The sequence below is a fragment of the Mirounga leonina genome, unplaced genomic scaffold (assembly GCF_011800145.1).
Source record: "Mirounga leonina isolate KUSES-001 unplaced genomic scaffold, KU_Mleo_1.0 Mir_150, whole genome shotgun sequence".
NCBI lineage: Eukaryota > Metazoa > Chordata > Mammalia > Carnivora > Phocidae > Mirounga > Mirounga leonina.
In genome coordinates, this window is record NW_023270374.1 from 13,367,065 (window position 1) to 13,439,153 (window position 72,089).

Genomic DNA, 72,089 nt, shown 5'->3' on the forward strand with positions numbered 1-72,089 from the left:
ATTTATTTATTTATTTATTTATTTATGTGGGTGGCTTTATTTTCTACCTAACACTTTAGTAATCTGACAGAGAAAGATGACTATCAGACAGAAATACATTCATGCTGTACTCACTTTAATGAATTCAATAGAAGTATACACTGTGTTTACCAGATAACATGTATCAGAATTTTCATGGCACCACTACTTTTAATAGGCCTACACTGGAAACAACCTATTTGCTAATCAATAAATACTAAAATGACAAATCAATTGTGACATATTCATACTATACCTTATGACACAGCCATGACCACGAGTGATCTACAACTGTATACGTCATGGATGAATCTCAGGAACATGAGGCTGAGTGACAGAAGCCAGATACAAAAGTGTCCTCCGAATGATTCTCCTTATTCTTTAGCAGGCTGGACTAATAGCTCTTGGAAGGGTGGTCACTGGAAATTTCTGGGCTGCTGCTGCAGTTCTATTTCTTGATGTGAGTGCTGGTTTTATAGATGTACTCACTTCATAAAAATTAATTTATGATGATTATTACAAATTAATTATGAGTTGTACTCTTTTCAGTATATATGTAATATGTCTATAGAGATTTTCAGAAAAATTTCCAAAAAAATTTTAGGTCTCTCTCATAACACATGGAAGTGGGGAGAACTGATCAGAAAAATCTATCAGAAAATCAAGTTCAATATAGTCACTGTATCTAGAAAGATCCACGATTTTAAATTTTTCCTTTTGGAGATAATTGAATCCAGTGGCTAATGCCAGGGAGCCCTAGTAATTGAATCAACATTTGCTTGAACAAAGTTCTGTTATTGTCCTCTTTTAATTGTTTGCATGCCCTATGTCAGTGAAATGGACAATGCAACATTTTAGCTACAAGCCTCCCAGATTATGAGTAAACTATGGCTCACCAGGGATTGTCTAGTTTAAATAGAAAGCAGAATCTGAATGAAGGACTTTGTTCTTCCCCAAAGAAGACCATTGTCTCATGTAGGCATTGATTTATGCATCAATCAGTCATAAGGCACCTACTATACTCCGGGCCCAGTATTTAAATGCTGGGGACAGGAAAAAAAAAAGTGACATGCGATCCCTGTCCTCATGGAACTAATGATCTAGCTGGGGGGTTAACTCATTTAACAAATACTTAAATGATGGGCTATACCACAAGAGCGAGTTACACAAAGGACCTTGAAACAACAGAAAAAATGAGTAACTGATCCTTTCTAGGGATCAAAGGAGACTTTATGGAGACAATTGCGCTTGGTTGTAAAGAATAAGGTGGAGCTTTCGGAGAGGAAAGGGGAGTCCAGCCCAAGGGAACAGACTTTGCAAAGTCATTGCTGTGAGAGTGCATGCTTTGTGATGTGCTGGGGGAGAGGAAGGGGAGTTGAGGACAGCAGAAGAGTTTGGGGTTGGATTATAAAAGCATGTAAGATTCTTTTGATGCTCTACCCAGGTCCCCTTCCTCTAGCTGCTGTGAGTGTTGGCTCATTTCTTTCCCTTTCTCCAGAGCATTTCCCTTAGACAAGAGCCACCTCACCCAGAAATGCCAAGAGGTTATAGAACCTCCCCTACCGGGGAAACCTAGAGCCCAAAGTTTCCTGGTCTGGGAGTATGAGAGCGTGCTCTTTGCTTCATGAGGGGGCAACACTGCGGTGCTGTTCCTGCTCCAGAGCTTGCAGAGGATCAGCTGAGACCACATCCTTGCTTAGCTCCTTCCACCTGTCCTATTCTGCTTCCCTCATCTCCCTTCATTTGAAGGCACAGCTCACTAAGTTGCAGGCGCAAGAATCCCAGTCTCAGACTCCGCTTTTAGGGAGCCTGCCTTCAGACTGCAATTTTGATTCTATAAATAATAGGGAGCCGTTGAAAATTTTAAGTCAGTGGAGTGACTCAATCTGAATTGCATTTTGTAACATTAACACGGTCGTAATGTTGAATGTGAATTGGAGGATAATTCCCTGCTTTATTTTTAATGTAAAAAATACTACTTGTAAACACTGTTTAAACACTAACTTCTTGATAGCCAATTTAAGGAGGGGTGTGTATGTATATGTGTGATTATAATTCTGTGAGGAGAATGTGATTATGTGATTGCATCTGGGGAAAGTGGAAAGGGGATTTTCTCTTCGTGTTTCTTATTTTATTGTAATTGCATTCCAGAATTTTCCACTTTATTTAATTGTTTGCTGATAGTGGTTTTATTATTTTTTTTTGTAGCAGTAATTACTTCTCATTTCCATGTACTTTGTTTGAAAATCATTCTTATCCTATAGTTCATTATTTCACAAAATTATTAGAATTAGAGCTTTAATAATTGATCATGGGAGAGAAAGGTGACCAATTCTCATTAGTGACCTGCGAGGGATCACTTGAATAATATTATAAGGTTTCTTTCTTTTTTTCTCTTTTTTTCTTCTCCATCCCTCTTATTCTTCCTCCCTCCCTCCCTTTACTGGATAACTCAACATATTAAGTGTATAACAGTTAGGCTACTATCACTTAGAATAATTGCCTTTTAAATTCTGTTTTATAAAAATCCACTCTTGCTAATTAGTTGACCTTTATGAATAAAATATGCACGTTTTTATTCAACAAGTGCTGGGGTGATGTAGGTGTTTGCTGTAGAGTGTTTCTCGAGTCACTGGAAATATAATTACCTTTACAAAACTGTAAGTCTAGTCTTGATTCTTGCCATGTGAGGAGGAGAATTTATGTATCTGTATAATTTCTTCTCAGTAATGAAGGAAGGGGATAAACCTTTATTTAAGATATTAAATACATAAGAAAGCCATTGAATACTTCACATGAAGAATTACTTACTGAAAATAAAGATGCATGATCTCTTTTTATCTTTACCTGAGAAAATCTTATTTAACCTCAAGGCTAAGAAAGAATATTACTTCTTCTATGAGAGAGAGGCTGAAGGAGATAACATTTATTCCTGGTTTTCTAATCCAGAAGTCAACTTCCTTTGAATTCCCATAATATTTAATTCCAGCCCTCTTAAACTGCCATTGAATGTCCTTTTAGATTATAACTACATAAATTTCAATTAGCTATTACTGCATAACAGACTCCTGATACTCAATGGCTTAAAATCTTAAAAATGTGTTATCTTTCCTAAGACGATGGGTCAGCTGGTCTCATCTGGGCTTACAGATGTGTTTGTGGTGAGCTGTAGGTTGGGAAGTAGCTCTGCTCTTCTTCGCTGGGATCTCCCATGTCTGGGGCTCAGCAGGCTTTAGGTGGCCCAGGACAGCCTTGGACGGGACAACCAGGCTGTCTTCCCTGTGGTCTCTTATGATTCGTTCAACAAGGTTAGCCCAGGCCTGTTCACGTGGTAGCTGGACAGGTTCTGAGAGAGAGTCAAAGTGTACAAAATCCCCTTGTGGCCTAGGCTTCGAACTGGCACATCATCACTTCTGCTGTATCTTATTACTTAAGTAAATCACAAGGTAGACTATGTGTAGGAGTAAGAAATTGGCCCTACTTCTTGAAGGGAGGCATTGCAAAACCCCATTACAAAGAACATGGTTCAGAGGAGGATGAAGAACTGAAGACCTTTTGCAACGGAAGCACACACACACATGTGTTTGCATACATATTTTCTCTCTATCAGTCTAAAATCTTGAAAATAAGCCAATATTTTGTCATCTTGTATTCTAGTATTAATGGTGTTGCTTGGAATATACCTCTTTTGGTTTTCAGTGTATAGCATCTCTCCTTTTCTACTGAGAATACTTATCTTTTGGCTTATCCTTTGGCACTTTCCTCCACTCCCATCCAATGTGGTCCTAGGGAGTTTATGAGGTTTTGATTCGGGTGCCCTAACTGAAACAACTGATCAGGGGATCAGAATAAAACTAAGGCTGGGACTATAAGAGTTTTTCTGTCAGAAATTTGATCTGGCAGATCCATTTAAGAAGAGAATTTGGGGTACACTGGGTGGCTCAGTTGGTTAAGCATCTGCCTTTGGCTCAGGTCGTGATCTCAGGGTCCTGGGATTGAGCTCTGCATCGGGCTCTCTGCTCAGTGGGGAGTCTGCTTCTCCCTCTCTCTCTGTGCTCTCTCTCTCTCTGTCTCAAATACATAAATAAAGTCTTTTTTTTTTTTTTTTTAAAGAAGAGAATTTGGTTGAAGCTGAGGTTTCTTGAAGCCTGATTCTTTAAATCTGTTCTCCATTTTAAAGCATCCCGGTAAATATCCTTTATCTTTCTTGCTAAGGCAAAACATCTAGCAGTCATAGGGACCTTATATGCTCTCAACTCTCAAAAGTTTGTTGAGTGACTGAATGAAGGCAGGGATCCTATAATCACTGACTATGTTTATCACATACGAGTATTTACTCTCCTAGGGCACGGACAACTTTCTTTTGGTCTGCCCCACAGCCCTTTCTCCAGGAACTGCTCCTTCCCTCATCCACGTGGTTGATGAGGAGCCAACAAGTTACTGCAAAGGCACCTTACCTGGTGGCCGAAGTATATTTGATTGGGGTGGCCACTGAGTCTCCAAAATTTGGAGACAGTCAGGCAATCTAAAAATATGTTAAATTGTCATGCTGTGAAACATATTCCCAGCCACATACAGAGATCTTTCCTTTGAATGTATGAATTTAGGCAAGTCACTTGACCTCTACAACTTGAGCTTCCACAGCTACCACAATTATCTACCCCCCCCCCAGGGCTGATTAAAATATTAAATGTGATAGTGTGAAGAACCTTGTCTAATTCCTCGTAGCGTCCAGTTTAGTTTCCTCTTATTGTTCTGTGTGGATCTCCTTTCATAAAATACCTGATGTGGGGGTCCCTGAATCATTTTTACCACAGATCCCATACAAAACTACTCTTATGTGCCAAGTATTTTCTTAAGATTCTTATTCAGTATGAATAAATACTGAATTCTTATGTACCACCATACTAAGTGATTTGAATATATTGACTGATTTAGTTCTAGCAATATCCTGGATAGATACTCTTACCAATTTACACATGAGGAAACCAACTGAAGACTGAGGTAAGATGCGTTCATGTCAGTCTCTTACATCTCCTTCATCTACTGACCTTGCTCAGAGCTTTCTCAATCTTGTGCACTTTGGCTCACAGCAAAAATGATATTTCTCTGGCCCACAGAGGAAAATGGATGAGGCTGCTCCCAGCTGGAAGTGACTGGACTTTGGTGCCCTGCTTGGCTCACACCCCACCTAGCACCCTCTTGTGGCAAAGAGTATAAATATTTCAATTGTCCATTTGCAGATGTGCAAAGGTAGTATACAGTGTAGGGTGATTTTAGAGTGGTTTTTGATAATAAAATTTGCAGGAGGAAAACAGTTTTCTGATAAAGATTCCCAGGTAACCAGAATACATGGCCTTCCACAGTTGCCGTAGAAAATGGACAGAGGCAAGGTGCAAAGCCAATCTCTAGCATTATGACATTTTACAAAGCAAGGCTGATTCTACTTGTTAAATTTATTTTTTCCTGGTGTCAGTATGTTCCATAGTGTCCTTTCCTTATGTAGTGATCAAATGCCTAGGTTTCTAGGTCTCTAGATTAGCAATAAACATAAAATTGTTTTAGAATCTGTCTCATTTCCTTACCTACTTTCTCTTTTCTTTGCCACGGTCAAGATTCTCATAAGAAAACAAAATGTTTTTGATAGGCAGCCGATGTTTGATTCTGGAAATGAAGTGTTCTGCCCAGCATTGGTGAGGAGAGCACTTTGCCTGACTTTGTTTTGCAGTGCCTGTGAAAGAGAAACATGCTCATAGCTTCGTTATTGAAGAGAAGGGCTGTTTAAAAATATGTGAATAATTGGGGCGCCTGGGTGGCTCAGTCGTTAAGCATCTGCCTTCGGCTCAGGTCATGATCCCAGGGTCCTGGGATCAAGCCCCGCATCAGGCTCCCTGCTCGGTGGGAAGCCTGCTTCTCCCTCTCCCACTCCCCCTGCTTGTGTTCCCTCTCTCGTTGTGTCTCTCTCTGTCAAATGAATGAATAAAAATCTTAAAAAAAAAATATGTGAATAATTAGCTCTATAAGGAAATTCGAATGGAAGGGAACAGCAATAGATCTGTATGTAATGAGAAGCACATCCAGCAAATCATTCCTTGAATAAGAGAGGAAGGAATATACCTACCAGTAAATATTTAGAATTGACATGAATCATTAATAATGAGAGGAGACTGGAAACTTTCACAGAAGACCTGCTATGTGACAGTCACTATGTTCTCCTAATTTTACAATAAACATGAGTGGTATTTATTATGACCCCCATGTAAGAGATGCTGCTGCTGGTTCCCCAGTCTCAAGGTGGGATCGACTTTGGTATAATTCTGGCACCAGAACTGAAGCTTAACTTTCTTAGCTCTTTCCCCTGCCCTATCTTTCTTTCCCCACTTTCTTTCTCCTGAGAACACATTCAATAAATTGCTTACACAAAATCATCCCCCTCTCAGGTTCTGCTCCTTGGGATGCTGACTCAAGACACTCCATTTTATTGATGGGATATGGACTCTCATACAGGTCAGAAACTGGGTGAGGACAACATAGCTCATATATGGAAGAACTGGGATTCAAATCTCAGTTTTTCTAACTCGACAATCAGCTATTTCTTAATGTAATTTTTATGCAGAGTTAGTAGCTGAGAAAATTAAAATACTCTTTGTCTCTTTGTGCATTTCAGTACCAACACCATACTTATAACCATATGCTGGTAACCATGGATCAAGTCTTAGATCTGAATTACTGGTTCCAGGTTGTTGATATTTCTACTTGGATGTCCAAGACATCTTGAACTGGGCATACAAAACTGAGCATCTTATTACCCACCAAAGCTGCCTTTTGTGCAGCCTGTTACAACTCAGCTGATGGCAACTGCATCCTTCTAGCTGCCCAGCCCCAAATCCTTGGAGGCACTGCTGATTGCTATTGTTCTCTTACCTCCAGTCAATCAGAGAATCAGTCCTGTTTTAATCTACATTCAAAATACATTCAGAATCTGATCATTTTTCTCAACCTGAACCATTACCACCGTGATCTGAGCTGCCATTATCTTTCATCTAAATTTGTGCAAAAGCCTGTTAACTGACCTCCCCATCCTCTTGCCTCCAAATAGCTAATTCTCAGCACAACAGCCAAGAGAATGCTTTCAATGTGTAAATTAGTCAGACGCTCTGCTGGCTCTCATTTCCTTTAGAGTAAAAAGCAAGGCTTAAATTGGTCTATAATACCCCATCTGATGTGCCCCGCCCCACCTCCAATACCTCTGATTCCTCTCCTACTACTCTTTCCCCTCATTCAGTCACTCCTGGCACACTGGCCTCCCCGCTGTTCTTCTGATGCACAGACATACCTCTACATGAGGGCCTTTGCGCTGGCTGTTCCTCTGCCTGGGACACTATTCCTCAATATATTTTCATGGTTCCCTCTCTCACCTTATTTGAATTTTTACTCAAATATCACCTTTTTAAAATTGCACCCAAACCCTAACTAACCATCAGTTTCCTTTATCCTACTTTACTTTTTTAAAAAAGATTTTATTTATTTGAGAGAGAGAGAGAGAGCGAGCAAAGAGAGCACAAGCAGGGGGAGGGGAAGAGGAGAGGGAGAAGCAGGCTCCCCGCTGAGCGGAGAGCCCAACATGGGGCTTGATCCCAAGATCCTGGGATCATGACCTGAGCTGAAGGCAGACGCTTAACCGACTGAGCCACCCAGGTGCCCCTCCACCTTAATTTTTTAATAGCATTTATGTTCTTACAATATACAATGGTATTGATTATTAATTAGTTTATTCATTTATTCATTTATGGGGTTTTTTTTTCCTCCCTCTCTCCCCACTAGAATGTAACCACAAGAGGGGAGGGATCTTTGTCTGGTTTTAATCACTGATATATTCCATAGGACTAGTAGCACTCAGTAAATCCGTGTTGAATGAATGAATGACACTTAGCTATTTCAGTTTGAGTATCTGTCTTTTGATCAGAATGGGAGCTGTACAGGATGACATGTTGGAGTTGAATGACTGGTGGAGTAACTTAAGCCAAAGTTGTCCGAGTATTTGATTTCATGATGTAATTTCACTGAAGTAAGGACAGCACACGTGCAAACACACACATACACAGCCATGCTTTTCATTCCTGTTATCAAGTTGTTCTCTGTCCCTTTTATGTGGGATTTTCTCTTTAAGGTAGGTGGTTCATCACTGAGGCATTGAATCAATCAAGGACTTTGGTAAATTCTCTTTTGTTTGATTAGCAACTGACCAAAAACACAGTAAAAAAAAAAAAAAACAACAGCAGTTCTTTATGAAATTGCAAATGAAACAATTCAGATAGTCTGTTTTAAAATCAGTTAACCATCAACTCTTTCTTTCCCCCAAAGTTAGCGTTTTTCACTCTGTCAAATGACATATTATATTTCCTATATCAAATGGGGATTCTTCATAGTTAATGGGGTGTTACCAAATCCATATGACGGCAGGACTGAAATGTTTAGTTTACTTATACTTATCTTCTTCCTTAGTCTAGTCCTAAGCTGCTAAAGGAGGAATTATATTATAACAAGCCTATTCGACCTAATAGGAATACATGTAAGCATATACATGCATAAGAGAGGACTTGTCAAAATACTACAGGGTTCCCTCTGAGGGGCAACGCTCTGGGGCATTGATATCAGTTTCCCATACATACTTCTTGTGAGGATTTCTACAGGTCCTGGAACATTTTGTGTTTGGTTGGAAGAAGTTTTAATCCCCTTCACTAGTCCTTCCTCAGTTTTAAAAATGAGGATGTTTCATCCAAACTTTAATATTCTTTCATCTTAAAGAAGGAAATAACACAAATATTCTTAAAATAATTTAAAGAATATTTTATTTTATTCTTCTGGACACTCATCCTCTTTCAGTTGTATTTTCTTCAATGACTCATACAGCTGTGAAGTTTGGTCTTTTATACATTTCCAAAAGGCCATGTTTTTACAAGGGACACAGTTATTCCTTGCATGGTACAAGCTCTGATTGTTGTTGGAGGGTTAGACAGTCTTGATATCCTCAACACTTGGTGATAAATTCTGAGTTGCCCATTGGTGATTAACAGTGATGACTACCCCCATGAAGATGAAGTCCCTGACTAGTCCAGTACAATATTGAATCTGAAACTTTAATGTGTTCTTGGCTCCTCAATCAGCATTTGCCCCAAAATACTTTTGTGGAAAATAAGTGATTACTGACAGTTAGTGGTCATGCCCCATAAATATTAGAAGTTCTGGACTGCAGGCATGTTTCAGATTAGAGTCTGGAACTCCTCAATTATTGGTAACATCTTTCAAACTGCCAACGGCAGCAGGCCTTTCATACTAATCAAAGTTTAAGACAAATAAAGTAGTTTACTTTTTGACAACGCTTCTTTTTGTGGATGCAGCATTTTGCAAATTCCAAGAGCTTTCAGTTTTTATCGCAGAGGAACACAGTGAGGGTGATCTTGAAAATACCGCTGGGGCGCCTGGGTGGCTCAGTTGGTTAAGTGACTGCCTTCGGCTCAGGTCATGATCCTGGAGTCCCTGGATCGAGTCCCACATCGGGCTCCCTGCTCAGTGGGGAGTCTGCTTCTCCCTCTGACCCTCCCCCCTCTCATGTGCTCTCTCTCTCAAATAAATAATAAATAAAATCTTTAAAAAAAAAAAAAAGAAAATATCGCTGAATTTGTCCTTAAGCAGAAGGAGGATCTCTCTGCATCCCACAACCCCCCCCTCCACATCCCCATGACATTCTAATAACCAAAGGCTTCAACAAGATTTAATGTGAACTAGACAGGGTTAATGATAGCAGGGGGGAGAGAGAGTTAACTACAATTGTTAATAACGAAACTTTTAAGAAGATGTACGTACACATATTCTGAAGTGGCAGTGATTGTATGGGCAAATCAAAACCTGTAGGGATTTTTGTGTTTTGTTGAAAGAAAAGCAAACTGTGAAGATCCATTATGTTGAGCTAGATTTAGAAACAATCAACTTGAAAAGAGAAGTTTATTTCTTGTATATGACCTGGAATTCTTCCCATCTGAAAACAGGTGCAGGCAGAGATGGCTACATCTTACGTGAGAGGCATAAACATAAAATGTTTCTTGAGGGCATTTTTCTTCCCTCTCAGATACTTGTTTTTATTTGAGATTGTTACATTGTCATTTAAATGCTAACTTCAGTTCCATTCTTTGCTGCAAGGAAGCGCTTATTCATTAATTGGAAAGAAAAGGAAAGAACCCACAGCTGCCCAAGTCGTTAAACTAAACACTTTCTGTTTTCAACATCATCTGCCAAAAATAATGTCTGACCTTATGAGAGGAAAAAAGATAAATACATTTGGAGATTTGAGAAAAATCACTTCATTTTAACATTACATTATTTTTTTATGAGAGAAAAAGAAAAAGCCAAAGAAATGTTGGCATTATGTGTGTGAATCACAAACACATGTATTAAAATATAAAATGTTTCCTTATCTCAGTTCCTGAGTTCTGCCTTAGCCAAAGATAGTTTCTCCTGGAAGATGTGTGAAGACCCTTGAGTTTCTAGAAAACTCTTCAGTGAATGTGTCAGTACCCTTAATAGGACTCTGATGGTTCTCTAAAAGTTACAACTACTTCCTTACATTACTATTTTTTACTTTAGCAAGAACAGAGTTTATGCATTAAAAAAGACGTGATTTCAAATTCTTTCTTAAACAATAGCTTTCTTCTTTTTGCTTTGTAACAACTACAAAGGAAAAACAATTTTGAAATTCTATTAAAACAAATTTTTTTAGTTTTAAACAGCTACTTCATATTGATTTAATTAGCTAATACATACTGATTGCATACAGGGTTCTACCTGAAAATAAAAATAAAAACTATAAAAGTCCTCCATTTGTATCTGATTGGTCAGCAGTTTGTTCAACAATAGAATATTTTGGCTCCTTAGAAGTAAAATTGCCAATTGTGTCTTCTTCCCTGGCTATTTCAGTGGCAAGCAGTTATTCCTTACAATTCAACTTCATTTTCCTCTTCTTTGGTTCTCAGAGCATGGAACTGATCTGGTCACAACCTCTGTAGGATAACACTAATAAAATGTTTCCTAAGCAGAAGTAGATAAAGTTTTTACTTACGTTCTTCCATGGCATTTTAAAAACTTCTTCTGTTTTCCTAGAATAATGTATTCCAATATTGTCACATTTCCAAATTCTTCTCATCCTCTAATTTTAGCTCAAAAGCCATTTTCTCTCGGCAGCTTCTCTTGGCCACCTGTTCCTTCCCCCACGCCAGCGTGACTTCTCTCTCGTTCATTGTTACAACATGAACTTTAAAAATGCTTGTTGCATAGCTCTAACTTTCTCTTATAATTTTTGGCTCTGTTTCATTATGTGTATGTTCGTAATATATCACACACTTTGGGAGAGGCAGAGCACCTGTTTCATGTGTTTCCCTATTCTCCTTTCTATTCAGCAAAGTTCATCATATAAAGGAAGTGCCCCATATATGGGTGAAGAACAAACATATTTATAGTACTCACGATGTATTTTTATTTTACGTATACTAATACACTGGGGATAAGATCAGGTTAGATGTCAATGTTTTCAATTAAAACTGTAACATTTCATGTAGTCTTAATATTCTGTATTTCTCAGGTTAAAAAAAAAAGGACACGAAAGTTAGGGAAACAAAAGGAAAGTAAGTTCAGGATACACAAAGAAAAAAAGGAAACTCCTAAATGCTGTAAACCTCAATCATGTTTTGTTTGTTTGAAATTTCCTACTCCATAGTAACAGGAAAAGGACTAGAACCCAGAGTCCTTTAGAGATAGAATCACTTCCTGGTAAATATAAGAACGTACCCTCAACTTCTTTAGAATAGTTTTTAATGAGTAATGAATGTCCTTGAAAGAATACACTGCAGTTTGTTTTAAGCACAACTGAAATATAAATAAAAACAAATGTGTTGTATTCCTTCTGTCCTTCTGCCTTTTTTTTTTTTTTTTGTCCTTTTATTAGGAGAAAGGGAGATGTGGAATGTCGGGAATTGTTTATAAAATTAGCACACATTGCTCCCATGAACATGGAAAACATCTGACCCACGGCTGCCCCAGTTTGTTCAACATCGTGGATACACTATGGATGGCTGTTCTTCCACAGCCTCTGCTGGAGACAAAACTCTGGGTAAGCAAAGTTGGACGGTTTTCAAAACTGTCATCCTTAGTAGATTTACAGACACAAAGAGCTGTCACTAAATTTAGTCAGTGACCCTGAACTTGGAATAATCTGGAGCTGGTACTCTCAGCCAGGGCTGTACTAAAGTCTAAGGAGCAATTAGGGGCAAATAACAAGATTGGATTCTGACATGCGGGGTGAAAAGTGAGTAGAAAAGAATTGAAATGCTGATTGGGTAAAGTTAGAGAATTTATATCCAACTAAAGAATGATTTCTTCTTTGCTAAATAGTCGTAGAGCTACTGGGCAGGGTCAGCTGCCAGCAACGTTATTATAATCAGTGCTTCTCAATCTTGGGTGTGCATAAAAATTACCCGAGGATCAAGTGTACAACAGTGATTCAACTCTATACATGATTCTGTGCTCACAAGTGTGCTACCATCTGTCACCACACAATACCGCTGTGTTTCCCTTCGCTGTACCCTTTTATTCCTGTGAGTTATTCATTCCATAACCGGAAGCCATTGTAACACCTCATGTTAACTATACTCAAATAAAATAAAATGAAAATGTGAAGAAATGATGAAAGGGAATAAGATATATACATGTAAAGGGGGAAAAAAAGACATATCTTGTGTTGATGTACTTCTCAGCATTTGTTTGGGAAAGTCTTTACATTTTTATTTCTCAAACAGAACTTTGCAAGGTTAAGAAAAATTTACCTGAGGATCTCATTAAAATGCAGGTTCTGGCCTGGGGCCTGAGATTCCACATTTCTAACTGGCTCCCAGGTAATAATGATGTTACTGGTCCTCAAAACACACTCTGATCAAATACAAAATTACCCCATTTAAAGTGCACAATTCAGTGGTTTTTAGTATATTCACATGGTTGTGTAACCATCACCACTACCTAAGTCCAGAACATTTCATCACCCCAAAAGGAAACTCTGTACATTTTAGCTATCACCCTCTCTCATTCCCACTTCCTCAGCCTGGCAACCTACTTTCTAGGTTTTCTTTCTAAAGCAAAAGTCTTATTTACTTTCTTTATGGATTTGCCTATTCTGTATATTTCATACAAATGTAATCATACAAAACGTAATATTTTATATCTGGCTTCTTTCCTTTAGCATACTATTTTCAGGGTTCATCCTGTTTTGTAGCATGAATCAGTGCTTCATTCTTTTTTATGGCTAAATAATATTCTATTGTAAGGATCTACCAGATTTCATGTATCTATTCATCTGCTGAGGGACATTTGGATTGTTTCTACTTTTTGGCAATTATGAATAATGCTGCCACTAACATTCTTATACAAGTTCTTACATGAATGTACGTTTTCAGTTCTCTTGAGTATATACCTAGGAATGCAATATGGTTGGATCATATGGTAACTCTCTGTTTCAATTTTTGAGGAATTGTCAAACTGTTTTCCAAAGTGACTGAACCATTTTACCTTCCATTGAGCAGTTCATGAAGGTACCAATTTCTCTACATCCTTGCTAACACTTGAACCAATATTAATACATTATGATTAACTAAAGTCTGTACTGCATTCACATTTCCTTAGTTTTCACCCAATGTCTTTTTTTGTGTTCTAAAATCTTATCCAGGATACTACATTACATTGGTCATATTTCCTCAGGCTACTTTCTGCTCTAATAGTTTCTTGAACTTCCTTGTTTTTGAGGAGTACTGGTCAGCTATATCGTAAGATGCCCTTCTATTGGGATTTGTCTAATAATTTTCTGATGATAAGGATGAAGTTATGGGTTGGGGATGTAAATCACAGAGATAGATCATCACATCATATCAAGGGTACATACAATGACCATATTTATCACTATTGATGTTGACCTTGATCATTTGGTTAAGGCAGAGTTTTTCAGGTTCTCTATAATAAAGTTATTCCCTTTTTTAAAAAATATATCAGTAAGGACCCATGGATATTTATTTTATACTTTGGGTTATAATCTAGCACTATTTTATTGTGTTTTGCCCAAATTATTTCAAGTTTAACCATTGAAGATTCCTTCAGGTTGACATACTCTCCTTAATGTGAGGTTTGTTGTTGTTTTGAGCACATCTTTACTTTCTAGCACTACAGAATATCTAGGCTAATCTTGTATATTCCCCTCCTTAGTTGTAGAATTAGACACTTCTCCAAGGAGCCCTGGCTCCTTTTATTGTATAATGGTATTTGAAAACAAGATCTGGGCATTATGTTGTTTATTTGGGATCTTTCTTATTTCTTAATGTAGGCCTTTATTGCTATGACCTTCCTTCTTAGAACTGTTTTTACTGCATCCTGTAATTTTTGTAAGTTGTATTGCCATTTTCATTTGCCTCTAGACATTTTCTCATTTCTCTTTTGATTTCTTCTTTGGCCCACTGTTTGTTCAGTAGCATGTTTAAATCCCCTACTATTATTGTATTCCTGTCTATTTCTCCCCTAAGGTCTGTTAATATTACATATTTATATATTTAGGTGCTCTTATGTTGGGTGCATAAATATTTATGAAATTATTTCCTATTGCTTGACCCCTTTAGTACTATGGATTTTATTCCAAGCGTGATGGGAAGCTGATAGCAGATTGTATTTTCCAAAGCTGGGAACAAGTATATCACCTATCCATGTGCTCTTCCAGCATGTGAACTTGCCCCTCCCCCATCAGGAGGGGGAATCAAATTTCCCATCCCTTGATTCTGGGTTGCCTTTGACTGCTTCAGTGAATAGAGTATGGAGGAAGTGATGCTGTATGATTTCAGGAGTGCTTATACAAACATCCCCAAGTCTCTTGTACTATATAAGGGAGCCAAGCTACATGGAGAGACTATGAGCAGGTGCTTTGGTCAGTAGTCTAATCTTCATGTCACACCAGCTCAAATGAGTGAATGAGTGTTCCATAATTCCAACCACCAGACATCAAATCACTCCAGCCTTTGGGTTTTTCCATTTGAAACTCAAGACAACACAAAACAATCCATTCCCTTTGTACCCTGTCTGATTTTCTGACTCACAGAATCTTTGAGCATAATAAAATGGTTGTTTCAAGCCGCTAGGTTTGAGGGTAGTTTGCTATGTAACAATAGTAACTAGAACAGAGCCATTGGAGGCATTTGACTTAGAGAGTGATATGATTGTACTTATATTTTAAGGCTTTTGACTTAGAAAGTGCTATGATGGTACTATTTTAAGAGGACCACACTGACTGTTCTATGGAGATCAAGCTATAACAAAGCAAAATGGAAATGGGGAGACAAATTAGGAGCCTGTTATAGTTGCCCAGAAGAGAAATGATGGTAGCTTGGGTAGGGTATTATTGGTACAAGAGAGAAGATATGGTAGGGTTCTGAATACAGCCTGAAGATGAGGCCTACAGGACTTTGCAGATGGAGCAGGCAAGAGGCACAAGAAAAACAAGTCACGGATGGCTCTAAGGATTCTGGACTGAGCAACTGGGTGATAATAGAGGCATTTCAATAAGGTTAGTAGTGTTGAGAGATACTTATATGTGCCTGCAGCTTAGGGTAAAAGTAGAACTGGAAAAATAAAATTGAGACATCACAACATAAATGATACTTAAAACTGTATCTTTTGAATAGCATAATTTAAGGACTAATTACAGTTAGAAAAAAAAAAAGATGTATTTAGACTGAGCCCTCACATGCTCTCAAAAGGAAATGGAAGAGCAGACATCAAAGGAGATAACAAAGTAGGAGGAAAACCAGGAGATTGCAGTGTCCCAGAAGCCATGTGAAGAAAATGATTTACAGAGCCCTGAATCATGGAGTGATTCAACTGCTGCTCATAGATCCAGTAAGTTAGGAAAGAGAATTGACCATCGTATTTGACAACCTAGAAGTCATGGATGATGTTGACAAGAGTGATTTAGTGGATTGGCAGGGATCAGGGCCTGAATAAGAGCAAGGAAGTAGAGATGAAAAGTGTAGGTAACTTGAAGGCAAAAAGAAAATGGTAGTGTAGCTGAAGAGAGATAGGGAGTTAAAAAAGCTTTCATTGACACTGAAAGATGGTACAGCATGTTGGAGAATGTTTGTACACTGCTAAAAATGGTTTAATAGAAAGGGTTTAATAGAAAATTGGTGGGGCTCCTGGGTGGCTCAGTCGTTAAGCGTCTGCCTTCGGCTCAGGTCATGATCTCAGGGTCCTGGGATCGAGTCCCACGTCGGGCTCCCTGCTCAGCGGGAAGCCTGCTTCTCCCTCTCCCACTCCCCCTGCTTGTGTTCCCTCTCTGGCTGTGTCTCTCTCTGTCAAATAAATAAATAAAATCTTTAAAAAAAAGAAGGAAAGAAAATTGGTGATGCAGGACAGGGATAAATGCCTGGAAGAGCAAGATCCTTAGGTGGGAAGTAGTGATTAGGTTAGGTGTCCATGTGGAGCATAGACAAGGAAAACCTCTTCCAGTAGAGGAGACAGAACCCATAGGTTCTGAGCAGAAAGATTGTAAATTGGATATTGTGGAAGATGGAGGTTCTCTTTGACTGATTGTTTGTTTGTTTTTCTCAGTGAAGTTAGAAATAACCTGGCGCTGGGCATGAGAAAACTGGGGAGGTGTGAATAGTTATCTCAAGAAAAAAATAACAACTTTACTAGGGAATTGTAGAGTTTGGGCATCAATTAAGTAGTACTCAAGGTCAGTGTTCATGAATATAAGGTGAGATCATTATAAAGTGAGCAGGGATTTTTCTCTGTTCATTTTTAAATTTTTTTGAGAGTGAGTTCAGTGAATTTAGGCGGTTTTTTTTTTTTTAAGTGATTTCAGTAGAGGAAGAGAGAGATTAGAGTTGAGGTGGGATGGGTTATGTATTACTGTTCCCAATTCTCACTTTATCCAGTAAATAGGATTGTACATCTACACTCCTTAACATGTGACTTGCAGTGCTTGCCACTAACCACCGTCTCATTGACCTTGGGTCTGACGATGTGACTTGTTTTAGCCAATGCAGAATGGGAGCAGATGTCAGGCTAGCAGAGACTTGAAACATGGCTTGCGTGATTTGACTGGTTCTGTTGAGTTCTTGCCAACGCTGTGAGGAAAGCCCGCTCTAGGCAACTGCCGTTCTAGAATGAGGACATGTGGTCCACAAGTTTATGACTTGATGCAGAGCCGCCTCAGCTGCCCTGCAGATGCATGATTCAGAAATCTGCATCTATAGACTCCTCTTATCAGCCACTGGGACTTTGCATCATTTGTAGGATTATTTCAGCAGAATTCTTATTAATACATGAGAATGTGATCATGCATACGATAATATGAAGGTGTTATCATAATGATGAATGGAATCTAAGCCAGAGGAGGAAGAAAGTGAAGCATAAAGGAGGAGATAAACAGTGACAAGGTGGGAGAGTAAGCAGACTGGAAGTCACATTATAGAGGGAATCAGGCTTTTAAAAAGAGGAGTAGGAAGATAGGGGGTAGTGGTGAGAGAATAAGGTGCTTACACTTGAGATTTGGAGGAGGTGAAGTTATTGGTAATGTCAAAGAAATGGCAAGGTCCAGAGATGACCATGGTAATGTGTGGCTGAAGTAGGGCGAGGGCAGGGGGCAGCTTATGGTGGATGAAGAGAACAAAGTTCTGGGAGGTCAGGGGGATTGGATAAATCAGCTATGTGGCCATTGAAATGACCAAGAATGATGACTGGAATCCTTTGGAGCTCTGGAAGTAAAGAGGTTGTTAAAAAAACTTTAATAAATGAGAAAATTTCCAATAGACCTGTCAATGGCAGCAACAAGGAAAGATAGCCAGCTGGTGTAGCCTAATGGCAAGAGATTCTAAGAAGATGGAGTTGTTTAGGGAGAAGGAAAGACCAATTATTTGGAAACAGTGATAAGGAGTAAGTTTCTTCTAAATTTAGTAGTAAATGGAGTGAGAATCAAACAATTACAGCTAGTACTTGGGATGGCTGCAGGGAGTCATATCCTTAGGGGAAGACTAAAGTTCCAATTAGAGTCAAGTGGGAAAGGGTTCATTTCAGAAAGAAGATGAAGATATTGGGGGTTCTGCTGACAGTGCACCATATGAGTTCAAGATGATGGAGAGGATGAGTGTGAGGGGTCAAGAAGGGGTTATATTGGGTTAGATCAGAGGATAAACAGGGTTAGTTAAATATGAGAGCTGTGGACATGTAGGATAACTGGTATACCTTTGGTGACTAGAGGAAAAGAGGAAACATGGCATGATGGGATTATTTCCAACGTCTTTAGGGGCTGGTCTCTCAGGCAGCTTTTAGTGGGGAGTGAAGAGTGACTTGCCAGGTATTAAGGAGGATCTGCGGGGTCTCCTTAAATCCTCTTGTATATGTTGTTGAGGCAGGGGGCAGGTGGACTTACCAGGATCTCTTGGCTTTCTGGCAACACATCTGAAATTATTCAAAATATGTCTGCACTGATCCTCACTTAAGCTCTGTGTTCACTTCTCTGTTCTGCCTCCTATTTCCACCTTGACTCTCACTTCTGCTATCTTTGAGAATTTACTTTTTTTTTTTTTAATACCCTGGTCAAAGAAATGTCCTCAGGACAGGATCGGAAGATCAGATATTATTAGTTGTTGCTGTTATTCTGTTATTATGACAAATTATCAAATACTTATTAACATTTAGTGACCATTTACTGTAGGTCATGCATGGTGCTTACTGCTCCACTTAAACCATCTCATTTCCCTCACTACTCGATGAGGTGGGAAACAAGGATTGCTCTCATTTTACAACAGAGGAAATTGAAGCTTTGAAGACTGAAACCACTTATCCAGGGTCACTCATTGGGCATGAGGCTGAATGATGATTCACATCTGGGATGTGGGCTCTGAATCCTGAGTGATTCATTTGTCCAGTGTGTGACTGATTGCTCAGTGGAAGTCTGTGGGTGAGGCTGAACAGGTTTGGGCCTTAGTAGCAGTGACAGGCTAGTCTTTCCTCTCTCTTGTCCTAGCATGCCACTGATCTTTTTCACACTAGATTTGTTTTTAAGTGGCTCAACTTGTGGTGGCTTCCCCTGCATAGGTATCTTTCTTCTTTGAACCAAATGGTCTACTTCCTCTTGGTCACAGCATCGGCAAAATGCTTTGCACACAACAGATGCTTAAAACAATATGTTGGTTGCATGAGTTAAGAATTAACCATGTGTCTGTTGAAGTCCTCAAATTAGGCATATATTAAAATGAACTGGGGAGTTTTAAAAAAACAGTCCCAATGCTCAAGTCATACCCTGGACTGATTAACATCACTGAACCTTGGGCCAGATGTCCGTATTTTCAAAGCTCACCAGAGGATTTCACTGGGCCACCCAGGTTATGAATTACAACTCTGTGGGAGGAAAGTCCTAATATTTGTTGGTTCTGCTTAAGATATACTTATATTTCTGTGATATGGGATTCGGGATGCAAGAAGGAAGCGTTGGTATCAGAAGACCTGGAATCAATGACGGCCTTTCTCTCTCCATACTGCATCCTAGAGCAAAGCTGTCATGTAAAAGTCTGTTTATTCAATTTGGTATATCTTCTCTCTTCTCACTTGTGTTCGCTACTTTCCTCCAGTTTCTGCATCTAGCTTTCACTTGATTTGCATCCAGTTCTGCCTCTGCTGAAATGAGCTTATTTGACTGCTTAGTAGACACAGCAATCACTCCCAAGAATTGCATTTGAAAGCAGAATGAAATCTTCATAATTTGCACTATCCCAAGATGCATTCATCCTAATGGAGGTGACTGAGTCATTTAGGCTGAATTTGAGAAGCATTCTTGGCTTTGTGTTCTGAGTCCTTCTAAGCCACCTGGCAGTTAGTGACTCTCTTCTGGCAGTGTTAGCTGATGTAAGCTGACATGGAGCCTTGAACAAAAAAGGAACCAAAGTCAACCTTTGCCATTAGTATTCTCAGGTGTTTGTCCAAGGGAAACGAGAAAAAAGAATCTGTATTTATAATTCGTGAAAAGGAATCTTAAGCACAGGTGGTAGAAAAACACTCAACCAAATATTGGGGGATTTATTTCTTTGCTACCTTGAGCTTTATTTAACTCTTTATAAGCCTTTGATAGGTGGATTGCAAAAACTTGCCATAATGATGCACCCTTCCCTGTAGCCACATTACTTGCAAGACTGTGGGGTTCCCCCCATCAGAAATGGAGTCCATTTCCCCACCCCTTGAGTCTAGGTTGGCCATGTGATCTGCTAAAACCAATACAATTCAGAAGATGTGACCCTGTGTCAGTTCTGAACTTCCTTTCAGGAGGCCTTATACACTTCTGCTCTCCTTTCTTAGAATCTTGAGCTGCCTGCTTGATGAGAAGCCACATAGCAGAGACCACAGTTGTCCCAACTCAGGCCATTCTATTTTTTTTTTTTTAATTTTTATTTATTCATGAGAGACAGAGAGAGAGAGGCAGAGGGAGAAGCAGGCTCCCAAGGAGCAGGGAGCCTGATGCGGGACTCAATCCCAGGACCCTGGGATCATGACCTGAGCTGAAGGCAGACGCTTAACGATCTGAGCCACCCAGGCGCCCCCAACTCAGGCCATTCTAGAGCAGCCAGCCTGTGGACCCCAAATACACAAGAGGGCCCAGCTCTACCCAGCAGAGCATCTACGTGACCCTGTTTAAATGTGTGGCTCCAGGCAAGATGCCCAGAATCAATATCTTATTATTTTAAGCCATTGTGTTTTGGGGGTTGTTTGTTACACAGCAATAGTTAATTGAGAATAGCCTCACCAATATCATCTTTAAAAGAAGAACTGGTGGGTTGATTTCCTAGGCACTATAATTTTAACTGAGGCTGTGCACAATAATCACCTGTGGATGTCAGTCGGCAGCTCTGTCCCTATTCCAGATCCACTGAAGCAGGGTTGGCTGGGCCCTAATGTCTGTATTCTCATAAAGTTTACAAATGGCTCCAATGTACAGCTACAGTGAACAAACTCCTTCAAAGTTCTTTTCTGACACTAAATGTGTCCAATTCTCCCACAGGAGGCCCCCTTTTAGGGTTGCAACTCATCATAAGAAGTAAATGCCCAGATAAAGTCAGACTCACATTAGGTCATCCTAAGAACAAAAGGACCCAGACTCTATAGTGAAACTCTGAAAAGGCAAACAGCAATAATCCCTTGGCCTTGAGCTTGTTTACCAGCCTCTTCTTTTCTCTTGAATATCTCTGTCTTGGCCAGAAATTATTTTCTTATAAGAAACAGGCACTCTGAATCAGTAAGGGAATTTATTATAGAGATTGAAGGAATTCTCTCCGGATACATGACAGGAAACACAACCCAGCTTTACCAGGCATGGACTTGGAAATGAATGGCATAAGGAACCAAGAATGCCTCGGTTGCTCTTGCACACTCTCTCCTTCTCCTTGCCTGTCCCGCCACAAGAATTCCCTGATTCTCCTGTGAATATCCTTCATTCTCCTTTCTTCCTTTTCATACACTGTATGAGTAGCTCCCTAAAAAGAAGAATCCTGGAATTTACCTGACCTTCCAATTGCATATAGCTTCATGTCTTTGTGTCGTAATTACAAACTGCTAGGAAGAGGACTCTGGTCCAGTTTCAATCAGAGGTCCAAACCAGGTCAAACCACTTACAACAAGAGGGGGGAGGGAGGTACCATGTTTCATGGGGCTGCCCTTTCCGGGGCTGAGTATGGATTCACAAAAAAGGAAAAGTGTGGAATTGGGGGGAAATGATTCCTGAATATAGTAAGTGACTTTTCTGAAACAGTCTATCATGTTTACATTTGCTCATCAGGTCAACACATGTAGAAACACATTGACCAAGTTTCTGAAATACTTGTTTATACCAAATCACTGTTAAATACTATTGCATGCATATGTTTTTACAGTTTTCATTATAATTTAAGTTTTTGTAAAAGAGGGAAATACTATTTATGTCGAATGTGTAGGTAGTGCTTCCCAGTTGTCAGAATACAAATTTAACACTTTGCTTTACTCATTTTTGGCGCAGACTTGAATTTATGCTTTCCCCCTGTAGAGGATGTAGGGAATCATTTTTAAAATGACCAAAAAATAAACAGAAACCTTCAAGAATAAATTTACTAGCAATCTGGTTAATCTGTTTCATGGTTTTATTCCTGGGGCAAGGCATATGTGCTCCATTAAAGAGAGGATTTGGCTGATAAATTTGGAAGGCAGAGAAATGATTGCTATTTTGTGACATTTATTTGAAATGCCGTTTTTAAAAAATGAATCCAGGTACACAGCACCACAGAGTCATTTCATTTAAGTTCAAGACATAAGAAATCTTGTATTCAAAATTAAGTAAAATGGAATTCATTTTTCTTTTCTAGTTTGGTAAATGTTTTAGGAAACCACATTGAAATATGTGGGCAGAACAGTCAGAAGGCTAAAGCCAAGTGGTCCTAGTGACCTGAAGTGGTGGTAGGAGTAAGAGAGAGAAAATCGGACAGATGTGAAAAATATTTCTAAGGTGGGATTGACAGGTCTTGTTGATGGGTTCGATGAGGAGGCATGGTAGATTGATCACAAACATGACCCTGATCCTTTGTTCTCCTTGCATCCACCCGCTTTGCCATGTAACCGTGAAGTGTCCTCTGCCTGTCTCTGGACTTGACCATGTACCTGTTGGCTTTGGCCAATAGGATAGTAGTGCCATGCAGAGGTTCCAAGTTTATGGCTCAAGAGGCCTTGCTCTTCCTTATGTCTCTGTCATCTCCATGAGGAGAGGCCTGAAGTAGCCTCCTGGAATGTGACAGATACACATAGCAGACCAGAAATGCCCAGTCAGCCCAGTTGAGTATGGTCTAGGTCAATGGACAGCCAGTGGGCACAGCCAAGTGAGCAAGCCGAGTGCCCAGCCAAAAGACGCAGAGAAGATCCCCTGACCCCTGACACGTGAGTAATAAATGCTGATGTATTATGCCGCTGAGGTTTTGTGATTTTTTGTTGTTGTTGTTACATAGCATTATTGTGGTAATAGATAACTGAAATAAGAGCAAGGGAGAAAAATATGTGGAACACAGTCATCCATATACATTACTATGATAGCAGAGTTTCATATATTATAATAATACAACATTTGAGAGAATAGGAAATAGGATAAGTACATTTTTATGGGAGGAAGTTATTACTCTGAAATCTTCCTAACACATGGTAAATAATCAGTCAACATTTTTCAAAGGTTGGATTGATAGAAGTGTTGGTCCTTAGTGGTGAATGATACTAAAAAAGAAAATTTCAAAGGCACAGTTTAGATTTTTCACTTATTTTTCATAGTCTATCACATGCTTACTGTCAAAACTTTTTTTATGTGTTCAATCAACCATAATTCTAAAAAGGAAGGTAGAAAATCATATAGCATGGCAGTGCATGAGGGAAAAAAAGTAAATTAAGCTGGCCAACTCCTCTGATTAGAGTGTTTCCTGTTTCCTTGAATTTTTTTGTTAGTTTCGACCCTATTTTTGCCCTGGCTCACCAGAGTGTCATGGAGAGAAAGACACAATTTATGGCAGGCACAAAGCAGTTCCCAGCAGCGACACTGTTAGTTCAAAGTTGCATCTCCTCAAAGAGGATGAAAGAAGAATTTGAACAAAAAGTCCATTCCTGGGGTTTGACTTTGTAAGGGAAGCAGTTATGGACGAGGCTGCTTAAATGCAGTCCTGATCTCTGTTTATTGATGGGCATTGAGTTCTCACACTTAATTGTGGCTAGTAAGGTGAGGGCTTATGGGAAGCTTTCCTTTCATATGAGAGAGGAATTCAGAAAATCAGAGCAATAAATGGTCTCCTTTTCTTTTCTATTTAAACTGTGATTTCTTGGTATTACTTTTGGATGCTCTCAAGTGGTTTTGAAATATTAGTGTGTATAAGAATCATTAGGGAAGTTGTTAAACCATAGATCCCTGGAGATTCTGATTCAGGCCTGGGGTGGGGACTAAGAACCTGCATTACCAGCAGGCAGCCACGTGATGCTGAAGCTACTGGTCTGTGTACCACCTTTGAATAGCAAGACCTTAGAGATTGGAGTACCTCTATTCACAGTTCCAAAGAGAAAATCACAAGAGCATTCTTGTAGGCAAATTATTTCCATCCTTTTATTATTTTTTGGTCATGTCCTATAAGTGGTCTTAAATAATGGGTCCTACTTTCTAATGACTGACCAAAACACGAGTGCACATCAACCATGGTAGGTTGGAAATAAGGCACAGCTCTTCCCAATAATTTATTTGCAAATAATACAAATTGGTAAAAACCTGCTATTGCTTTTCCCTCCTTTCTGGAATCCTTTGCCTCCCAGGATTCCACGAAGTCAATCAAGCTGAGAAACCAAAAAATCATGAGTCTTAAATGAAAGGATATGAAGAGTTTTGTTATATCCCTTCTATGCCTGCAGTGTGCTGTTTGGAGGCAGGCAGCTTAATGCTACAACATAAAAGAAAACCCATGGGTGGAAAGAGTCAAAAGCCTCCTCCTCAATGAAGTCACATTTTCCATTTGTTGGTTATCAGCATGTGTAGAAGGCAGAGCAGCGTGCTGCCCGCTCTGCTGCAGACTTTGCTTGTTGAGCGTTATTGGGACTATTCAATATTTTCCAGTTTCTCACATGTCACTGACATGGTCTGAGCATGTGACAAGGAGTGTGGGCGGATGGGAAAAGTGTTTTCTGGTTCCTGATGTTTTTTATTAATTCTTCCTAATGTTCTTCATATTATAAAATGAGGATGCGTACTTTCTATTAAATACAGAAAAGTATAAGGAAAGAGTGGTTAGGTCCATTCCCAAGAGAAAAATCACTGCTAATGCTTAAACTCATTTCTTTCCTGTAGCTTAGGTCTGTACAGATAAATATTTCTACAAATTTGAGATCACATTTTACAGGTTTGAATCATTGTTTTCTTTTTAATGATATCATGGGCATTTTCACATATTATTAAAACACTCCCTACGAAAGCAAGATTTGTAATGCTGTAGGATTTTTCATCTTTATGATATATGATATCTTATTGTACTAATTTCCTATTGCTGGTTTAAATGTTAAAATCAACATTTCTCTCTCTCTCCACGTGTGTGTGTGTGTGTGTGTATGTAAATGTATATGTCATACATTCCTGAGCTTGTGGCAGCCTTTTTTCTAAGGTCAGAAGCAAGCAAGAGAAGAGTCCAAATTTGGAGAATCTTAAAGTGCTAGAAACGATGTTTCAATAAGGGTATTTGCACTTCCCTAATTACCTGGAGCCTGAGTTTAAATTGGCCACTCACAAGGCAGACAAAGGACAAAGCCTGGAACCCCAACAAGTGAGAAAGCAGAGCCAAGCGCCAGGGAACAGGGGCTGTACCCAGAGAGGAAACACTGAGGATACTGCTGCAGTCTTTGCTCTTGAGTACCAAGTAGTGAAATATATATATAGTGCCACCCTAAAGTGCAAGAGCCTGTGGAGAACTTCTACTTCTAGGTGCCTATAATATTCTGTTTCTTGATATGGATGCTGATTTCACAGATATGCTTAGTTTGTGAAAATTTATTGAGCCCTTTACTTATGATATGAACACATTCTGTATATATATATTATACTTCAATAAAAAGTGAAAAAAAAAATCACATTGCCTAAGTGACATTTCCCCCAAACTCAGTAGGTGAACATTTGTTTTAATTTGTGCTGGGGTGGTAGAGTTGCACATCCCTGGTAGAAGAAAATCCTAATTTGCCTAGGTGAAATATAAATTATATCCAGAGTTTTCCCAAAGTTCCAAGCATTAATAAATAGAAGAGGAAATAAGCCACCATAGGAGATAGTCAGCAGAAACAACACATTTCAGGATCATGCCTGTAATGACAGTTAGTATTGTAATTACCAGGTAATGAATATGAAATGTGTGATGGATATATTCAAGGAAATAAAGGAGTGTTGAAAGTGTGACTGAGAAATAGAAAATATCAATAGTGCCTTTACCAGTAAAAAGATTGGAGGGCAATTCTAGAGATGTAAAATAAATTTTAAATTAGAAAATCAACAGCTTTTTAAATAATATGTAATTTAAAAATACCTATTAGAAACAGAAAAAGGTGGAAACAAGTGAAATTAATTTTAATAACATATTTTACTTAACCCAATATATCTAAAGTATTATTTCAGCATGCAATCAATATAAGATTATTAATGGATTCACTTTCATTTTTTGCATGCAAGTCTTTGAAATCCAGAGTATATTTTATACTAAAAGTACATATCGATTTGGAGTAGCCACTTTTAGACTATTCTGTCTACACACACACTGGAATTTACATTTTTCTACTATATGTAGATGGGCATTGATCCAAGTTGGAGTATATGAAGCAAAACCCTTGATTCAGGTGGTCATGTAGTGTTAATTTAATTGAACAGATGTGTGTGATTTACTGGACCATTTCCCTACTGAGAGATATTTAGTTTTCTCTCTTTTTTTATATCAAATAAGGCTACAAGGAACATCCTTTACAAAAACCTATGTGGTCTTTGTATTTTCAAGGCATAAAGTTTCAGATATGGATTTGCTGTCCAGTGGATGGTTTAGCAGCAGATTAGACACAACTGAAGAGCTATTTAGTGAACTGGAAATGAGAGCTGAAGAAATTACCCAGAATGCAATACAGAGAGACAAGGGAATGGAAAATATGAAAGAGTGCTTAAGACATATGAAGGCTATAGTTAAATATATCTAAACAGAGAGAGAGGAAAGAAGGGGAGTCGCAGTATTCTTAAAAGATAATGCTTAAGATGTCTCCAGAATTTTTTTTTTTAAAGATTTTATTTATTTATTCAACAGAGAGAGTAAGAAAGTACAAGCAGGGAGGAGTAGAGGGAGAGAGAGAAGCAGGCTTCCCGCTGAGTAGGGAGCCTGACGTGGGGCTCGATCCCAAGACCCTGAGATCATGACCTGAGCTGAAGGCAGACACTTAACCATCTGAGCCACCCAGGCGCCCCAAGATGTCTCCAGAATTGATCAAAGACACCAGTCCTCAGATCGAAGAGTTCCAATGAATCCCAAGAAGAATGAACAAAAAAGAAACTCACCTAGACACATGGTAGTGAACTTGTAGTAAATTGAAGACAGAAGATCTTACAGTCAGTTATTTTTAAGAAGACAATTAATTTACTAAAAGAATAACGATTAGACTGATGGCTGGCTTCTCACCTCAACAATTGAAGGCAGGAGTCAGGGAGTAAGATCTATAATGTGCTTAGAGAAAATACCTGCCAATCTATAAGTAACTTGAGAAAGAGCAAGCATGAAGCAAAGATATTTTTAGACCAAAACAGACAGTTTATAAGCACAAGGGAGCACATCAGGAATTTATTCAGGTAGAAAGAAAATGATTCCAGAAGTTATGTCTGAAATGAAAACATTGATTAGAGGTAACAATAATAATATCTAATTTGGGAGGTTAAAAAAAATCAAGATAGACCTAAATTCTGGACAGCCAAAACTAACTTGAAAGGACAAGTGCCTGGAGCTAAGTACTTTAATGTGCGTCTCTTTTTTAGGAGAAGGGTTAAGCTACTGATTAAACATCTTAAGCTAAGAATGCATTTTAAAATTTACAGAGGAATCCCTAAAAAAAAAATAGAAATTGAATGCAGAACTTCCAAACTAGTAGATGTTTAAAAAATGGAATAGGGATAATAAACCTCAGTTCAAGTAACATACAGAAAGTGGAAGCAAACACATCAACAAAAAAATAAAACACGTGGGTAGAAAATAACCTGAGAAAAATAAAAATCAACTTATCAGTGCTCACAATCAATATGGTAAAGAACTAAATTCCCAATGGAATTCAAAGATTTTTTTTTTTTTTTCCTGCTAGGTAAAAAAAAGGAATGCCTTTTGAAAGAGGTCACAAAAATTTGAAAAGTAGAAGTATAGAACAAATATATGTCAAATACTAATTAAAAGAAAGTTGGTAAGGGTGTAAGTTCACAAAAGCTGACCTCATATAGTCTGTGTAAATAATCAAGCAACACTTTTTCCTGTTGACATTATGGTTTCCAACACTTTAGAGAGATGGAAATAAAAAAGATATATCCCTACAACCTGTTAACTTTCTGTAGTATGCACTGTGGCCTTTTGGCCCCAAATAACTTGATGATCAGCATGATTTTTCAATTTTCAATTATTTGCTTTGTTGTGGCTACCCAACCAATATTTGGGGTTTGAGAATTTAAACTTTGCATGTTTTTTGTTTTAATTTTGATTTATTTTTCCCAAAATTATCCTGTGAGGTTATGGTTTAGATATAATGAAGCTGATGTAGGCATAGTACTTCAGACAGTATTTTTTAAAAAGATGTATTTATATACTTGAGAGAGAAAGAGAGAGAGAATGAGAGGGAGGGTCAGAGGGAGAGGGAGAAGAAATCTCAAGCAGACTTCTCACTGAGCCCGGAGCCCCATGTGGGCCTGGATCTCACGACCCTGAGATCATGACCTGAGCTGAGACCAAGAATCAAATGCTTAACCAACTGTGCCACCCAGGCATCCCTACTTCAGACAGTTTTTTAAGGATTCCTTTAAAAATTCCTCAGGAAGCTAAGTTGCAAACACCAGCATTTTAACAAACAAAAAAGGGGGTACACATACCCATATTTAACTAGATATCAAAATTGGAAAACCAATAAATCTTTGTGTTTCCACTTTATAGGTAAATTAGAATTTTATTTTGTTAAACTGATGTCCTTTAGATTTATATTTGTTTATTAGGCATAATGCTGTCATAAAAGGTATCCTAGTCGGGGCGCCTGGGTGGCTCAGTCGTTAAGTGTCTGCCTTCGGCTCAGGTCATGATCTCAGGGTCCTGGGATGGAGCCCCGCATCAGGCTCCCTGCTCTGCAGGAAGCCTGCTTCTCCCTCTCCCACTCCCCCTGCTTGTGTTCCCTCTCTCGCTGTGTCTCTCTCTGTCAAATAAATAAATAAAATCTTAAAAAAAAAAAAAAAGGTATCCTAGTCTTGGTCTGAAACTTACTTTTCCTTTACTGCATTTCCCTTTGAGCTGTGTACCATATGGAGAAGTAGCAAAACACAGCTTTAGTGATCATTTACATTCTTGTGGACTAGAATCCCTTCAGGGATCCCACAAACTACACATGACTTTTGCCCAAAGAAGTCAGCAGAATACACTCACAGATCAGATATTCATCATTTGGGGCACATTCATCCTTACCTTCTTTTAAATCTTATTGCACCGGTTATGTTGGTAGCATCATGACTGTTCATCAGCACCTCCTCTTCCAGTTGTGCAGGACCATTACGTCACCCCTCCCCCTTGAAGTTGGCACAGCCATGTGACTTGCTTTAGCCAAAGAAATGTGAGTGAAGTCATTTCTAGATAGAGGCATCAATTGGTAGGTTAAGGAGCCTGGAATGTTGAGTTGACACCTGTAGGTGTAGGAAAGCTGCCCTTGAGAATCATTTGTACCCAGAGTTGTACTTTCTGAAAGCAAGAAATAGGTTTTTGTTATGTTAAGTTGCTGAGATTTGGGGGATTTTTTTTTTGTTGTTGTTGCAACTCAATTTAGCATTTCCTGACTAATAGAATATGTCATCTAATGTACTTGAGGGAGAAACACTTCTACTAATAAAAATTCTATTAATGACCCATTTCATTGACAAATATTTTGTTATCAAAATTAAAATACATTCCTCTACTGACAGCCTATTATTCTTCTAGTAATTCAGTCTCAAAATCTTAGAATTATCTGTGATTCCTCAATCTTGATCTTCACATTTAATGATTTGTTAAATTCTATTGATGTCAGAAACAAAAGTGGAAAATCTGGAAAATTAGTGAGTGTGGTTCTATGCTTTAAGTTGCTAACAAATGTTTGGGGGCAAGAGGCTTAACATCTTTGTGTTTTTCTATATTATTAACATGAAAGTTGGGCTATAGAATCTTAAAATTAATTATCAGATTTAATATGCTATGACATTTGGAATGTTCCTAAATGACACTTTTGGTGTGTGTGTGTGTGTGTGTGTTTGTAATTTTGTCACAGCTCTCCATCAGCTCATGTCCTGGGCTCTTTCCCACTCTGCATCTAGTACATAACGTTCCATCTTATATCTCACATGTATGTCCTGGAAAAGATTTTAATTTTCCTCTATTATACAGACCAGTTGCTAAATGCTGTGGGCCTTGTAGAGCTGGATTTTTTAAACCCATAATTTTTTTTCAACTTTCTGACAGGTTTTAAAACCACAGCTCTGGGGCAGAAATAATAAATGTCTGCCATCTCTCCCCTGGCATGTGCCCATGGCAGACATCAGTCATCGATGCTTCTGCTCTCCCCAGTGTAACGATAAAAGTCCATCATAAACTAGTGTTCCAAGTCCTGCACAATCAAGCTACGTATTTCCTTCTCCACTAACTCACCCCGTGATCTGTTTCATCTTCCATAGGGAGTTCATTGTGGCTTCATGTTCTCACTTGTTACTCCCTACATCTAGAATGATTTCTGTGAAAAAAAAAAAAAAAAAAAAAAAAGTCACACATATTCCTCCAACACAAACTCAGATTTCCTTCACACCCACCGCCTTCTCCAGCCACGCCAGCCATCCTTGTTGGTACCAATCCTCTAAAAATGTTTGCTGGTATTTCCTTCTTTCTGTGTGCCAGCCCTTATGACTGTAGTTGTATCTCTAGAATTTACTGGCAGAGTATACACATAGAAGTATATAATTACTATTAGTTTCTGGAGGATTTTAAAACAAATATTTTATTAATCACAGCTGCACCCATTGACTGGAAAAGTGGAAGAATTTATACACACACACAAAAATTTATTCAGTCTCCTGACATTATTTGGTGCACATAGGAATTGCAACTTGAAAGAAGTCTGTGACACCCCACTAATCTATGATCAGAGTGGGGAAGCACTCCATTAAGTAGTTCCTGGTGCTTTCCTTTCTTATTGGGTTATATATCTTTAGGTTGGGAACCTCACCTTATATTTTGGGGGGCATACCACCTTTCCCAGCCTCCCAGCATCATCCTTAGCTGGTTAGCCAGAGAGGGAAAAAAAAATTACTTGTTTTACTAAATGCTGCTGTTAGCACACTGTTTAGAAATGCTGAGATATGTTACAAATGCAAAATATGGAGAAAGGCAAGGCAAGAATGATTGTTCTATCTCAGTGCTTCTCAAAGTGTGGTCCACGGACTGGTGCCTGGCTGTGGCCAAAAAAAAAAAAAAAAAAAAAAAAGTGCAGAAGCAACAGTAAGCATTTGGAAACTTCTGTATTAATTTTCTTCTGTTATTCTTATTTTTTTAAAATAAAGATTTATTTATTTATATGAGGGGGTAGAAGCAGAGGGAGAAGGAGAGAGAGTCTTCAGCAGACTCTGTTGAGCATCGAGCCTGACATGGGGCTCAGTCTCACAACCCTGAGATCACGACCTGAGCCAAAACCAAGAGTCAGATGCCTAATTAACTGTGCCGTCTGGGCACCTCCCTGTTATTCTTTTTCTGATAATGTTCATTGCAATGTTATTTCTTTGACTGTTGAGTCCAATAATGAAAATCTAGGCTTGTAGTTTATATGTCTTTGCTTGCTTTTATTTCACTTTCTATGAGTCATTTTTTTTTATTATTATGTTATGTTAATCACCATACGTTACATCATTAGTTTTTGATGTAGTGTTCCATGATTCATTGTTTGCATATAACACCCAGTGCTCCATGCAGAATGTGCCCTCTTTAATACCCATCACCAGGCTAACCCATCCTCCCACCCCCCTCCCCTCTAGAACCCTCATATTGTTTTTCAGAGTCCATAGTCTCTCATGGTTTTCTATGAGTCATTTTTATTTTATTTTGCAAATATACACATCCTTGACAGATTGGAAATTGAAAACAAAATAAATTGGTCCTTTACTACAGACCATTTGATAATTATCTATCTATCTATCTACCTACCTGTATCTATCTATCTATCTATCTATCTATCTATCTATCTATCTATCTATCTATCTATCATCTATCTATCCTGATTTTGTCTGGATCACTTTCCTATATGATTAGGGCCCTAACTAGCATTAAAATCCATATTTTGGTTCTTTTATGAAAACAGGAAATATTATGTCTTGCAGATTTCTCTTAGAGATAAGTTAGTTTAATAATTACGCAGTTGTTTCTCAGCTTTTAAGTCAGGGGACTGAAGCAACCTTACCTTCCCTCCTCAGTGTGTTATTATATTTAGAAAAATGAAGAAAACTGAATAGTGAATAAAACACTGTCCAACCGAACTTTTGAATTTCATGCATTTAGCTAGCTTTAACTTTAAATCATAAATATTATGAAACACGGATTCTTGTCCAAGAAGAACGAATAATAACTGTTATATCCTTGGAACAGATGATATATTGCGCTCAGAAATAGATATCCATCCACAAATGCTGACATTTAGAGGTTACCAGCTGTATTTAGGTAGAGAAGCTATAAAGCACATTACAGGAATATAATTTTAGAGTTGCTGAGGTCATATGGGGATTTGGTTTGCCTACATTTTCACTTAAATTATATCCACAAGTAATGCCATTGTGAATGAAGTTATATCATTAAAAGTGTCAGACACTTTAGACTCCATTTCTATATGCCCTATTATATGAAGACCTGCAACTTGAAATTCTCTCCAGATTAATCTGGGAGGAAAATATAGGCTCTCATTCTGAATACATCCCAGAAGGGATTAAGTGACCTGATTTCAAGAAAAAAATGGAACAAGCTATGCAATGACTAATTTGCCTCCCAGTAAAATAAAAGTGACAAACAACAATTTTATTCATAATAGAAGTTTCCCCCAAAGCAGACTTTTCTGCTAACTCTGGCATATTCTATTTGCAAAATATTTTTAATGTATCTCATGTCATGTGCCTCTGTTTGTGAATTCAGGTTTTTTCCTTGCAGGAGCATAAAATCTAACAACTATTTTAAAGTAAATTAAATTAAAAAAATTAAATATTTGTAGAAGGCGTAAGAAACATATCATAATGAACACATAATTTTCCTGGAAATAGAACTCTGAATCTCTCACCCTTTAGGACACACATCCTAGTTATCTAGTGAATATTATCAGTAGATTTGTATTTAATATGCAATCTATTTGTTTTATTGAACATGCTCTGATTTAATAATGAAATGAAAACAAATAATTGTGGCACCTTTCCAACTGAAGTAAAATTCTCAATATACAGCATGATTTATTTAGGAAACCTACTAATTGAAAAATAAGTATGTGCCTGGTGCTATCTCCTTTTTATAGCCCTATCATCTGGGACTGTCTAAAGTATTTTATTTTATTTTATTTTGAATATTCATTTTAGAGAGAGAGAGAGCATGCACAGGGGGAGGGGCAGAGGGAGAGGGAGAGAATCTCAAGCAGACTCCCCACCAAGCATGGAGCCCAATGTGGGGCTCAATCTCATGACCTTGAGATCATGACCTTAGCCAAAACCAAGAGTCGGATGCTCAACCGACTGAGCCACCAAGGCACTCCAGAAAATAATTTACTAATGCAAAATGTTGGGGTGCCTTACTGATGATTTCATTTCAGTATAATAAATCAAATGAAGTACTAGTTAGTCCTGATTTAATAAGTTTAAAATAAATTATCTTAATCTTTTGATTTGGAAAATGATTGCTCTTTCCCAAGACTTTCTCCCAGATTAAGAAATCTTAAATCATTACTTTTAAGTGAGAACTTTGAAGAATTTGATCATTTTTTTTAATTCATTAGAGTCAAGAAAAAGGGAACACAAAAAAGTGAGAAAGAACAGACCAAAATAGGACATTGAGTTCATACTTTAGTCTGAAATATTATTTCTGAATATATTGAAAAATTGGGGGTGCCTGGGTAGCTCACTTGGTTAAGCAACTGCCTTCAGCTTAGGTCATAATCCCAGGGTCCTGGGATAGAGTCCCACATTGGGCTCCTTGCTCAGCAGGGAGCCTGCTTCTCCTTCTCCCTCTGCTTGCCGCTCCCCTTGCTTGTGCTCTCTCTCTCTGTCATATAAATAAATAAATAAAAATCTTTAAAAAAATGACTCATCCTTCTAGTACTGATACCAGGAATGGGGTAATAATACCTGACAGGCTCACTAAGATCTGGATTTATCGTTATTTGACATTTTCAAGTGCTTTCTGAATTTTTCCTAATGACATTATTAAATGTTTTAAAAGTGGTAGTGATTAAAGACTGAGTTTAAGCAGTACCTAATGCTTTCTCAGTCAGCACCTTTGATATGTCTCAATATCAGCAGGGATTTCTCACATGGCATCTGATAATAATCAAGGAGCGAAATGCCAAACTAAAGGATAGAAAAGCTGAGAGTCTGGGGAAAGAAATCCAAACTCATCATCATTTTACTGTGTCTTGTCACAGACAATGACATGCTTTGAAAGTGATCCCTAGGAGAAGACAAATCCTGAATGTAAAAATGAGATTTCAGGAACGTGGAGAAACTGAATTGATGGCTGAAATCCACAGAATGTGAAATCTCACTCAGTCAATATTCCTTAGAGGAACTCACTGCTGGGTCTTGAGAGTGTTGTCACATGTGTGGTTATGCCTGGAGAAATGTATGTGCTTCTGTACTACGCATTGTATGTAAACATGGAATTCAGTATCTTACATTTAAACTTGAAAAAAGAGCAGAGCAACTCATGCATATACCTGGAACCTTAAGAAGGGCTTTCTATCTTATTGCTGAACTCTCAACAATCCCACCCTCCCCCATCCCATAATACTATATATATATATATATATATATATATATATATAGAATGTGTGGGCATGTCCTAAAAAAAATCTCACTCAAAATACCCTGTTTTGTTGTCTTTTGATTAATTGTTCAAATGGAAGAATTTTTTTTAAAATGAAATATATTTCTCCTTTCTTTTTTCTCTTTTCCTTGCCTGTTCTTGGGGAGCTATTTTATGCAATCACTAGTTAAAACTGCAAGTAATTTCACCTTCCATTTTAGAACTTCTGAACCAAACATGCATTTCTGTCCCATTTTCCCTGAAGTAAATTCCACAAAGATATACCCAAAAAGATTTAACCAGATGAGGAAAGAATTGAAAAGCTAGGGAAGTCCATTTTTGGGTCACTAATTACTAAGGCTAAAGTAGCAGCAAGGGCATAGGTAAGAAAATGTGTTCTTCTCTCTTTAGGATGAGATTCACTCAGATATCTCAATACATAGTAGAGGTTCCTTACAGATTGGGCCTAAGAATTAAATCTGAGCAAATTTATGGAATAAGCAACATTGTCTTTTTCTTTATCCCCTTGGGGTTTGTGCTCCTCCTCCCACTTCCCTCTGCGATTCAACATTTTTTTTCTCCTCTCCTCCTTCCCTCATGCACATCCCTAAATATAAATCCTAAAAATCTGCTTCTAAATCCCATTCACGCTCACACTTTAGAGGAGATATGAATACTTACAAGCATTGCTTGTAGGAGTATTAATCGTTTAACAGGCATCTCGGTTAAAAGTAAAGAAGAGACTGTGGATTCCGTGGTGGGAGGAATGTTGGTGGGCTTGAGGCCAGTGGGGTTTCAAAGCCCTTTTTGTTGAATCCATTGTCTTCTATTTTGAGTGAGATTTTTTTCTGCTAGACATTTTTACTAGCACTGGCTAAAGGAAATAACCTCTTTCACTCTGCTTCCACAAATAGTATACATTATCCACAATGAGTATTCCCATCAGCCCATTTAAATGGCTTTTTTTTTTCACTGAGCACAGAGGGGAAAAAAAGGAAAGTAGAAATTATAAGTTTCAGAGTTGCTACTCTGTGCAAAGCCTCCTCCATATTAGCTCACTTAAGCCTCATTAAAGAGTTACAAAGTGAGAATTACTATGTTTGCTTAACAAAATAACAGCAACCATTATTTATTGATCTTCTCCTATATGATAGCCAATTTCCAGTTTATTGTCATATTTAATTCTTGTATTGACCTTGTGAAATCAGCATTATTAGTACCCCTGTTTTCCAGACAAGGAAACGCAGGATCAGTGCACTTACCTTGTTGAGCTGTAAATAGAGAGCTGGCGTATATGCCCATTTGCATTTTTCATAGAATTAAACAATAGCCAACGGTTATATGGATGGGAAGTGGGTAAGCTGAGATGCAAACTAAGGTTTGCATTGACCCCAAGCTAATGGCAATGGTATTGTGTTTATGTTGAGAATGAGTGTGTGTGTATGTGTGATATATATATGTATATATATATGAATATATGTGTGTATATACATTTATTTATTTATTTTAGAGAGAGAGAAAGAGCGTATAAAAGGGGGAGGGGCAGAGGGACAGAGAGAATCTCAAGCAGACTGCACTGAGCACAGAGTCTGATGTGGGGCTTGATCTCATGACCCCGAGATCATGACCTGAGCCCAAATCAAGAGTCAGACACTTAACTAACTGAACCACCCAGGTGCCCCAAAATAGATATTTGTTTTATTAATCTTTTCTGACTTTCTAAATTTTTAGCCTTTTCTCTGAACTAATAAATGATTAATTTAAAAATGGAGAAATAAAAGGATAAAAGAAAGGAAGGAAGGAAAGCTTGGGAATAGATATTTCTACAAACAAAACCAGAACACCATTAGGCTATAAGAAGAATAAGGCATACGAGCTTAGATAGTGATCAATAATACCTGTCCATGGCATACTAATGAAGTGGTAGGCATTACAATTTGTTAGGTTTTCACACTTAAGCCTCCAATAATTACATGAAGTAGATCTTATTATCTCCATTTAGCACATGAAAACAATATGATAGAAAGGTGTTAAGTAATTTACCCAAGGCCAAACTTCTAGTAGGATTCTGGGTGTATACATCAGCTTTTTAAGGTTATTTGATACCCAACTCATTCCATCTTTCCCCAGGCTACCATCTCAATCCTCTCTTCTTAAGGAAGGAAGGCAATGCTAAGAAAGAGTTCTGCTCGTTTGGACTCAGACTAGTTGAGATAATATCATTTTCCTGTGGGCCAAAGTAGGAGAGGAGGAGAGGCCCTTGCTTTCCTGAGGGACAGGTGAGAGCACAGAGACTCTAGGCTGCCAAAGGGACAGAGTGGGGAGCTCAGAATGCACTGCCCTGACCGTCCAGGGCCATGCAAAGCACAGCTAACCAGATCATCTCAATGTTATCAGTTGATATGGAAAGATAAGAAAATAGATTAAAATATTTAGGATAAAAATTATCATAACATAAGATTCCATTTCAGAAGGTAAAATGGAATTTGATATGTTTTTATTTTTATAAGTGATATCCTCAATTTAATCTTTCATAAATATACTTCTGCAGCTTGTCTCTAAGGAGGCCTTCTCATATTGGTTGTTTTTATTTAGTCTAGACTGAAGAGACTCTTCCCCTCAAGAGCTCAGGGTCTTAACTGTGTCTTGTTTATAGGAAACCCAATTTGGAGAGAAAGTGCTATAAAAATATGGAAAAGATATATTTTTTATTATGTTATGTTAATCACCATACATTACATCATTAGTTTTTGATGTAGTGTTCCATGATTCATTGTTTGCATATAACACCCAGTGCTCCATTCAATACATGCCCTCTTTAATACCCATCACTAGGCTAACCCATCCCCCCACCCCCTCCCCTCTAGAACCCTCAGTTTCTCAGAGTCCATAGTCTCTCATGGTTCGTTTCCCCCTCCGATTTCCCCCCCTTCATTTTTCCCTTCCTGCTATCTTCTTCTTCTTCTTCTTTTTTTTTTAACATATAATGTATTATTTGTTTCAGAGGTACAGGTCTGTGATTCAACAGTCTTACACAATTCAGTGCTCACTGTAGCACATACCCTCCTTGAATAAAAAGAAAGCAAGCAAGGGAAGCAATTAATACCAAAGGAGAAATTAAAAGTGAAAAGTATTAAGACCAAAGGAATCTAATATAATCATTGATAAAAAGCATAGCTCCCAATAATGATATAACAGTCCAATATTATAGAATTAGAAATATATAGGGCAATTAACTATACTTCTATTAAAAAAAGAAATATCTGGGACACCTGGGTGGCTCAGTTGTTTAAGCATCTGCCTTCGGCTCAGGTCATGATTCCAGGGTCTGGGACTGAGTCCGGCATCCAGCTCCCTGCTCAGTGGGGAGTCTGCTTTTCCCTCTGCCTGCCACTCCCTCTGCTTGTACTCTCTCTCTCTGACAAATAAATAAATAAATAAAATCTTTAACTGGGTGATGGGTATTAAGGAGGGCACATGATGTGATGAGCACTGGGTGTTATATGCAACTAATGAATCATTGAACATTAAATTTTATCAAAAACTAATGATGTACTATATGTTGGCTAATTGAATTTAAATTAAAAGAAGAAAAAAGAAAACCTAAATAAAAATAAAAAAGAAATATCTGAGGCAAAACTATTAGAACAACAAGAAAATTTAAAAATATATATAGTGAATGATTTTATATATCAGTTTTTCTAGATTAATTAGACACAAAAATAAATCTAAATGAACTCATTGATATAATTTAATGAACAGATACTGAGCAGAATCCAGAATAGATGAATACATAGAGTAGATTGAATACAACAATGAAGTGTGCATGTAGAAATTATCATAGTGAAAGTGGGGTCAATAGACCCTTACAGTTTATGTAGTAAACATATCCCCAATTCATAACGAATATACAAATTAAGTAGGACTTATTTCAGGAATATGAAAATATTTTAATATCAAGATATTGATTAATATAATGTACATTTTCGATAATACAATGAAAACAAAATTGTATGATTATTTTGATATTTAACAACATTCTCTTGATAAATTTCAGCATATGCCTCAATTAAAAAAATTATAGGCTAGAATATATATAGAATACTCCTTTAAAATGAGTTTTAAAAAACACTATCAAACCATCAGTGTTGGTATTCATCCCTCCTAGTTGTAATGCACTGAGAGCACCTCCTGTAGAATTAGGGAAATAATAGATAATATAATTTCCTTTATTATTGCCATAACTTACCTTTAAAAATATATTCCATTTAGTGTAATTAAGATAGCAAACATAAATCTTTGATAAGTCATTGAGGAAGGGGAGACCCAATTATTATTTGTAGATGATTTGATTGTCCATCTCAGGAATCCAAGAACATTGATACATAAATGATTGAACTTATGAAAGGGCTCAGTAATTTTCCTAGGTACAAAATTAAGTGGCCAAAATCTATAGCTTTCTCCTATAGCAAAAATAACTGGTCAGAAAATAAAATGGAAAAAAATAAAAGATCTTATTCACAGTATTAGTGAAAATAGAAACTAGGCATATGGAGGTTCTATTTTTTTAAAAAAAGAAAATTATGAAAACCTAAGATACAAAAGAGAATTGAATTAAATGGAAACATATAGCAGGTTCTACATGGAAAAACTCAGTATTGTAAAGTTTCAGTTCATTCCAAAAGAATTCTAAAAGTTAATGTAATTGCAAAATTATACCAAATCAGGTTAGAAGATGATTAAAAATCCTAAGATTTACTTGCAAGAATAAAAAGATAGGAATTACAAGAATATTTTAGAAAAGCTGAGTAATAGGAGCACCTGGGTGGCTCAGTCGTTCAGCGTCTGCCTTTGGCTCAGGTCATGATCCCAGAGTCCGGGGATCAAGCCCCACGTCGGACTCCCTGCTCTGCGGGAAGCCTGCTTCTCCCTCTCCCACCCCCTCTGCTTGTGTTCCCTCTCTCGCTGTGTCTCTCTCTGTCAAATAAATAAATAAAAATCTTAAAAAAAAAAAAAGAAAAGCTGAATAATAGATGTACTTATAGCAATTGTCAAAATAAAATTAAAAAAAAAATTTTAAATGATGTGGTACTGATCTCAGGAAAATGTAGACCAAATTAGATAAATAGAAAACATAGAATAGACTTCAAAATTGAAACTGAAAGAATCAAGTGATTTTCTATAGGCTTAGATTGTCCCATTAGAATTGTATACTTGAATATGAAATCAAAGCCCTTGTTCAAAATGAAGTGCTGCTATGTTGAGTTTGGATTCCTTTGTGCATTCATTTCCTCTAGAGAACTAGACATATGTATCAATTATCATCATCATAATTGTTATTGTTATCATAGCTAACTTGTATTTAGTGCTTCCTAGTTGTGTCAGAAACTATTCTAAGCACATTGCATGTATTGTATCATTTAATAGACATAATAACTTTATGAAGTTGATATAATTATTTGCCACAATTTACAAATAATATACTGAGACTTAAAAAGTTGTAGTAAAAGCCCATAGAGAGCTGATGGTGAGGCCAGGATGCAAGCACAGGTAATCTGGCATCAGAGCCTGGGTTCTTAAGAACTGAACTGTAACTTCACATGTACACATGTGCTTCTATTTTTAAGTATTACTAGGTAGCAGGCCAAATAGATGCACTAAAATAGCAATGCCAGTTTTCTTTTGGAAATTATCGTTTTGTTTTCTTTATACCTGAATGTTCAAAAAAAATTATATAGTAAACATAACATTGATAACCACAGAACAGAACTTTTGAAAGGTCACTTCAGCCTGGTGATTTCTTTAATGAATAGCTTGGGCAAGCCTGCCAAATCAATACCATTCGACTCATTAACTCTCTAACTCAAGAAATCAACATCCACTTTTTCCATATTGGCGACCAGAGATGCTGCTCTTTATTGCCACCATCACCACTATAACTGCCACCACAATTGGAATAACTGGAATGTTCCATCTCTGGAAAATGCCTTATATACATTCATTCCCATTTTACAGAGGATGAACTAGAGCTTGGAGTAGTTATAGGTCTTGCCCAGGGTGACACCAGCCCATTCTTGGAATAGACAAGGTCGCATACAGGTCTGCTCAACTCTATAGCCCCTACTATTCTGCAATACTATTTCACGAAGTTTCCAGTTGGGCCAGATGGAAACCCTAGAGGCTAAAACTAGTGTTTTAATGCATCATTGTTGTCATTAAATTTAGGTGAACATGCAATTACCTTGTTCAAATACATCAAAAAAATTAAGAGTGAGTCATTTTTTTTTATTATGTGCAAACTCAGTCTCTACTTGGTATTTGTGCATCTTTCTTTTCTCTTCCAATAATCTTAGGAAAATCACATTATTCTCAAAAGTCTTGATCAAATTGGAGGAGGTAATTGAGAGGATATGATCAGCAGTTGTTCCGAGAGCTGAACCTAGGTAATCAGAGGCTCCTCACCTCTTTCCTGTCCTTGGAATGTAAGTTCTACATGCTGTTCCCCCACTAGGGGCCATTTCGAGGATGCAGCCTTGAGAGAGTAATGTGTTGTTGAGACCATCTTGATGGTATATGTGACTGAATCTAGTTAAGTCCTCCATATAAACTTTTAAGATTCTGGTGGGGAGGTGTGGAAATCTGCTTATCTTGTGGCTGCTAAAGACAAGCCTCCTATGTAAGTTCCCTTACTTATTAAATCTACCACCTACCAATCTGTAGTGGTCTGCCTTTTTGTTTGGGCACTCCTTGCCCTCCATGTACAGGGGGCCAATTTATGAACCAACACAAATACAGATACTTGGCCCCCTCTGTCCATTCCAAAGGATGTTCCATATACCAAGAAACAACACTTTCGCTTAACTGATATGTATTTATTGAACATCTACTATGTGTTAGATACTGTGCTAGGCATGGAGAATAGAATAGTGTTTTATCAGGGCAATGCTAGCTGCCACAACAGATAAACTCCTAAATCTTTGTGGCTTAACACAATGAGAAGCCCATTATGGATGTTTTGGGTTGAGTGAATTTCCTCCTGTTTGTGATTCAGTTCCCCCCATCTTCAAAACATGATTTCCAAGATCTTTCTCTGCTCAGTCAGTTTAAGGAAAAAGAGTACAGAGTATTGCATATAATTTTAAATTGGTCCGTTCTTGAAGTGGTCTATATCACTTCTACCCACATACCATTAGCCAGAACTCAGTCATATGGCCACACCAAACTGGCTAGGAAATATAGGCTAGCCATGTGCCCAAAGGATTAATAAAACATACTTTCTTCCTGCTCATTCGCCACTCACAATATCATTGGAAAGGTGGACATTAACTAGATACATATAAAACCAATGGACAATTTCAGCTGTGGCAGTTATTTTTATGGAGAGGAATATAGGAGGGCCTATTATTTATAGGTTTTGATCTAATTAGAGAAAACAGGAAGGCTTCACTGAGGGAGTGAGACTTGGATCTCAAGGATGGACAGGTGAAGAAAGGAGGGAAGAGTGTAAGGGACCTGGGGAGGAGAGCCCATGGTGAGCAGTTGGGATGAGGAAATAAAAGATAGAGGCTGGAAGAGGCTGGATGAGGCTGGAGGAGTCCTAACCTGTAGGACCCAAGAGCCATGTCAGTCTAAATCCTGTCCAATGGACAATGCAGAACCATTGAAGAGTGTGAAGTTGCATGCTGGCCTGGTCAGATGGATATCTTGAAAAAAATCACTTGGGCTGTGTTACGAAAATAAATGGGTTGGCATTCAGGGAAAAATAAATGTAGGGAGGCTGCCGTACAGCGATAATGGCTTAGATGTGGGAGGTGGAGGTGAGAAGAAGTAAAATAACATTTAGGAGGTGAATTCAACAGAATTGGTAATAAACTAGACTTTACTATTTATTTAGTCCTTTTGCTGGATGGTTTGCATCCTTGTAACTTCTATGCTCATACATGAATTTTAAAACTGGACAACTTTGCTGGGAAATGAAAAGCTAGCTTACATTGCCTTCAGCCAGGCTTAAGCAAACAGAAGCAGAGATATAGTTGTTAGTGGCTTAGTATCTTTTGTTACCTTTTTGTCAAAACCTTCACCTTCTCCCTTTGATTCTACTCTTTCATCCTGATTGCGGGGTCTGTACAACTAATTTGTTCCGCGATGTATTATGTTTCCCCATGGGCATTTACATTTTAAAAGAGGATTTTTAAATATCTACTTAGAAGATATTAACTAAGGGAAATAAAACAATGTTGCTTTGAATATTTGGGGAAATGTGATCTTCAAATAATGCAACACAGATACCACTTTCAGTGCCTTTAATAAAGCCATTAAATTTAGTTCTACTGGGGCCTCATAATTGTGGTAGGAGAAGTTTCTTAAGACGGCCAAGACCTGGACATAGAGTTTCCCCAGGATAACTAAGTTAGGTGCTGGTTCTGAAATAAGATCTGCAGCTTCATTCTTCTTTACAACATGACACCACAGGGCAGAATTTGAAATCCAGAGGGATGGTCCATTTCATGCTGAAAATATATGTATGCTAGAATTTTAAAATATTTTTATATATATACAAATTAAAATAAGCAAAAATATGTATTCTATTTCTGTATATGTATACTTAAGGAGGCCACAAACCACTCATGAAAGCTTTATTTATGGATGCCCTTCCACTGTGGTTAAGAATTGGCTGCTCTATTTGAAAGCAGATTATAGTAAATCATGTCCCTTTCTCTCTTACTCTCTTCTTCTACAGCTAAAAATATGGGAGCAGGACTAAGGTCCTGTGAGGTGACACCTAATTTATCCCTGGATGCCTCTATGTGTGTGTATGTGTGTGTGGGGGGTGTGTCTATATGAGTCAGGCTTTTTGCTCAGCCATCTCACCAGATCAGCCCCCAAGACACCCACACTCACTTTTGAGCAGAAGTTAAAGCCCAATAAACACAGACCTCTAGCTAGAACTGGGGGAAAGAACCAGAATTTAGTTGCTGGCAGATCCATCCTCTTGGCAGAGAAAAACCATGTGCACCTGTTCAAATAGATCTTGGGTGATTTTTAGCCTTCTAGCATTTGGCTGACATAAAGAGTATAGCATGATTCTTCATTTATTTTACAATTCAGCGAGCACCAAATTAAGTTTAATAGTATGGGAAACACACACATGCACACATACCTCCCCATCCCCAATTTTAAAAAAGATTTATCACATTCTGGCTAATAATAAACACTTGATTTCTGCTCTTTTTTTTTTTTTTTTTTTAAACAGCATGAAACTATTTTAGGCCATGTAATGATTATTTAATCATAGGATATGTAGCACTTTTTTTTCAGGGAACATTGTAATAATGCATCTACAGCCTGTAAGTGTTGCTGGTCTTTGCATTTAGAAAAGAGTATCTAGGGGTGTTTGATAATATTGAGTGTGGAGTGTGTATGAGGGTAGCAAAAATAGCACATATCCTACAAAGTAACTTAAAGCAGGAGAGTAAGAGGTTGGATGTTTAGGTGTTTGGATTTTTGTCTTTGTCATGGGTTTTGAGAGACAGGTCAAAGATGTCTTTCCCACCAGCCTGAATATTCTCCGAAACCTTGACTATTTGTCAATACTCACTTTTGAGCCTTATGCTAAAGTCAGAACAAAAACTCATTTGATTATGACTTTGTCCAACTGCTACCAATGTACTCAGTGAATGGGTGTCCCATCCAGCTCTTGTAACTTTAGCCAGAAAACATCCCCTCCCATTCCCAGTCTTCTTTCATCCAATATATGCCTGAAAGAGGGTTTAGAACATTGACACCCATATCCTGGGGGTAGAAGGAGAGAACATTTGTTTGAGTGGGGCACTGATGGAAAAGACAAGAAGGAAAATGAAATGAAATCACTCTATTTGAATATCCCAACCATTATTAATTACAGGGTATTTAATAAAATACAGATCTCCATGTTGAGTTTTATGGTGTGGAAGACTGATGCATCAACATCATTTGGGTTGAAGAAGTTTTCAAACTTCTTTTTATCAGTAGAACTTCTTTTAAAAAATCAGAATTCTGTAAAGGATACCATATATAGAACAGACAAAACAGAGTTACATTGGTTGACCTGATGGCAAAGAGTTTGAGGCCCTTGAACCTCCTACTGGAACCTATTTTGAGAAACAACATACACCTGAACCCTTTGCTTTAAAAGATCCTAGTGTCCAAGAGACAGCAGTGAACATCCAGCTATGATGTGGGAGTGGAGGCAGAGAGGGTAGAAGTGTGTCTATATGGAGCCATGACCACTGACTATTTCAATAGCAGGGGGTTGGTATATGTGGTGGTATATTGGGCCAAACATATATTTTGTCTTCATCAGACAAAGGATTTTTCTCAGGGCACAAAACCATCAATGGACAAGTTCGCTCCAGGAGGGGACATGAGAAATGGCACTTCCAAAATCCAGCAATATGTCTAACTGACTGAGCCACCCAGGCACCCCATGGCTTTCCTTTTAGACTTAGAATGATGGGGCGCCTGGGTGGCTCAGTTGGTTAAGCGTCTGCCTTTGGCTCAGGTCATGATCCCAGGGTCCTGGGATTGAGCCCCGCATCAGGCTCCCTGCTCTGCAGGAAGCCTGCTTCTCCCTCTCCTGCTTCCCCTGCTTGTGTTCCCTTTCTCTTGCTGTCTCTCTCTGTCAAATAAATAATAAATAAAATCTTAAAAAAAAATAGACTTTAGAATGAATCTGCAATTGGTTACTGACTCAGTTTCTCCTTCCAGCAATATCTTATTTGCTGTTAGTGAATGGGTAATTATAACTTAAGAAGATATAAATATGGACAAAGAAGAGTCATAATCAAAGCTAAGAAGTAACTTCACAGAATTTCAAAGCTCAGAAGCTACCATGCAGCCACTTCTAGGACAGTGGTTTAAGAGTTGTCCAAAGAGCATGGCTGAGGATAACAGAAAGTTAACTCCAAAAGTTCCTTTGAAAACAGCCTGTGAAATGCTTTCATTTACTGATTTGCTCTTCCTATTTTACAGCAAAAGAAGTAGAATTTAGTTGTGACATGAGAACATTTGAGTCAGAGCATCTCAGTAATTAAAATGATATTTTAAAATACAGAATTAAGACTGGTGGTGGAATAATAGCTTCTTTCAATTTTTTCTCCCTGAACCCTGCTGACATGAGGGTGGGGAGGAAAGGATAGACGATTAAGAGACCCCCAACTAGATACACTGATGATTGCTGAAGCCCATGGCAAGAGATAATAAAGAATATTAGCTAAATACGGGTAAATTTGGATAGATTTGAGGGGAGATGTCACAAATAAATACAGAAGCACTCAGATTTAAAGCAGGATGCAGAATTTTATGAAAATTAATTGGAGGATTCTGTGGGAATGATAAAGAATTGGAACATGGTGAGAGAAAGGGAGAAAAGGGTAAATGTCTGAAATGTGCTATTTGGCTTGATACAGCAGTCATATAGGGGCCCAAAGGAAGACAGTTGGAACACGATGCTATCTTAATGTTGTTCTTTGTTGTGACCTGCACTCTTACTCTATAGAACTAGCTATGGCAGTGTGGATTCATGACAGGAAGTGGCCAACAGCATCACAGCTATTCATCAGTGTTGACTGTACAGAATGATGCTAACTGGGCGTGTGAGTAGTTGTGTATGCATGTGCGGGGAGTGGGTAGGTATTTAAAGCTGATAGAAGCTTGGTAGGGCAGAAACTAGAAAATTAGTAGGAAACTTCTAAAACAGCATAATGACTTTTACTCTACTGGCTGGCCCAACTCATTATATATTCACATAATCATCCATTGCACCCTACCCTATAAAGCTATCTAGATGTTTTTAAGTAAATTGGATATTGGAAGAGAGTTGTCCCATTCAAAAATTAGGAAGAAGTCAAAGGTCTCTGCATAGGAAGTAGGCAGAGATTCATTGCATGTTAACAACTGAGCAAACATTTGAGCACAGGTAATGTGCCAAGTTCTCTTCTAGGCGCTGGGGACAGAGTGAAACAGATAGAGAAGTCATAGCACTTACTCTTCAACAGGGTGAAATGAAGGTCATTTGCAAAGGACAGGTGAAGAATGCTCATGGGAAACTTACTCTGAAACAGAAGGCCCCTTCCAATGAATTAGTACACATCTAGACACTCAAAGAAATGACAGAGAACAGGAGAACTCACCTAAGAGATCAAACAAGAGAAGGAACTAGAAAGCAAGCAGGTAGCATCAAAAACTGAAAATAGAAATAACACAATGGCTGGAAGGATAAGCAGAGAAGAGGCTTATCTCCTACCTGCCATCTGCAGGCCGGGTTGCTGGGAATTCTCAGCCTGGATGTGGACTATGGGGGAGAAAGACCTTCATTGAGGCTGCCATGGGTCCTTCTGGAAGAGTGAGCAGCCCTCAACAGAAGGAGGCTGGAGGTCTACTGCTGGCCTCTCCAGAACTGAGGGGGAGCCCTGTGATTAGACATGTGTGTTCAGCTATGAAAATCCATTGAGCTGTGTATTAGGATTTATGCACTTTTCTATTTGGGGGTTTCACTTCAATGGAAAGTTTACTAAAAACAATTGACGTGTGTAGGCAATGATGGAGAAGAATGAAATTCTTGGCAGAGAGAACGTGAAAAAGCATAATTCAACTGCTATGTTTGTATGCAGAGTTGGGGTTGGGGGAGAAAGAGAAAAATAGAGAAGGGAAGAGAGAGAAGGAAAGAGGAAGAAGGAAGGAGGAGGGTGAGGGAGAGAGAAATGCAGTTCTTTATTCCTAGCATAATGCATAAAATTCATGGTAATCTATGCTTACAAAATGGAAAGTGATAGGCATAGATGTTCAGAAAAAAATTTTTTTAGGTTGCAGGAAATAGAATGACTATGACAAATGAGAGGTGTCAGGCTGAATTTCTTCCATAATAAACCAGTGGTTAAAACTAGTACAAACTTTCAGGTAATGAGAGGCTGTACCTCTCAAGGGAGCCCAGAAGAGGAAGTACAAAAATATTTTGTATCTGGTATTGTCATGGAAAATACCCGAGATGCCTGATTGCAAAGAATAATGAATCTCACTTATTAATTCATTTATTCTAGAAATACTTGTTGAGCCTTTACTGTAGGCCAGACCCTATAGGAGATGCAGGACACGTATCAGAGAAGATATTGTCAGGAGAGAACTGATGGTAATACAGAATACAGGTAGAGGAAAAGGGAGGGGATAGTGAATCTTAATCTTAGGATTAAAGGCTTTAGAAAAGCAGGAATGGTAATATGTCTAAGTGGTAAAAATAATAAAATATGGCTAGAAGGAAAAACCATATTTTCGAGAGTACACGAGACTAAGAGAATGGCATTTTAAGAGTACTGTCTCTGTAATAAAATGCTAAACTCAATGTTTCCTATTGTTTTGGAGCTTGATGGAGTTGCTACAACATCTACATAGGACAAGTACGACATCCAGGAGCTATCACTAGGTTCCTCACTCTTACCACTTCAGGGTAAAAGGGCCAGACCACCAGCACCTGCCTTTCTTGCCTGATGGTTTCCTCAGGCTGCTCATGCCTGCTCTACTTGCACATATCAGAGCAGGTTGGAAGTGCCAGGGAATTACCCCACTGCTCACCTAGAGCAGCTTCAATCAATGATAGAATGATTGTATAGCAGTGCATAAATACCCCAGCTCCCTCATCCCCAGGTGGGATAATTCTGAGATCTGTGTTGTAAACGGACTCCCAGAGTTTTTGCCCATAGCAGTAACTGGATTGAGAAACACACTCTGTTCTTCTCACTGTCTCTCATCCTTGTTCCCCAATCTTGCACTCTCATCTCCCATTGCTTCTAGGGGAACCTAAACTAAGAAAAACATGAAACTAGTTTTTCAGCCCTGACCACATCATCATAAATGGACACAAGAAGATGGAGAGAGGCTGAGAAATGCTCACAGTGGGGATTTATATGGAGAGAATTGTTTGGGGAGCACTTCCTGCACTGCATGGTGGGGAGGGGTAAGAATGGAATTAAGTGACAAGGATGAGGAACACCACCTGGAAAACCTGACCTGTGCCCATGGGGAGGCACAGGGACTGATGTGACTCCTAACTGGAGAAGCAAGAGGGAGAGCAGCTGAATGGAGCCAGGGTAAGTCGGGGCAGGCAGCAATAGACACAGGTGGGTGTTTCCTGTGGGCCAGCCATGCATCCACAGGAAGGAAAAAAGACTTAGATAGTTGGGATGCATAGTGGCAATGTTCCTTCCCCTCCTTGTTTTCATATCCTAGCAGTGTGCCTATAGAGTGTCTCCTGTTGAGGCTAGGGTCTATTTCCCCACTCCATCTGGGCAGGCCTTGTCACTTCCTTCAGCAAATAGAATTTAGCAAGAATGGGGCACCTGGGTGGCTCAGTCGGTTAAGCCTCTGCCTTCGGCTCAGGTCATGATCCTGGGGTCCTGGGATTGAGCCCTGCATTGGGCTCTCTGCTCAGTGGGGAGCCTGCTTCTCCCTCTCCCTTTGCCTCCTGCTCTGCCTACTTGTTATCTCTCTCTCTCTGTCAAATAAATAAATAAAATCTTTAAAAAAAAAAAAGAATTTAGCAAGAATGCCATTGCAGCAGTTCCAGGCCTATGCCTCAAGGGGCTTCAAACACTTTGACTCTCTCATGGAACCCTGCCCAGTGGGCTGTATGATTAAGAATGAGCTAGCCTGCTGGAAGATTAAAGACCACATTGACCAGAGTTGAGTCAGCCCAGTTGCTTCTGCCAGATCCCTAGACAGAGAACAGAGCTGACCATCAGCTGACCAAAGATTAATGAGGGAACCTAGGGAGAGCCTCAGACTACCTAACCAAGCCCAACCCACTCCAAATTGCTGACCTACAGAGTAATAGGCTAAATAATTAGCTGTTGTTATAAGCTTCTAATTTGCGGTATGGTTTGTTACACGGCAAATTCTTACTGATGGAGTGAATGTTTTTTATTTTATTTTATTTTATTTTATTTTTGAGAGAGAAGAGTTGGGGGGAGGGGTAGAAGGAGAGGGAGAGAGAGAATCCCAAGCGAATTCCATACCCAGCACAGAGCCCGACGTGGTGCTTGACCTCACGATCCTGAGATCATAACTTGAGCCAAAATCAAGAGTCAGATGCCCACTGATTGTGCCACCCAACCAATTAAATTGTGAACATTTAATATTGATGATATTGGATTTTCTTTTCTTTTCTATCTGGAAAATGAGACTATTTTTAACTTTCTGAGAGTGAGCTGAAAAATGTGTGATTTGCCTAAGAGAATGTCCAGGTCTGGGGGAAAAGGGCCCTTCAGTGCTAGTCTCTCACCCTCAGTTGTGTCCCTACAGTTACATAAACTATTATGCAATTTATAGAATCTTACGGAGTGCTAAGCATTTTTACTTTATTTTAAGTCTCTTGAGCCTGAGGATCATGGTTGATCTATCTTACTGGTGAGATAATACAAGCTTTATTATGTATGTATGTGCACACGTGTGTGAGAAATAACTCTGATAATTAAAAACTAGTGAAAATGTCCTTTAGCCTTATCAAAACAATTTGTTTCATTTTTCCTCTGAAACGATTGCTTAAAGTAGTAACATTTGCTTCACAACATAAAATTTTAAAAATTGCTGCTATAATGAATATGAAAATATTTTGGAATATTAAAAGAAATGAGAGAGATGCCATGTGTGGACTAAACAGGGTACATATGAGAGAGATTCTCCAAGAACTGGGAAGTAAGGTACGAACATCATTATACACAATCCACCCTTTTTGAATTCGAGATGGAAGAAAGAAAGTCTCCTCCCAGACCCAGACTCGGCCAGTAAAACTAAATGACCCTTGATGGAGGGTAAATAGGGGTAGAGGGTTGGGCATGAAGAGAAGGTGCCATATATAAAAAGGAGAGAGAAATGGTGAAACAGGGTAGAAACTGTGAAAAGTTGGTAGGCTAGGGATATCTTGCTAAAATATTATTCATTTTCACCTGTAGCCATAGAGTTACACATGGTATTTTTTTATGATGATATTAATCTCTCTGTGTCTTGGCTACATCTCATTCCCAGTCTTCATGACGTTTACTTTTCGCTTTTGCTCTTTTCCTTTATCAGAATCATAAGAATTGTATTTTATTGATATTTTCAAGGAATGAGCTTTTAAAATTGTCCCTTCTCCTATTTTTCCCCATTTAAAAAATATATTTAAATTTCCTTTTCTTAACTGTTGTTTAATTTTGCTTTTCACATTTCAGTTTTAAGATGAAAAATTACTTTATTTGGCAGGTTTTGTTAAATAATGAAGGCAATTAAGGCTATAAATTTTCCTCTGAATATAGCTTTAATGTGTTCTGTAGGCTTTGTTATGGAGGTTCTTCTTCAATGCCTTCTAGGCAGGTTTTAATTTCCTTTTTAATTTCCTTTTTGATCAAAGATTATGTAGAAGCCTGCTGCTTCATTGTCAAGTCATTAAGATATTTTTGGTTACCATTTCGTAATTTATTTCTATTTTTATTAGCTTCTGATCAGAGAATATAATTTATAAAAACTCTCCATTTACACATTTTTTCTAGTTGTTTTTTTTTCCTCAGTGACCACATATATGACCAACCTTTAAAAATGTTCCGTGAATATTTGAAAAAGTACATTCAAAGATAAGGTGACCTGTCCACTTGTTTGTTAATTGTATTTTCAGTTTGTGTCCCTTATTGTTTGAACTAGATCTTTCAGTTCTGAGAGAAGTATATTGATGTTTCCACCGTAATTATATTTCTAGCAAGTTCTTATTGCTTTAAAAATAGATTTAAGTAGGGGCGCCTGGGTGGCTCAGTCGTTAAGCGTTTGCCTTCGGCTCAGGTCATGGTCTCAGGGTCCTGGGATCGAGCCCCGCATCGGGCTTCCTGCTCCGCGGGAAGCCTGCTTCTCCCTTTCCCACTCCCCCTGCTTGTGTTCCTGCTCTTGCTATCTCTCTCTCTGTCAAATAAATAAATAAAATCTTAAAAAGAAAATAGATTTAAGTATTGAGCTTCTGTGGTGGTTGGCTCCTGCCAGTTTTGACTGCTGCTTCTACAGTTGTGCCCTTTATCATCACGTGTTGTCCCTTTTGATCCTATTTGGTTCTTTTGCCCTTAAATTATACTTAGCTGATATTAATACTGCCATTTTTACTTCCATTTTGTTTACATTGTCCTGGTATCTCTTTGCTAATTCCATCTATCTTTATGTTATGTTAAAAGCATTTTTGAGGGCGCCTGGGTGGCTCAGCTGTTAAGCGTCTGCCTTCGGCTCAGGTCATGATCCCAGGGTCCTGGGATCGAGCCCAGCATCGGGCTCCCTGCTCAGCGGGAAGCCTGCTTCTCCCTCTCCCACTCCCCCTGCTTGTGTTCCCTCTCTCGCTGTGTCTCTCTCTATCAAATAAATAAATAAAATCTTAAAAAAAAAAAAAAGCTTTTTTGAGAGTGTTCTTTAATGTAACATCTGGCTGTGTTTTGTTTTATAAAGAAATGTGTTGCCTCTGTCTTTTCATGGTAGAATCCTATTTTTTGACAATTTATACAGTGACTGATAAACCTAGTGTGTTACTTGGACCTTATTTTATGTTTACTACTGGACAGATGGTTGTTTCCTCTTTTTCTTTGTTTTACTTTTCCTGTTTATTCCCTTTGCTAATTTGGAAAGTCTGCTGTATTCTTCCTTGTCATTGATGGTTAATTTCTATTCTCTTGATGTAAGTGATAATAATGTCTACTACTTGTCAAAAAGAATTTCCTCCTCTTTCTCAGGAAAAAAAAAAAAAATCAGTTTTTTTCCTACTTTGCTCCATTCCAATAAAATGCGATTTTACAAACCTGCTGCCATTCTTCTGTCTTCCTTTTTTTCCTTCCCCTAGAGAGATGCTGAAATCTCTTTATTGCCACCTTGGTAACCATTTTTCCTAGGCTTGCCAGCTAAAGTGTAGTGGTTATTAACTTTTTTTTAAATTTTTTTTTAAAGATTTTATTTATTTGAGAGAGAGAGTGAGAGAGAGAGCGCAAGAGGGGGTAGGGTTAGAGGGAGAAGCAGACTCCCCGCCGAGCAGGGAGCCCGATGTGGGACTCGATCCCGGGACTCCGGGATCATGACCTGAGCCGAAGGCAGTCGCTTAACCAACTGAGCTACCCAGGCACCCGGTTATTAACTTTTTAAAGATGAACTTTTTCTTAAGGATGTCCTTCTGTACTGTGTCACTAATTTTGATAATTACACATTGCTATATAGCCTATTCTTACAAATCTCTGAATCTTACTTATATGTATCTATATAGCTGAGTAACTGTATATGCGCTTGTGTATATATGTGTAACATATACATAGACACAATGCATGTGTGTATACGCAACATGCATATTATATATAATCATTGCTCACTCTTTTTCATCTTTACAGGTTTCTGAATTTTCTCATTTGTTGTTGGAATAGAGTCTTCTCAGTGCTTTTCTCAGATGGGCTTCAGAGTGATATTCTTGCCAAATCCTTTCCTCTCCTAAAATAGCTTTTGTTTGCCTTGAGAGATCAATGATATTTAAGCTGGATGTAAGTTGATCCACCATCCTCTTTTATCCAACATTGGTGATAAGACATTCTTTTATAGGGGATTATTTTTTCCATCTTTAAGAGTCTGACATGTTCTTTTTTCCTTAGAGATCAGGATATATATATATTTTCATGTTATACCTGTGGATGTGTTTTCTTTCTTTATTCAACTTGAATCTTAATAAGCATTTTACATTTATAGGTTGTGGGAAGCAAGGGGGTCTGTACCTCCCTCCACAGGCTGCTGTGTAGAAGTAGGCAGGCTGGCACCTCCCACCTCTTCCATCTTACTGGAGTCTCTCACCCGAAGGAAGGAGATCCCCAGCTATTTGGTCATCTCCCACTTGGCCTTTTGGGGATATCAGCACCTTCACACTGAGTTGACATCAACACTCCCTTAGGGGGCACGGATCTCTATATGCCGTTTCCCCCCAGCATCCTGTGTTTTAGATCCTTGAGTAGGCTGTGATGCTGTTCTCCACTTACTTGCTCAACTTATGAGGTCAAAAGGCCCACACCTTTATCTATGCTCAGGACCTCAACAGAAACCAGAGCTTCACTGTTTGCTGTTTGGTTTGGGAGAGGCAAAGGGACTGGAGCTGGGAGCAGTGACCCAATAGCATCATGCTCGGAATATCATGTTCCCAAACTTCTTCCTTCCTGGTTTGAATGACAGGTATAGTGTGGGTTAGGCCAGTGGTTTTTGAACTTCAGTGTGTGTGTGACTTCCCTCTGGATCTTATTAAAATGCAATGCTGATTCAGTAGGTTGGGGGTGGGGCTCCACATTCTGCATGTCCAACATACTTCCAGGAGAGACACTGATGGTCCTCCAACCACTCTTTGAGTACCAGGGCCTTAAAGCCATGAAACAAATGGCTTCTATTTAATCAATCAAAGCAGATGGTCCTATTGAAAATGTAAACAAAGAGAGTTTAGTGTAGTTGACTTTAGCAGAATCTATTCATCAGTGGTGGTGGTAGATGAAGATTAATGTCTAGTAGGAGTGTACAACCTAATAAGATTCCACACATTTCATAACAATTTCTCATAGATGCATCAGTCAACTTTTTTCTGTATCTTTGTATCATTGTCTCCTGGTAAAGTTTTATTCTTTTTAATCTGTGTTAGAGGTTTTCTTGGCTTAAAAAAGAAAAAAATCAGTGATTTTCTTTTTTTTTTTGCATTACTTAAGATTTCATTTATTTATTTATTTATTTATTTATTTTATTCTTATGTTAATCCCCATACATTACATCATTAGTTTTAGATGAAGTGTTCCATGATTCATTGTTTGTGCACAACACCCAGTGCTCCATGTAGAATGTGCCCTCCTCAATACCCACCACCAGGCTAACCCATCCTCCCACCCCCCTCCCCTCTAGAACCCTCAGTTTGTTTTTCAGAGTCTATCGTCTCTCACGGTTCGTCTACCCCTCCGATTTCCCCCGCTTCATTCTTCCCCTCCCGCTACCTTCTTCTTCTTCTTCTTTTTTTTTTTCTTAACATATATTGCATTATTTGTTTCAGAGGTACAGATCTGATATTCAACGGTCTTGCACAATTCACAGTGCTTACCAGAGCACACACCCTCCCCAGTGTCCATCACCCAGTCACCCCATCCCTCCCACCCCACCCCCCACTCCAGCAACCCTCAGTTTGTTTCCTGCGATTAAGAATTCCTCATATCAGTGAGATCATATGATACATGTCTTTCTCTGTTTGACTTTTTTCACTCAACACGATACCCTCCAGTTCCATCCACGTCGTTGCAAATGGCAAGATCTCATTCCTTTTGATGGCTGCATAATATTCCATTGTATATATATACCACTTCTTCTTTATCCATTCATCTGTCGATGGACATCTTGGCTCTTTCCACAGTTTGGCTATTGTGGACATTGCTGCTATAAACATTGGGGTGCACGTAGCCCTTCGGATCCCTACTTTTGTATCTTTGGGGTAAATACCCAGTAGTGCAATTGTTGGATCATATGGTAGCTCTATTTTCAACTTTTTGAGGAACCTCCATACAGTTTTCCAGAGTGGCTGCACCAGCTTGCATTCCCACCAACAGTGTAGGAGGGTTCCCCTTTCTCCGCATCCCCGCCAACATCTGTCATTTCCTGACTTGTTAATTTTAGCCATTCTGACTGGTGTGAGGTGGTATCTCATTGAGGTTTTGATTTGGATTTCCCTGATGCTGAGTGATATTGAGCACTTTTTCATGTGTCTGTTGGCCATTTGGATGTTGGCCATTTGGAAAAATGTCTGTTCATGTCTTCTGCCCATTTCTTGATTGGATTCTTTGTTCTTTGGGTGTGGAGCTTAAGAAGTTCTTTATAGATTTTGGATACTAGCCCTTTATCTGATATGTCATTTGCAAATATCTTCTCCCATTCTGTCGGTTGTCTTTTGGTTTTGTTGACTGTTTCCTTTGCTTTGCAAAAGCTTTTTATCTTGATGAAGTCCCAATAGTTCATTTTTGCCCTTGCTTCCCTTGCCTTTGGTGATGTTTCTAGGAAGAAGTTGCTTCGGCTGAGGTCAAAGAGGTTGCTGCCTGTGTTCTCCTTTAGGATTTTGATGGACTCCTGTCTCACATTGAGGTCTTTCAACCATTTGGAGTCTATTTTTGTGTGTGGTGTAAGGAAATGGTCCAGTTTCCTTCTTCTGCATGTGTCTATCCAATTTTCCCAACACCATTTGTTGAAGAGACTGTCTTTGTTCCATTGGACATTCTTTCCTGCTTTGTCGAAGATTAGTTGACCATAGAGTTGAGAGTCCATTTCTGGGCTCTCTATTCTGTTCCATCAATCTATGTGTCTGTTTTTGTGCCAGTACCATGCTGTCTTGATGATGACAGCTTTGTAATAGAGCTTGAAGTCCGGAATTGTGATGCCGCCGGCTTTGCTTTTCTTTTTCAGTATTCCTCTGGCTATGCGGGGTCTTTTCTGGTTCCATACAAATTTTGGGATTATTTGTTCCATTTCTTTGAAAAAAGTGGATGGTATTTTGATGGGGATTGCATTAAATGTGTAGATTGCTCTAGGTAGCATTGACATCTTCACAATATTTGTTTCTTCCAATCCATGAGCATGGAACGTTTTTCCATTTCTTTGTGTCTTCCTCAATTTCTTTCATGAGTATTTTATAGTTTTCTGAGTACAGATCCTTTGTCTCTTTGGTTAGATTTATTCCTAGGTATCTTATGGTTTTGGGTGCAATTGTAAATGGGATCGACTCCTTAATTTCTCTTTCTTCTGTCTTGTTGTTGGTATATAGGAATGCCACTGACTTCTGTGCATTGATTTTATATCCTGCCACTTTACTGAATTCCTGTATGAGTTCTAGCAGTTTTGGGGTGGAGTCTTTTGGGTTTTCCACATAAAGTATCATATCATCTGCAAAGAGTGAGAGTTTGACTTCTTCTTTGCCAATTTGGATGCCTTTGATTTCTTTTTGTTGTCTGATGGCTGTGGCTAGGACTTCCAATACTATGTTGAATAGCAGTGGTGATAGTGGACATCCCTGCCGCATTCCTGACCTTAGGGGGAAAGCTCTCAGTTTTTCCCCATTGAGAATAATATTTGCTGTAGGTTTTTCATAGATGGCTTTTATGATATTGAGGTATGTACCCTCTATCCCTATACTCTGAAGAGTTTTGATCAAGAAAGGATGCTGTACTTTGTCAAAAGCTTTTTCTGCATCTATTGAGAGGATCATATGATTCTTGTTCTTTCTTTTGTTAATGTATTGTATCACATTGATTGATTTGCGGATGTTGAACCAACCTTGCAGCCCAGGGATAAATCCCACTTGGTCATGGTGAATAATCCTTTTAATGTACTGTTGGATCCTATTGGCTAGTATTTTGGTGAGAATTTTTGCATCCATGTTCATTAGGGATATTGGTCTGTAATTCTCCTTTTTGATGGGGTCTTTGTCTGGTTTGGGGATCAAGGTAATGCTGGCCTCATAAAAGGAGTTTGGAAGTTTTCCTTCCGTTTCTATTTTTTGGAACAGTTTCAGAAGAATAGGTATTAATTCTTCTTGAAATGTTTGTTAGAATTCCCCTGGGAAGCCATCTGGCCCTGAGCTTTTGTTTTTTGGGAGATTTTTGATGACTGCTTCAATTTTCTTAGTGGTTATAGGTCTGTTCAGGTTTTCTATTTCATCCTGGTTCAGTTTTGGTAGTTGATACATCTCTAGGAATGCATCCATCTCTTCCAGGTTATCTAATTTGCTGGCATAGAGTTGCTCATAATATGTTCTTATAATTGTTTGTATTTCTTTGGTGTTGGTTGTGATCTCTCCTCTTTCATTCATGATTTTGTTGATTTGGGTCATTTCTCTTCTCTTTTTGATAAGTCTGGCCAGGGGTTTATCAATCTTGTTAATTCTTTCAAAGAACCAGCTCCTAGTTTCGTTGATCTGTTCTACTGTTCTTTTAGTTTCTATTTCATTGATTTCTGCTCTGATCTTTATTATTTCTCTTCTCCTGCTGGGTTTAGGCTTTATTTGCTGTTCTTTCTCCAGCTCCTTTAGGTGGAGGGTTAGGTTGTGTACTTGAGACCTTTCTTGTTTCTTGAGAAAGGCTTGTATTGCTATATACTTTCCTCTTAGGACTGCCTTTGCTGCATCCCAAAGAGATTGAACAGTTGTGTTTTCATTTTCATTGGTTTCCATGTATTTTTTTAATTCTTCTTTAATTTCCTGGTTGACCCATTCATTCTTCAGTAGGATGCTCTTTAGCCTCCATATATTTGAGTTCTTTCCGACTTTCCTCTTGTGATTGAGTTCTAGTTTCAAAGCATTGTGGTCTGAAAATAGGCAGGGAATGATCACAATCTTTTGGTACCGGTTGAGACCAAAATCAGTGATTTTCTTTATGGGATTATGTTATACATGTCATTTTGAGAAACTCTTGTTATTTGTTCATTTATTCAACAACTATTTACAGAACATTTATTGTGTGCCAGAGTTTACTCTAAACTTTGGAATGGTGTTTGACTAGATTGAATGCCCAATGGAGCTTTGTCTGTTTATTGATTCATTGATTGGCCATTCAGTGTCCATCCCCCTTTCTTATAAGTGGAACCCAATTATCTTCTTAGAAGTTGCCTTCTTTCCAATTCAATACAGTCATGCCATAATGGTAAGAATTGTATCATGTTCTCCTACAAAGAATTTGAAGTGCTCTTTGAAAGCTTTTTCTTTAGCTCGGTGTGTTACAACCTTGGCTATACAATGATCTCTTAGGGTCGGGGAGGATAAAATAGCAAATGTTTCGGTCCCACCTCCACATAGTCTGATCTAATTGGTTTCTGCCATGGCCTAAGCATCAGGTTTTATAAAGCTCCGCACAAGTGATTCTAATGTGCAGCCAAAATCAGACAACCCCTTTAGATCTTTTTTTTTTTAAATATTTTATTTATTTATTTGAGAGAGAGAGAGAGCAGGAGAGGGGGGAGGGTCTGAGGGAGAAGCAGACTCCCTGACGAGCAGGGAGCCCGATGTGGGACTCGATCCCGGGTCTCCAGGATCATGACCTGAGCCGAAGGCAGTCGCTTAACCAACTGAGCCACCTAGGCGCCCCAACCCCTTTAGATCTTTACTCTCACTGACCCAGTACAGTCAAGCAGTGGGACTATGGCCTCAGCTTCACCAGCTGGCCTCCCTCCCAGAACCCTGAATCTTGATAGCAGATGGAAGAACCATTTTGCAGCAGCACCCAAACCTGGCCATGCTGCATTCTCTACTCTGTACTTTCTCTGCATCTGTCATTCCAAGCCTTTGAGCTCCCTCATACCTCACCAGTAAATAACCCTTTTGCTTAAACAGGGCAGAGTTATTTTCTATTGCTGACAGCCAAATAATTTCAACAGAGACAACCCATGAGGTTTTCATCCCTCTATGTAACTGCTGAGGGCCCTCAATCTGCCCTAAAGATCATGGTCTCTGAACCTGGTATCATGCTCCCTACTGCAGAGGAGGAAAATTCCAAAAACAGAAGGCAGGAGAACCACTCAGGCTCTTATCAAAGGCGTTAGGGACTCAGAACTCACATTTGTTCCTTCAGGTGTGTTTCTTTGCTCAACCAATCATTACCACACTTAACAATCTGGTTTTTATTTATTTGTTTTCAGGAAAAATGTAAAGATGACAGAAAAGGTCCTGCTTAATTGGATGGACAAGTCAAAAAGCATATGACTAAGCAGAAGACCTGGGAAACATGCCATAATTCCAGACAAGGAGAACACAGGCATCTGTTTACAGCAGAAACATGCAGAACTCTCTGTCTCAAATATACATTTGCATGGAAACCAAAATATAAATGGGTGAGGAAGATAAGGGATAGTAGAAGTTGCTATCTGACATTTATTATTTCTCCTACACACTCATTTGGGTGTTTCAGGTCAGGTTCCCTGGATGCACTGGGATTTATTGGAGGCAGGTGCCCTGGACATCCTGTGGGGAGGTGAGGGAAGCAGGAGGTGATGGGGCAGGGGAAGGAGCTGCACAACAATGTGGACACAGCTGGAGTCTGGCCTCAGCCTGATCTCACAGGGAACTCTGGAATGTGAAAAAAACCCACAAAGTTGAGGCAACGGGGCTGGCTTTTTGTGCCCCCATATCAGTTTGTCACTGGTAATTTTCTCAGGCATTTCTGGGGGAGCAGGCAAATTCTCTGGAGAAGGGGACGATCCTGAATTCCTAGCCGCCAGTACTCACAGGAGCTAGGAGGTGGGGTCACCTGATGGTGAAGGTCATCCAACAGCAGCTTCTACACCTGGATAAACATTGCTGGTTGCACGGTGCCTCAGTATTTACATTTGTGAGATGCAATAAATAGTCTCTTAGTGCACATAAACTTTAACGCTGAATTATTTTGTAGATCAAGAAATTAACCCTATTCCTTTCTTTGCATACCTAAAAAAAAAAAAAAAGGCTTCTTCTTAATGCAACGGCTTCTTAAAACTTTGATTCAAGTGGAAATGCAAGGTCTAGCAAAGGAATACCACCTTGAACACTTTAACACACCCTATTTAGCAGAAGGGACATATATTGATACGCTGAGAGCTGAGAGCTCCAGATTCCAGTTCTGCCTGCATGGATCTCCAGCAATGTGACTTTGCAAAAGTGGTTCACCCTTTCTGGGTGGCACATTCTTCATTTAGAAAAGTCCGGGCTCAGCGTAAACGATTTCTGAGTTACTTTTGAACTCTAAAAACTTGTCCGTGGCTGATTTGATTTTTCATTTCCTGCAGGGAGGAGGCAGAGATAATTTTTTTTGTTTACAAAGAACAAGTTTTCATCTTGCAGCCTTTAATACAAAAGCAGGAGAAAGAAATGTAATAGCACCAAGGTAACGGCAGCCTTGCTTTGTTTGGATTCAGGGTCTCTGATATGACATATTGGATGTGTCAACGGAATGTGATTTATTTTGCTTCATAACATTTGGGAACAGATATTTGGTATTTCATCCAAGGAAAGCAATTTGCAGAAACCTTTTAGAAGGTGGCTGCAGCGTCAGTAATCGCTGCCATTTCTTTATGCCAACATTTCCTTAAAGCTCCACAATCTTTCGTGTTAATCATCCCTCTCAGCAGGCTCTTTCTAGGGCTTTGGAGCAGGGCACCCACCCCTCAGAAAGGAGGTTCTATTTTTAAAGTCCACCAGCCAACAAACTTCCTATTAATCGTGTGAAATCTGCTCAGATGGCTGCTCTTCTGGATTCTCTCTGTCCCCCCCTTGCACCCCACTCTCAAGCCCCATCTGCACAACCCTCCCCCAGAAGGTATTTTTAGCTCTTAGCAGCTACATCCTCGAAATTACTAGGCAGATGCTACACTTTGCTCTCAAGTAAACATTTTAGAGATTTGGGTTTTCATTCCTAATATTTTTCAAAAAGATTAAGAATACCGCTCCCTAATACAGGTGCCTAAAGAATTAGTCTGGACTTTGAAGCCTCTATCTACCTCAGAATCCTTCTCTCTTCCGAGAAGATAAATACCCTATTTATTCAAAGGTACTTAGTCTTTTACTTGTGTGAGTCAGCGGTGACTTTGACCCATTGTTCTAGGCAGCCTCTCTACAGCAGCCTTGGGAACTATTTTGGGAGTGGGGAAGTGTGGGATCTCCCACTCGCATACGTTTCCCCTAAGCGTTCAAATCTGACATCAGTAAACGCAGCTGCCTCTCTGAGACCACTGTGTTAGGACATAGCAATTATGGTCTAAGAGCACAACATGGTACCCAGGAAGCTACAATCATCACAATATTTTCAAGCATCTGTGGGAATTCCAAGGAATACTGTATCCATAATAAGAATCTGACTAGCAAATATGAATGGCAGTACTTAACTAGCCAGCCTCCACAACAAAAACTGTATTGGTTAGCATGTTACTAAGTGTTTGGTTTGTGGGTTGTAGTCTTTTATTTTTTTATTTTTTTTAATTTATTATTATTATTTTTCTTATTCATGAGAGACGGAGCGAGAGAGAAAGGCAGAGGGAGAAGCAGGCCCCCAAGGAGCAGGGAGCCCGATGCGGGACTCGATCCCAGGACCCTGAGATCATGACCTGAGCCGAAGGCAGACGCTTAACCATCTGAGCCACCCAGGCGCCCCGGTTGTAGTCTTTTAAAATGTTTTTAAGTAGGTGGTAGATGCACATGGAGAAAATTTCTAGGAAAAAGGTCAACAGTGGAAATAGTTCCCCTCTTATATCCCTTCCCTGATCTCCTTCCAAATGTTCTTGTGTGTATATTTCTATATATTATACCACATATATAATATTACATTATATTACACACACATATACATATGCACATTTAAAAATATGCGCGTTCATAAGGTGACTCTTCATTGTTTTGTGACAACTATTTTGCACATTGTTTTGTATCTTCCTTTTCCCACTAAACATTTTATCTTGGAGAGCACTCTGTATCAAAACATAGAATCTGTCTCCTTTTTTGTAAACGGCTCTCTTACACGCTAGTACCTGAATGAGCCAGAATTCATTTAACAAATCCTGGAAACTGGCTTCTAATTGGCAAAGGGTACTGCAGGAGAATAAGTGCTTCTTCTCTACCGAGTGTCAGGTTAATTACACCGTTTGGTTCCTTAGGGGCTGCTTTTTTGAGTTTCTGGGAATTCTGTTTTTGATCAGGCCACAGCCTCTTCCCATTCCCGTGCTCTTTCCTTTCACTTTTGTCTACAAGACATTCGGCAAATCCAGGTGATTTCTTCCTGGTGATATTGTTGAAAATCAGCCCAAAATGCCTCCGGAAGGTGAGTGCTCCATAAATAAATGAGTAACTCTCCCAATGGAAGATCCCCGATTGTTTAGCTAAGGTGTGTTTGTTTCTCTGGTTCATGGTTCCTAGGGTCTGTATTTGATGGGTACAGCAATCTTCCATTTGTTCTTCTTGTTCAGAGCCTGTGGTGTATTTTCTCTAGTCTGGACACTGTTCCAGGAACCACAGGAGAGATGCATCCTCACAGAAGCTTTGGCATTTGTCAAACAACGAGCAGTGTGAGGTAATGGAGCCAGGGACTCCGCAGGAGTCCAGGAAGTGCTGGGTGGCAGCTGTTGGGTGGCCCTGAGGACTTTGGGAGCTCAGGTATCTGTGCCGACTGCGGGCACTGTCTCCAGTCAGGATAAAGTGAGAGGACTCTTCAGTGGAAAAGCACAGCTGGCTCTGACAGGACATTTTCTAAAGCAGCTTTGGCATTCGACTACATTTATCTGCCTTGGTTTACAGAAGGAAATGAGGCTGCTTCTTCTACCCCATTTCCCTCAACACATTGTAGTTCTTGAGTCTTATGTGAATTGATGTCTGGACTGACACATTTTTGGGAAGAGCATCCCCAACACACCAGCAGATGGCTGGCACACCTGTTTTCCTGAGTCTTGGTTCAAAAAACAATCCACTTGTTCAGGATTTCTGTGTCAGATTTTGTACCTTTCCTAGAGACCATGCAGAAAGATAAAGCAAACTCTTTGTTAACATAAATTATTGTCATAAATAATAAATAATAAAATAATGTATTAGAGTTTCTCATATTTTTCAAATGACAGCTGTCTTAAGTTGGGTTCTTAGAAACAGAACCTGAGCTAGTGATTTTGGTTCAAGTGCTATATTGGTAGGGGGAATTGATCTCAGAAGGAACCTGCATGGGAGCAAAGAAAGCAAGATGGGCAGGGAAAAAGTCAGGCATGGATATAGGCTCTACTGGAATCTCTGTTGGCTTGATCTCACCTGAAAGTTCTGGAACGTGAAGTGTACCATGTAGCTGCTCCCCTTGAGGTCAGGAGCTAGTCTTTTCTACTCATGTATTGGTCAGTCATCACCTGTCCCTGGAGGGAGGGGAAAACCACCAGGCATTTTCAGGAGGCTCTCCAGAGGGCAGTTCCCCTGCAAAGGGCATGACTGAAAACTATTAGCAGCCAATGGTCAAAGCAGTGGAAGATGGGTACACAAGCCTGGTCAGTGGGGTCTGGGTGGAGACCCACAGCACCACTACGACCCATAGTATAAAGGTAAACATTTTGCGTTGTGACCTATACAAATAGAGCTATGTACTAAAACTAAAAACAAAAAAAAGATTCCCAAATAATGCTTATTTATCCACTTGTGGGTCAATGTGAGTAATCTGAATACTTTTTATTTTATTCTAGTTTATTCTGATTCATAAAAAAATTGGTAGTCATGGCCCACTATTAGGTGTTGACCTGCAGTTTGTAAAATGTTGGCTTATAGATAAATACTACTTAAAAGCCAATCATTGGGGCCTGGGTGGCTCAGTTGGTTAAGCACCTGCCTTTGGCTCAGATCATGATCCCAAGGTCCTGGGATCAAGCCCCATGTTGGACTCTCTGCTCAGTGGAGCTTGCTTGTCCTTCTCCCTCTGCCTGCCACTCCCCCTGCTTGTGCTCTCTCTCTCTCTGTGAAAGAAAGAAAAAAGAAAGAAAAGAAAGAAGAAAGAAAGAGAAAGAAAGAAAGTCTTAAGTAAAAGCCAATCATTTTTTAAAGTGATTTAATTAGATTTTTAATCCTGATACATTTTTAGTGACACTTCTGATATCACATAACTGGAGTGAGCATCTAATTGATCATCCAAATTGGGACCCTTTTATTTACAATTATGCCAAAATAGCAGGCATTTTTCAGGCCTGTCCTGAAAAAAAAAAAAAAAAAACCAGCATGCATATTCATGCTACTAAAAGTTACTAGAGGTATTTTTTATTAAGTATCTATGGACCACTTATTGTATATATTGAGCTGGCAATAACATATGAAACAAAATCAAAAGTGTCTTCCTTTGGGGAAACAGACATGAATCAAATATAGTCACATAAGCAAAGGAAACCCAGCAACTGTGTTATGAAGAAGTTGGTTTCCATGAAGGGGATTTGAAAGAATCAGGGAAAGCCTCCCAGAGGAAATGATATTTGAGTCCCCCTGAGATTCAAAGAACAGGTAAAGATACAACCAGGTAAAGGGGTTAGGAAGGACCATTCCAGTCTGATGCAACATCTTATGCAAAGGCCCAGTGGCTGTAAAAAGCATGTTGGGCATGAGCGATTAGAAGGTGTACCCTGTCATTCATTTTATCTGCAGGTCTTCATTTTATATCCTTTATCCAGTAGCAGTGTTCTAGTACCTGGTGTATATCAGGGAATATGACAGATAAGTTTCCTGTTCTCTTTGGGTTTATATTCTGGAGTGTGTACATGCAGGTGATCAACAGGTAATAAAATAGAAAAGAAATAGAAAAGAATATAGTGACAAGAACCAGGAAGAAAATAAAATAGGGTCATAGGATGGAAAGTGACTGTGTGGTCAGGGAAGAGTGTCCCAGAGAGGGGGTACTTGAACTAGGACAGAATGACAAGGAGGGGCCAGGAAAATCTTGATGCAGAACAGTCTAGGCAATAAAAACAGCTGGTGAAACATCCCTGGGAGGAGAATAAGCATGGTGAGTTTCAGGAAGTGAAGTGGGAGTTTTTTAAAACATTTAGACATTCAGAGCAAAGAGGAGAGATGAGGGTCAGTCATGCAGGGTCTTCAGGCAGTGTTGAGGATTTTGGAGTGTACCCCAAGTGCATTGTGAAATCATGGGAGAGCTTCAATAGTGAAGTGGCAGAGTGAAATTTGTATTTTCAAAGTTGACTGATTGTTGTGAGAGGAATGGATGGTAGAAGCAAAGAGTAGAACCCAAGAGGCTTGGTAAGAGGCAAGAGACCAAAGGGGCTTGGAGTAGGGTGGTGGCATGGAAGATGGAGAGAACTGGATGAATCATGATATATTTTGAAGGTAAAACCAACTTGTGGCAGGAAGGAGTGAAATCAAGAATACACCTATATGTTTGCTGGGTCAGATTATCTCAACCTTTTGCATCTCAGGGAGCAAAAGAGAAAGCAGAATTATGGTGGTAATGAATAAAAAATTGGGAGTGTTTCAAGAAGGAAGGAGATTAAACTGTCTTGCAAGCTTCTGAGTGACCATTGGTATTAGCAACAGACAATCATCCTCAACATTGGAAAGATCTGTTTCAGTGGAATGTTGGTGACAAAATGATGACTGGAGGTATCACTCCTCCCTAAGAATATAGATGACATTTTATTTTTAAAAAATTCTTGTTGTGGGGGTGCCTGGGTGGCGCAGTTGGTTAAGTTGCAGACTCTTGGTTTCCTTTCAGGTCATGATCTCAGGGTCGTGAGATTGAGCCCTGCATCAGGCTCCATGCTCAGCAGAGTCTGCTTAGGACACTCTCTTCCTCTCCCTCTGCCCCTCCCCCCACCTCATGCTCTCCCTCTCTTTCTCTCTCTCTCAAATAAATAAATAAACCTTGAAAAAGATTTCTTCTTGAGATAAAAAAAATACATAATATACTATCTTAATTATCTCAGGTGTACAGTATGGTAGTCTTAGATCTCTAGAACATTTTCATCTTGCAGAACTGAAACTTTGTATCCATTGAAAATCATCTCTTCCTTTTATCCCTCCCTCACCCCTGGCAACAACCATTCTATATTCTAAGAGTTTGACTATTTTCAATAATTCATATAATTGTATAATCATGAAATATTTATGATTTGTGACTGGGTTCTTTCACTTAGCATATGTCCTCAAGGTTCATCCCTGTTGTTGCCTATGACAGGGTTTCCCTCTTGGTAAAGGCTGAATAATATTCCATGGTATATATAGACCACATTTGTTCTTCCTTTATCATTCATCTGTTGATGGACATTTAGGTTGCTTCCATCTCTTAGCTATTTTGAATAATGCTCCATTGAATATGAGGGTGCAAATATTTCTTCAAGGTCCTGTTTTCAGTTCTTTTGGGTAGATACTCAGAAGTGCGATTGCTGGATCATATGGTAATTGTTTTTTATTTTATTTATTTTTTAAATTTTATTTTATTATGTATTTGAAAGTTTTTGAGGACCATCATACTGTTTTCCACAGGGGCTGCACCATTTTATATTCCTACCAACAGTGCACAAGGGTTCTAATTTCTCCACATCATTACTGATTCAATCTCTTTCCTAGTAATTGGTCTGTTCATTTTTGGTAGGTTGGATATTTCGAGAAATTTATTCATTTATTCTAAGTTGTCAAATTTGTTGGTGTATTTGTTGGTGCATGTTGTACATAGTGGTCTCTTATGATCCACTGTGTTTCTGTGTTATCAATTGTAACACCTCCTCTTTCATAATTTATGATTTTATTTATTTGAGTATTCTCTCTTTTTTTCTTGCTGAGGCTAGCTAAAGGTTTGTCAATTATGTTTCTCTTTTCAGAGAACGAGCTTTTAGTTTTATTGATCTTTTCCATTATCTTTTTTAGTCTCTGTTTCATTTATTTCCGCTCTAATCTTTGTTATTTCCTTCCTTATACTAATTTTGAGCTTCATTTGTTCTTTTTTCTAGTTCCTTGGGGTGTAGAGTTATGTTGTTTATTTGAGACTTTTCTTGTTTCTTGAGGTAGGCATTTATTGCTATGAACTTTGCTCTTAGAACTGCTTTGGTTGCTTTTCATTATTTTGGTATGTTACATTTTCATTTTCATTTGTCTTAACTTTTTTTTTAATTTCTCTTTTGATTTTTTTCTCAGCCCATTGTTCAGTAGCATGTTAAACTCCCACATATTGGGGAATTTTTCCAGTTTTCTTCATGTAATTAAGTTCTAATTTCATGCCACTATGTTTGGAAAAATGCTTGATATGATTTCAGTCCTTTTAAATTTATTGAAACTTGTTTTGTGGCCTAATATATGATCTGTTTGGGAAAATGTTCCATGTGCACTTGAGAAGAATGTGTATTCTGTAGCTTTTGAATGGAATGTTCTGTAAATACCTGTTAAGTCCATCTGGTCTAACATGTCATTTAAGGCCAAAGTTTCCTTATTGATTTTCTGTCAGGATGATCTATCCATTGATTTAAGTGGGGTATTAAAGTCCCCTACTATTATTGTATTACTGTTTCTTTCTCCATTTAGGTCTGTTAATACTGGCTTAATATATTCAGGTGCTCCTATGTTGGGTGCATAAATATTTACAAATGTATATCCTCTTGTTGAAGTGACCCCTTTATCATTATGTAATACCCTTCCTTGTCTCTTATTACAACCCTTGTTTTGAGGTCTATTTTGTCATATGTAACTATAGGTACTCTAGTTTCTTTCAGTTTCCATTTGCATGGAATATATTTTTCCATCCTTTCACTTTCAGTGTATGTGTGTCTTTACATCTAAAGTAAGACACTTGGGGCAGTATAAATGGGACTTGTTCTTTTCTTTTTTTTTAAATCTATTAAGCCACTGTATATTTTTTGATTGGAGAATTTTAGTCCATTGATAAGTAGGTACTTATTTCCATTTTGTGAATTGTTTTCTTGTTGTTTTTGTAGTTCTTCTCTGTTCCTTCTTCTTCTCTTGCTCTCTTCCTTTGTGGTTTGATGACTTTCTTTAGTAGTGTGCTTATATTCCTTTCTCTTTATCATTTGTGTATTTACTATAGGTTTTTGTTTTGTCGTTACCATGAATTTTACATATAACAACTTACATCTTTAACAGTCTGTTTTAAGTTGGTAACAATTTAAATTTGATCCCATTCTAAAGTTCAACACTTTTACTCCCCCCGTATTTTATGTTTTTGATGTCACAGATTACCCCTTTTTATCTTGTGTAGCCCTTAACTAATTATTTTAGTTAGTTATTTTTACTACTTTTGTCATTTAATCTTCATGTTAATCCACCATCTTTACTATATATTTATCTTTCCAGTGAGATTTATCCTTTTTTGTGTGTTCTTTTTACTAATTAGCACCCTTTATTTTCAGTTTATAAAAGTCTTTTAACATTTCTTGTAAGGCCTGTTTAGTGGTGATGAACTTTTTAAGCTTTTGTTTGTCTGGAAAATTCTATTTCTCTTCTTCAATTCTGAATGATAATTTTCCCAGTTAAAGTGGTCTGGTTGGAAGTTTTTTTCTTTCAGCATTTTGAATGTGTGTCACTGCTTTTTGGTCTGAAAAGTTTCTGCTGAAAAATCTGATGATTGTCTCAAGGTTTTTTTTTTATATAACAAGTTGTTTTTCTCTTGCTGCTTTTAAGATTCTCTCCTTGTCTTTAACTTTTGACCTTTTAATTATAATGTGTCTTGGTGTAGGTCTCTTTGCTGGTTTCTTTTTCAAGAGCTCATAATCTCTTTCTCCCTCTGGTGTCTGTCTTCAGTTCTGCAGGTTCTCTAGTGTTAAACCAAGGAGCTCTCTCTTTTTTTCCTCAACATTACCCAGACATCCAAAGTATGCTAGATCTCCATCAGTGCTCAGAGTCAGACAAGGTGGGAACCAGTCCCTCTGGCAACCCCCCGAAAACCTAGAATGTTGGACATACGTTCCGCTTTTCTCCCTGCCCACCCTCCAAACCCCACCATGGAGAAGCCATGAAGTGTGCATTTATTTCTAATCGTGCTGAGATGTACCAACTTGGGGAAAGTGTTACATGGAAGAGACAAAATGCTTTTTCTAACCATTTCAACGTGGTCATTCTTGGCTTTGAACATACCTAGGGTACTGCCACTTCTTAACTGGCTTCTCAAGTCCATGAGGGCTTTTGGAATATATATTGTTGTTATGTCAGTGCCTCTGTGGGAGAACAAAGTCAGGGGCTTCCTATTTTGTTATCTTCTTGTACAGACAAGATTTTAAATGCTGTGACAGAGAATAGAGGGGAAGATAGCTAGAAGTTGTGAAGACCAGAGAAAAAAATTGTTAATGTAGAAAGTACTAGAACATATTGCATGCTGATGAAAATAAACCAGTTAAGATTGAGAGACTGATAATGCTGTACACTAGAATAATGGTTTTCAAACTTTTGTGTGCATTAGGAACATACTGCAAACTTGTGAAAACATACATTGTTGTGCTCCATCCTAGAATTCTGATTCAGTAGTTCTGGGATGGGGCCCTAGAATTTGCATTTCTAATAGATTCCCAGTTGATGATAATATAGCTTGTCTAATGAGCACACTCTGGGGGCTACTATTCTAGAGAAGGGAGGGGAATGGTGTCATTGAGAAGAGAGGAGCTTGGATGAAGAAAATATGGATCTTTCTCTCTTGGCTTTTTTGTCTCAGGGTCGAGGGTCAATACTGGTCAATGTTGGTCAACAGTGTTGGTCAGTCAACCAACTTAAGTGGTATGTTTTATTGCATGATTACAGAAACTGTAGGACTAATAGAGTACTTATTTTAAACATTTTCTTCCATTGTCTATATAACCATATCTGTTCTTCTCAGATCTCTTCCCATGCAAATACAGAACAGGAGGTCATTTATATATTTTACACAGCTCAGTTCACCCACAGACATATGAAATTCCTCTTCTTTTGCCCAGAATTCTCACCTCTCTCACAACTTTTTCAGATGCCTGTAAAGTCCTAATCTTCTCCTTAGGTAGCAATTTAGAGCAGGAGTAGTGATTTTTCTGACAGGATCAGTGAGACTTGAGAAGAACTCCAGGGACATGGACCTCACCAGCTTGTCAATGAGATTCCAGCATTGGCCATGTTTTAATTTTGTAGCAATTCACACATCAGGGAAACCAGGCCCCTGGTAAGCTCAGTGAAGTGCTAAAAGTTTCAAAAACATGGCTACTGCCCAGGGGTTTTGACAGAATCTGAATATTGCCTTCTCAACCCACCATAGGACGATTACGTTAGCCACACAGACACAAAATAAACACAGTAAACCTATGATGAAGAAAATGTCAAAATTTTCACACTTTAAAACTTATCTCATCAGGGAAAAGATTTTTTTTAGAAGAAAAATCAGCAACTTTTGGTTAAAAAAAATAACCTCTCCCTACGCAAGCTGCATCTGTTCAAGCGTCTGTCTTCTCCTGTCAGATCTGCTTGAGTTGAAATTCCCAATGTGTTAAAGTCCAATTCAAGTTCTTTCAGAGTCTGAGGGTATGGAATGTACTGAGCACCCAACCACAGTGAATTGAAGTGGAAATGAAAGGAAATCCATTTTGAAGACATTTTTCCCTCCCTCTCCCCCACCATTTGATGTGAGGAAAGGAGCTCAACTTCCAGTGTGGTGATAATGGAATTTCTTTTCCAGTCAGATTCTTTATCATATAATCCAACTATGTCTTAATCCTTCCTACTTTCTTTATACCCTCTGATGTAGGCCCCATGCAGGGGAAGCCTGCACTGGAAAGAGAAAAGAAAAATAAATGTTTTACATCAAAATAAAAACAAACAAAAGGATGTGGAGTGGAGGTGGGTGGGGAGTAAAAACTATAAAGCCTTTTTTATACTACATCTCATTACTTCAACTATATTCTAGAAAACCTACCTCAAAAATTTCTTTGAAAAGAAATGGTATAAATAATCACTATTGTACAAAGTATGAAATAGAATTATAATATCTGTTTGACTTTAGGTTATAAGATATCTATATTCAAATTATAAAACATTTACATTATAAAGTAATTATAATATTAATATTATATTTTATAGCAATCATAAGTCAATTATATACCATTTATAAAATATATTTAAGTATATACAATAATATTAAATAAAAGAAATACTTAAAATCAGCCTGAGAATGTTAAAGTTGAGTTCTAAGAAATGATCCTGAATTTATTATTTGAGAAAAATAAATCTTTTAAAAAAGATTTATTTATTTATTTGAGTGGGGGCAGAGGAAGAGAATCTTCAAGCAGACTGCCTGCTGAGCGTGGAGCCCTATGCAAGGCTGGATTCCATTACCCATGAGATCGTGACCTGAGTGGAAACCACAAGTCAGTCACTTAACCAACTGAGCAACCCAGGCCCGCTAAGACATTTTTTAAATCTCTTCCTTTTTCCCAGTTTATACTTTTGGCATAATGAGATAGACTGTGGAGAAAAAGAAATGCTTTTGAAGGATAACTTGGAAGACCAGTTTCATCCTTTCCCTAAATATTATCATTAGCCAACATTTCTAAGGTTAAAATTACCAGGGAAATGGAGTGGATCAATTTAGAACAAATGAACTTGAAATTTCTTTGAAAATTTTGAAACTCAATATAAAT